Source organism: Pipistrellus kuhlii, unplaced genomic scaffold (genome assembly GCF_014108245.1).
Source record: "Pipistrellus kuhlii isolate mPipKuh1 unplaced genomic scaffold, mPipKuh1.p scaffold_m20_p_1, whole genome shotgun sequence".
NCBI lineage: Eukaryota > Metazoa > Chordata > Mammalia > Chiroptera > Vespertilionidae > Pipistrellus > Pipistrellus kuhlii.
This window is the reverse complement of record NW_023425404.1, coordinates 66,771,835-66,843,923: the sequence shown is the minus strand read 5'-3', so window position 1 is coordinate 66,843,923 and position 72,089 is coordinate 66,771,835. Positions and strand designations below refer to the sequence as shown.

The 72,089-nt window shown below is 36.4% G+C and overlaps 1 pseudogene; it reads right to left on the bottom strand.

The window, feature by feature from the left end:
- Positions 1–48,405: 48,405 nt before the first annotated feature.
- LOC118715215 lies at positions 48,406–48,905 on the bottom strand (annotated as a pseudogene).
- Positions 48,906–72,089: the final 23,184 nt, after the last annotated feature.

Here is a 72,089-nt window from a genome sequence, read left to right as displayed (position 1 = left end):
GAGGTGAGAGAGAAGAGCAGGATAAGCAGTATCTGGAAGCATGCTTTGGATTGAGAAAAGAGGTTCATTTTTATTTTTCAGGTTGAGGGAAACAAGAACCCATTAAATGCTAATTGGGGGGGAAAGATGAAGAAATTTATGATAAAGAAAAGAAAAAAGATGACCAAAATGTTAAAATATAAAAAGTGAGATTTATTACTTATTTTCTCTGACTCTCAAAACCCTTGCAGCTCTTAATTTCTAAGATTACTTGAAGTGTCTACATAAATTATTATATTTCACCAGGAATTTATTGTTAGATATTATATATGTAATATAATACCCTTGTCCAGTGTATCTAAATAATTAGAGCATCGGCCTATGAACCAAAGGGTCTCCAGATCAATTCCTGGTCAAGGGCATGTAGGTACCAATTGATGTGTCTCTTCACATTGATCTCTCTCTCTCTCTCTCTCTCTCTCTCTCTCTCTCTCTCTCTCTCTCTCTCTCTCCCTCCCTCCCTCCCTCTTTTGCACTCTAAAAATCAATGGGAAAATATCATTCTGTAAGGATTAACAATAACAACAAAAGATATAACATAATATTTGTCAAAATTGATAAAGTCTTTTTGTGTTTTATGGAAGATATAGAATGAACTAAAAAGTAAAAATAAAAAAATTACTGTACTTTTTACTTTTTACACAAGTTTTATATTGAATATGTTTAAATTTATCAAAAAGTTTAAGGGCCAGCCGGCATGTCTCAGTGGTTGAGCATTGACCTATGAACCAGGAGGTCATGGTTTGATTCCCAGTCAGGGCACATGCCCCAGTTGCAGGCTCAACACCCAGTATGGGAACATGCAGGAGGAAGCCAATCAATGATTTTTATCATTGATGTCTTTCTTTCTCTCCCTCTCCCTTTCTCTCTGAAATAAATAAAAATATATATTTTAAAAGTTTCAGGAATTATTTGAAAAATAGCATGTGCTATAGAAACATAGCACATGTTGTTAATATTTTACCAGTTTTAGCTCTTTTTAGCTATTATCTTTTTCATTCCCACTCCTTTCTAGTTTTCTCAGTCTCTGAAAACTTCCCCTTCCTTTTTGTCTCCCTCCTTCTCCCCACCTCTCTCATATCTTAACTAATATATATATAATAAAAGGGTAACATGCAAATTAACCATCACTCCATCACAAAGATGGTGGTGCCCATAGCCACAAGTTGATGGTGCCCAGTCCTCTCAGCCCTGCCAGAGTCCCCCAGTCCCAGGAGGGTGGTGGCTGAGAGGGAGCAGTGTTAGTGTTCTGGTGGATGGGCCGCTGGCCATGCTTGGCACAGAACACTTGCATAAGAAAAGAAGGAACCAGCAAGCTAAGCAGAGTCAAGCGGCCCCAAACTCCCAGGCAAAGTCAAGTACTGGTGGCCAGAGGGTGGAGGGGATGGAGGATAATGTGACGAGCTGGTGGCAGAAGCATAGGGGTGAAAGCTGGCTAAAAAAGAGGAAGGAAGCCCTTTATAGTAGTTCCTGAGAACAGGGAGAGGGAGGAAAGTTATTTGCATTTCCCAACCTCAGATGGGCCTCTGGGTAGACCAGGGAGTGGAATGCTTGCATCATTTCCCTGGTGATGAGGCAAGCATTCTGTACCCGGCCATGGATGGGCCTCTGGGCCATGGAGAGCCTCTGGGCAGCAGGCACAGAGCAGCCAGGGTCTGCAGAGAGCTACTGGCATACTGATTTGTGAGTAGGGTTACTAGCTCTGTAATAAACTACTTTAGGATTAGTTGCAAATATTGCAACACTTAATCTCTAGTTAATGCATAAAATATCAATCATTTATGAATAGGGACATTTTCTTATCCTATCTAATAAAAGAGTAACATGCAAATTAACAATCACTCCGCTATACTTACAAGCCACACCCACCAGTGAATCAGAGTGAGTATGCAAATTAACCCCAACCAAGATGGCTGCAGCCACTGAATGAGCAGGAGGGAGGCTTGGGTTTCCCTGGCAATGGAGGAAGCTATGCTTTCCACACACCCTGGTGGGCCCAGGCCTTTACTCAAGGGTACAAAGTTTCAATTATAGAAGGTAAATAAATTCCAACAGAAATGGCAGCAGCCATGGAGCAAGCAGGAGGCTTGGCTCCACTCCAGGCTACAAAGTTTCAATTATAGAAGATAAATAAACCCCAGATACCAAGATCTCCACTTGTATCACCAGGGTGTGTAGCCAGTTTGCAAACCACCACAGGCCCCTCGCTCAGGCCACCCCATACCCCAAAGGGAACCCCCACCTTGATCTGGGACACCCTTCAGAGCAAACCAACTGGCCCCCACCAAAATATGCAGTTTGACCATCACTCCAACATACAAGATGGCTGCCCCCATGTGGTCAAAGATCTTGCCCCCATGTGGACACAAGGTGGCCAGCAAGGGAGGGAAGTTGAGAGGGACCAGGCCAGCAGGGGAGGGCAGTTAGAGGTGACCAGGTTGGCAGAGGAGGAAAGTTGGGGCTGACCAGGCCTGAAGGGAAGGGCAGTTGGGGGGGACCCAGGCCTACAATGGAGAGCAGTTGGGGGAGACCAGGCCTGCAGGGGAGGGCAGTTAGAAGTGACTAGGCCTTCAGAGAAGGGCAGTTAGGGGTGACCAGGCCTGCAGGGGAGGGCAGTTAGGGGCAAACAGGCTTGAAGGAGAGCAGTTAGGCATCAATCAGGCTGGCAGGGGAATGGTTAGGGGGTGATCAGGCTGGCAGGCAGAAGCTGCTAGGGGCAATTAGGAAGGCAGCGAGCAGTTGGGAGTCAGCAGTCCTGGGTTGTGAGAGGGCAATCAGATATCCCCCAAGCAGTCCCAGATTGGAGAGGGTGCAGGCTGGGTTGAGGGACAATCTCCCTCGTGTACTGAGTCTCTAGTATAACAGTATTACAACTGTCATAGAGAAAAATTTTAACAGTAATACAATATTATCTATTATACAATCTATATTAAATTCTACCCACTATCAATTATCCAATGATATTTTATAAACATTTTAGATCCAGAATGCAATAAGGTTTGCATATTTTATGTAGTTATATATTCTTTAGTTTCCTTTAAACTATAAACTTCCCACAGATTTTTCTTATATTACAGAATATTGATATATTTAAAGTCTACTTTAGATTACTTTACATAATATCTCTTAATTTGGGTTTTCTAATTATTTCTTTTTTTTCCTTTTAATAATTAGACTCAGGTTATAAAATTTGGTGGAATTACTATCTGTTTGATTAGTTTATTATATTGTAAAGCACATAATGTCAATTTGTATTACAAATAGTATTAAGTTTATTCACTTGATTAAAATGGTTTCCACCTGTTTATCCACTGAAAGGTACTTTTTTACCCTTGCAATTAATAATTTGAGCCTACAAGAATATCCTGTCTTACAAAGATATTGTTATCATCTACTGATGACTTTTTCCTGGGTGCATTTTTACTATGGTGATTGATAAATTATGTGCTATATCTATAATTTCTTCTATATTTAATAGTTATTAATCCTTATTTTTTGTAAATAAGATAGTTACCTTTATATACCACTTAATTTATGTTTAAAAATTAAATATTAGTATATATTTAATGAATTGATTTTTAATTAAATATTATAATCTATTTATATCATTATTTATTTAAATGTTTAGCTTATGTCCTTATTTGGCAGCTAAGAGCCCTCTTATTGTCTTTCTTCTATCAATTCATTCCTATCAGTGTTTTAGTACTTTCTTACATAAATATAAAATTGTATTCACATATGTTTAAAATTATGTATATATGTATATGCACATATATTATACATTTGTAAAATTATGATCTTATTTTGTCTCTAATTTAAATTAAAAACAAACCGAAAATGTTCACTTCTCTTTCTTTTCTTTAATATAGTACCTTCTTTTTCCAAAGTGAACTTAATTCCCAGCAATACTGATATGTTAAGTCATTTGCTCAAATTTATTAAACAAATAGAACACTTTCACACTTACTGCAATAATGCTATTAACAACAATACACTTAAGTAATATTCAAAATGACTTTTGGTTATTAAAATATATCTTACCTAGTGATAGGAATAGTAACTGAATAATTCACTCAGTATTTTAAAAATGAGCCTAACAAATGATAGATATTTTTATTAAAATGAATCATATAATGGCTTTGATCACATGTAATTATAATGGTATATCAATGAGGAGAAAACAACTGAAATGTAAACTAATATTATAGTGCTCCTTTTCTTACTTGTATTTTGTGGTTATCACATTGGAAAAATGACTTCACTTGAAATAATTGCTTTGAGGTTAAACTCTGATGGCAATTTGGGGTACAAAAAAAGTTTAAAAAAATAGAATTTCCTCTTCTAAGTGTATTAAAAATGCCACCCCATTATTAGGTCTTGCATGGAGGGAGGAAAGGATTACCGATACTCATTAAAAATAACAATGTTCACTTCTGAAAGGTTTTCAGAGATGTATATTTTTTGGGGAAAAGCCACCTGTGCTCTCAAAGGAATGGATAAAAAGGGATGAGCCCATTTAACAGCCTTCATTTCACATTCTATGTCTTTATTATTTCAGAATGACACCTTTGCAGTTTAGAAGAACCAGTAGCACTTTTTATAACTAAAATTGAATAAAATTCCAAGCTGTGTCAAAGACATTGTTTGAATTCACTTAAAAGTGTTTTATGTCACTGCTCACCAACTCCCCTTCTCTAGTCATGATCTGCCTGTGGCAAACTGTTTCTCTCTGGGACTGAAAAGATTACTCCCACTGATACTCCTCTGACAGTGTGAATATTGACTTGCACTTATAAAGGTCAGGCAGTTCCACTAGTTAATAGGAGTGAGAAGAGCAGTTCCAACAAGTCTCTTTGAAAGGAAGTTAACCTTCAAATTGCGAAGCATGCTGCTCTGTGGAGCCAATTTTGGCAACCAGCAAAATACTTGCTTCTCTGCTTTCCAAAAATACCAACAGGAGCCTGAAAGTTAACATGACAAAAGGGAAACCAGCCTGTGAGGTAGCAGACAAGCATCCATGGGAACACCATCCGGAATGTGCCTTGTTATTTTTTATTTTGTAAGGAGAGTTGAATACTGTAGAGCAATTCTCTGGGCCTTTAACTTCCCTCAATGTATAATAGCTTTTTTGACTTTAAAGAGCCATGTGCTGTAAGATGATAAGGCACCACATATATTTTTTCTCCGCATCATCCTGACACCAGATCAAGCAAAAGGTTTAATCCCATCCCCTTACCTATCCTTTGAAAAGTCCTTTGCCTTCTGTTATTGTCTCATGACTGAGAGTTCAGGAAAGGCGAACATAATTTAAGGCCTGGGAAAATAGCCTATCTGTTGATAGCAGCGTCCCGAGGTACAATGCAAGAAAGATGGGGGTGAGAAGACAGGACTGAAAACGAGAATGAAACTTCACTTTTCATCCTGATGGAAAGTAAAACCAATATTTTTAATTTTTAATAAGACACATTTATATTATGGCACCAGCAGCAGGAAGAATGTACTGCATATAAATGAAGATGATTCCCTAGTTTGTCTTGAGCAGTGGGAGACAGGAGACATAATGATGAAGAGGGCCTTTTACAAGTAATAAGTAGGAAGAAGAATAAGTCTTGGGTGTCTTGGAAAGCAAAGCTTTCACGATTCCAGAGCATATTTTAGAAATGGCATTACGGCTTTCACTGCGTTAAGTTTGGCATCAGCGAGATTTTAGATTGTGCTAAAATCATCCTTAATGTCCTTTCTGCCTCATCAGTGGGGGACCATTCAAGTAACAAAGTGCCAATCAGGGGCTCGTGTTCCTCTTTAGCTGGGAGATATTACTGTGGAGGTTTTAGTGGGAGCATGATCTCTCCGCTTGAGATGCCCTGTATTATAACTACAGTTAAAGGTCTGCTGACTTAGCCATTATAAACCCCTAATGTTCTCCGCTACAAAAATTTGCTCTAAAATAAAGCTTAGCATACCAAGTTGGAGCCCAGGAGATCCTTGATTTTGATAAATTTAAAAGGCATAAAATAGTCGTTTGAGTTAAAAAGAAAGTAACAAAAATATAAATATAAAAGCTGTGAGTTCTATGTGTAAGCTGCTCTGGCATCTCCAAAATTAGCATCGTTAATTAAAATGAAGTTGGAAAGTAATTAGATTATAATGTACACAAATCATTTATGTAAGTTTGATATATAAAAACGTAATTAAGAAAAAGAAAAATGGGTTACAGAGAGGATCATGTTTTTGATTCAGAAAACTGAATTTTCAACTCAAGTATTTTTTAAAAATGCAAGACCTATATTGCTGTTACATAGTCTTTGCAGTTGTTTACTAAATGAGTCAGATACTCCTAATGCTTAAGCCTTTCCTAATAAGTTTTTTAGCCATCTTTAAGAGTTTATTGAGGTGAGCTGAAAATATAAATCTGTAAAAAAAATACAGCAGCAGTGTTAAAAAAAGAAGTAGATCTCAGCATTTATTATTTTACTTAGAAGACTATATTATTATTAAAATGTGCACTTTTATGCTGAAACCGGTTTGGCTTAGTGGATAGAGCATCGGCCTGCGGGCTGAAGGGTCCCGGGTTCAATTCTGGTCAAGGGCATGTACCTTGGTTGCAGGCACATCCCCAGTAGGAGGTGTGCAGGAGGCAGCTGATGGATGTTTCTTTCTCATTGATGTTTCTGACTCTATCCCTCTCTCTTCCTCTCTGTGAAAAAGCAATAAATAAATAAATAAATAAATAAATAAATAAATAAATAAAAACAATTAAAAAAATAAAAATAAAATGTGCACCTTTAATGCTTATTTTTTAAAGGATAAAAAAACCTTGTTTTTTTCTAGTTATATAATTTTTTAGAATTAAAAATAATTCAAAACATTAATAATAAGCTTTCATTACATTAAACTTTCTGCAAATAATGGTTATAAAATTAGTACAAAATTAAATAAAGCAATAGTAGTTTACCTTAGGGCTCTGGAGAGTGTAAAATGGCTGGCAGATTCTGGAGGTGCACTCATCTTAGAAAGAGGGACCTGCACAGGATGAGCTAGCAATTTATACAGGAATCTATAAAGGAATAAATAGGTAATATCTTAGAGTGGAAGGTTAGTGTGGTCAGGAAAGGCCATTCTGAGTATTCATATTAGAGCTAAGAAATAATGGATATGAATTAGCCAACTAATACAATTTTGGGGGAGGAATCTTGGAATAAAGAGGAAGTATGATTTTTGAGTACTAAGGCAAGGTTTGACACATTCCAGAAGCAGAATGGAGACTCAGAACTGAATACCAGTGACCCACAGGTAGAGTTCTGAGAAATTAAGTTATAGGAGAAAACTTTATTGCCTGGCTGGAGTGCCTGGCTCAGTTGGTTGAGCATTGTCCTATACACCAAAAGGTTACTGGCTGATTCCTAATCAGGACACATACCTGGGTTGCAGGTTCAGTCTCTGAATAAGGCATGTATGGAAGACAACCAATCCATGTTTCTCTCACACATCTTTGTCTCTCTCTCTCTCCCTCTCTCTCTCTCTCTCTCTCTCTCTCTCTCTCTCTCTCTCTCTCTCTCTCTCTCTCCTTATGTGAGGATTAAAAATAAATAAATTTGCCTAAAACATACTTTATGCCAGTGATTGCATATGGCAAAACAAATAAGGTATGAAACTTAGTTAGCCTAAGGGATCTTCCAATCCTGTAGTAACAAGGGGTTTGGGGATTTGCTGTCAAAGCAGCTTTTTACAGATGGATCCTGTCATCTCTCAGGTCACAGTCAGGGAGAGAAAACCCTCAAAAATGTTTTTAGATGGGTTGATGGATGGATAGCACATTAAGGAAGTCTAGCTGTCTGTTCAAACAACACCTAACAAATATTTTCTTGGCACTGAAATTAAGGTACAGTTTGATGGCTTAAAAACTCAGATAAAAATTTACAAACCTCTTTGTATCTCTCAGTTGGCTCCTGAGCAGTTATAATTTTGGGCACATTCCTAATCTCTGTTTCTTCATCTATAAAAATACCCATAATCATTATACCTATTAACTAGTGACTGTGTGTGTGTGTGTGTGTGTGTGTGTGTGTGTGTGTTTGTGTGTATTCAACTTTCTTGAACAAAATTGAATAATCCCAGGAGTAATGATCAAGAGTAGAAGTGGTACCAGACATCAAGAAAGATAAAATTTGTTGATCATAGAGAAGATTGAAGGGAAAGGCATGTCCTGGTTGCTGGAAAAGTCTCTTCTAGAATTATAGCTCAAATGTTTTCCCCTCACATGTCCAAGGTTCTCACATCCTTAAAAAGTATTTTTCCATTAATGTGGCATTTTCCAACTACCTACTGTACAATTTTCATGCTTTTTTTTTTTTTACTAGTCAAGCCTCTAGAAATAATAAACTATACTCATTATGTTATAACTACTTCTTCACCTTCCATTTATTGTTCAGTCACTAAAATGTGGATTCTATCACCATTCTTTTTCTGGAATTATTTTCTCTAAGGGTATCAATGACAATGACACAGTTATTACTAAACCAATTATATGGTTTTTTATCCCAAGTATACTTGAATTTGTGTAGCCTTTGCCTCTGTTAACCACTGTATCTTTCTAAAAATTAGTGTATCATTTTTTGTCATGTAAATTGCTCCTAACTCCTTTCCTATTTTTCCCACAAATATTGAATAATATACCCACTTGTACCCCCCAGGCACCTAATAACAGTTCTTGGCATTTTTTATATGTTTATTAAAAAATAGATGAGTGGATGAATGACTCTGAATGAGAAGTCACAATCTAGAAACCTTTGGGATAAATGTGGGCCACACAGAAATTTTGTGGAATTACATAATTTAAAAAACATTGCATACCAGTATTTAGATTTTTTTAAACCCAGATTATGTATTCTCTTGAAAAATGGGAAGATCATGCAACAATGGCCCTATATTCTAGCACATAACAATCAATTGTGGCTGAGGTATAACTGCGCCCTTTAGAGGAACATGTGTTCTCCAATTTGGTACAGTCAGACCATGTCTATCTCCCTCATTTATGTTACCTTCCTGGTCCCAGTAAGCATTCAATTAAATACTTCAAACAAAAGAGCCTGCAGATTCAGAAATTCAATATCATTCAGACTATCTCGGTTATTTCTCCTCCTGCTTTCTCACCAATGTCCTCAGACCTCTGTACCAAATTTCAGTTAAGAAAGATGATGCCAAGTTACTTAAACCAGAAAACCAGGGGCCTTGAATTTTGTCCCCATTTATTTACTGCAGATCTTAACCCTATAACAAGTCAATATATATTATAACTACCTGTATAATTTATCTCCACCTCTTATATTTAGGTAGACATTACCTTTCCCCTATAAATGTTGTGATAAGCTCCTAATTGCTCTTTTGGCTTCTCCTTGTCTCCTCTCTATCCATCTGAAAACCTCCTGTACTTCTTTCAAGTCTCAGCTCTAGTGCTATGCTCTCTGAAAAGCTTATCTGACTTAGGAGGAAATTTATTTCTTCCTGTATCTAATAAATTATTATGAAGGTAATATTTTATCAGAAAAAATAATAATGACAGTTATGGCCAAAACACATTAAGAACTGTAAAAGAATTGGCACTAATCTAATAATTTAATATATATTCTCATTTAATCTAGCAATATTATGGGTTAGATAAGATTATTATAAAAATGTAGAGTTAAAGAAGCAGAGGTACAGACATATATATTAATTTGATGAGGGCAGAGTTGGGTTTGAATTCAACTGTTCTGATTCCAGAGCATATAGTCCTTTCTAAATCATATGTGATTGTTCAGCTACTCCACAGCACCAATTTATTTTAGGGCTTTGACGATAGTTTCATAGTTTTTGTACACTGTGTGCCTCATAGTGATTGATACCAAAAGTAGGTCAAAAAAAGTGTTGTTGAATAACTAAATAAATGACATAGCTGATGGAACTAGTAAGATCATGGAACAATTTCATTTTTGTTGTCTAAGACTACCCATTAAGTACCACTTAAAAGTGAAATTTTTTCTTTTGTCTTCAGGCTGTCCTCTAAAGTAGTTGAAGCCTGTTGATCCTAGATGTTAAATATGCTATCATACAATTATGTTAAAGGCATTTGCATTTAGGTATCTATGCTATATGTCATTGGCTTTTAACTTGATGTTAGGGCAGCACTGGCTCTGTTGAACTAGTTGGTTAGCAAAGTCATAGTTTGTTTGTTTTTGTGTATGTGTGTGTGTGTGTGTGTGGATAATAACCAAGTCACTTAGAGTAAAAATAATCTATTTTTTGGTTCCTCATCAGAAATCTTGTTTTGAGTAGACCTTTATATGGACTATGAGATCCAGGTTCAATAACAGAAATAGAGAAATGCACATAGCCAGGAAGAGGCAGATAGGTTTCGGAAAGAGTAAAGTATCACAAAAAGAGAATGAGGACATTATAAATTCAAAATGTTGTAGGTTGAGCAGAAATGTTGCTATGCTGCCAGTTGCTATGCTGCCAGTTTGAATCTGCTTCTTAAGAGACTAAATAGAAGAGGAATGATGTCATAGGATTTAATAGGTTTGAGAGAGCTTAAAGTCAAGGTAATAGTGTAGATATACTAGTAGATTATGAAGCTATAGCATTTGATGCTTCCTAAACATAGTAGACATTAAACATGTTATTTCCTTAAGACATCTGCATTTAATATGTAAATGTTTAAGTAACCTGGTCATTTTTGTTGTTGTTATAAATGCAATTATAGCTACCTGAGATAAATACTAATTATTATACTGCTTTAGCTATCCTGGTGCTTAGCCCTGTATACTCATGGATCCTGAAAAAATCTAAGTGAACTATGCATCAAACAACTAAGAAGGAAGCATTTTCAGCCCTGTGAGATTCAATATATTCAAGTTCTCAACCTGACAATCTATAATTTAGGATTTATTTGTCTATGAGCTTTTACTTTCCTTTTGATCTTATAACTTTGAGGCAGGAATTTAATGATTCCCAATAACTCTAGTTGAATTATAGTATTTGAAATAAATTTGATTTTAGAAAAGCATTGGTTAAGCCCTATTTTTTATTTCCTAGAGAAATATGTATTTAGACTGTCAAAGCAAGCTAATAATTTTCCTTAAAATTTGTATTAATTTCTCACAGAAGAACAAGAGAGGTAATCTTTGTTTATATAACTTCTTTTGTGTTGGTGGAAAGATTCACATCAAAATGCAATTTCTGTCAGATGTGTCAAGGTAATGGAGGACTTCATAGTTATTTTTGTAAATTTTAACATTATAATATGTGGTGCTGTTTTAAGTTTTCTTAATGACAACATAACTTGTAAAACATTATTGCTGTTAACAGAATAAATTGATGCATTAGGAAGCTCATGACACATTTTGAAAATATAGATGTTATGATTCACATATACTCTGGCTTAACCTCTAGTTTAGAGTTGCACAATTAAATTCCCAAAATACTTCATTCATCTTCAATAAAACACTGACCCTGCAGATAAGAGTTAAAAGAGTAGTATTTAATTTTTAAAAAGATATCTCATTTAAATGATAATAGAATTGCTTTTAAAGGAATTTTTGGATCATTTAACAAATGAGAAAACTGAGACTCAAGTGATGTGCCTAAACTTATAACACTAACTGGTACTCTAAAATGGTCTAAGAACTGACCTGTAATTTTCTGCTACTCTCTATGGTTGCTAACTACTAGCCATCTTACAAAATAATAATAATAATAATAATAATAATAATAATAATAATAATAATTAAAGAGAGGGAAAATGTTATGAGCAAATTGTTTTAGGCATTGGATTGTAGGCAGCAGAACATTATGGTCCCTCAGAGATGGAGACTCAGAGGTGAAGACAACAGTCCAGGCTTTAACTTTGGAAAAAGCAAGAGTTACAGTGTTGGAGCAGCAGAATCCATGTGGGTGATCTCTGAAGAATCCTTGGTTATGGACTGGGCTTTGAACACATAGAGTGAGACTATAAAAAGGTTATAAAAGCCGAAACCAATTTGACTCAATGGATAGAGTGTCGGCCTGCAGACTGAAAAGTCCCAGGTCCAATTCAGGTCAAGGGCATGTACCTTGGTTGCAGGCACATCCCCAGTAGAAGGTGTGCAGGAGGCAACTGATGGATGTTTCTCTCTCATCGATGTTTCTAACTCTCTACCTCTCTCTCTTCCTCTCTGTAAAAAATCAATAAAATAAAAATAAATAAATAAAAATTATGAAAAAGTAAATGCTATAGAGTTGAGGACAGAACAGAGATTCTAGAGGTCAAACATTGCTGGGAGATATTGGAATTCTGACTCTTGAGGGTAGATGGACGTTAGTGACACTTTGCGGGTTTTGGACATAATCATAGGTTTATTTATTTATTTTATTTTTACATAATTATATATTCATTAGTAGCCCTGTGCACAAATCCGTGCACCAATAGCTCTCTGCAGGGCTCTCAGTGGCCCGGAGGCCCATCTGTTTCATCTGTGTTATACAGTCTTGGTTCTGGCATTTGCGTGCTTGGTGTAGGTGTAGCAGGAATGGGAAGAAAACACCAAATTCATTTGTGAAGTGCCCAGAGTGGCTGTGCCTCCATGAGCTGTGTCTTTCAGATTTCCTCAAGTGGAGTTCTGCGTGTCTCCTTCGGCCTCCAGCTCTGCTATCTTGCATGCCTCTTTCCTTCCAATTAAAAGTCACAGGGATGACATGCTCCTGTCAGCACTCACTCAGGTAAAATGAGTGAGTGCTGACAGGAGCCCATCCGTGGCTGGGCGCGGAATGCTTGTGTGGCCAGAGGCCCATCTGTGGCTGGGCGCGGATAGCTTGCCTCGTTGTTGTGACGAAACAAGCATTGCATCAGGCCACTCATGCTGCCCGTTCTCAGTGGCCTCCCCGCTGGGGGACTACAGCAGGACTGAGAGCATTGTGCGCTGCCATCTTATGGCTATGGGCCCCACCATCTTTGTGACAGAGTGGTGGTTAATTTGCATGTTATCCTTTTATTAGATAGACTTTGCAGTTATAAATCATAATACAGAGATTTGGATTTTTTTTTTTTTTACCAGTTTTCCTATTGGTTATAATTATAGATCAATATCACAACCAAGGATTTGACCCATGGATTCAATCTACATACCTTCCTCAGATTTCACTAGTTTGCAATGGAAATCAGTCATGTGTGTGTGTTTTAGTTCTATGCAATTTATCACATATACCAGTTTATTTACTTATTCACCTTTTGAAGATCAGTAGCTACTGGGCATGCAGACACCAGGAATAGGGTATCAGAGTGGCAACCAGCCTTGCTTCCGGGTGTCTCATTGAGTCCTGTTGCTGCATGGTGAGGGTGAATGCTCAGATAACTGTTGGAGCCCACTGACACTACCCTCATGAGTAAATTGGGACACAAGCTGTGTCCTCAGAGTGCATGATGATAGATTAACTCCCTGCTCAGTTTTGCAAACACCACATTGGCAGAGACGTAGGAGCACTGGCTGGTTCTTAAGGGCAGAAAAACAGAAAATAAGTCCTCTGCTTTCCCACCAAAACTGTGTGAAGTGTGGAGGGAAAATTCTGCCCTTTTGGAAATTGTAGCTGGAGGTCAAGTTTGTTAAAAAGAAATACTGAACTTCTCATTAACCAAGATAGAGCAACCCATTTCTACCAGGGTCTCTTCTGACAACTTAAAAACCCTTGCAGAGCAGAGCAAATAAACATAGTAACACTTTGAAAAGTGAAAGAAGAAGATAGGTTTCCCAGGACCTCAGGATTTTAGGATCCAGGTGGTGGTGCATTCCCCTGGTTTCCTGTTGCCTCCCATACATCCTGGTCTGGGAAAGGAGAACTGCCAATAGGAACAAGGAAAGAGAAAGGGTGATCTAACAACAGAAAATCTTTCTGGAAATATCCACCCTACTGTAGCCAAAAATGGATGGTGCATAGAAAGTCTGAACAATACCAACTATTCCCTAAAATTAATTGAAATTTACAAAACATACACCTCCAGAGAAAATACATAGGACATTCACCAAGATAGCATGTGCCAGATCAATTAATTAGTTTAAATATAATTCAAGAGTTAAATCCTATAAGGTATTCTTTCTCACCACAACAAAACTGTATTAGCAAACAATAACAAACAGATATTTTGAAATGAAACAAGATATTTCCAAATAACCTGTTGATCAAACAAGAACCTAAGGTAAATTTTAAAATACTTAGAAAAGATTATGTAATTCCAAGCTGTCATAAACTTTACTAGAAGACAAGTGAGGATTGATTGCTTCACGGTTCACTTTATGAGACTAACATACTCCTATAGCAATATCTGACAAAAAGATTAAAAAAAAAACACAAATGGTCGACCAATATCCCTAGTAAGGATAGGCACATCAATAGTCAACAAAATATTAACAAATCAAATATAGAAATAGATTAAAAGAATACTCTATCATAAAAAAAAAAGCAATCATGTCTTCTGGGTTCTAAGATTGACTTGATATTTGAAAGCAACCATTGCAATTCACCATATTAACAGAATAAAAGAGAAATCATGTTATTATAGAAGAATTCATTCTCATCATCTATTAAAAAAGCAAGCCAGAGTAGGAGAAAATATATAAATTACATATTGAATTATAGTATTAGCTGATTGGATAAGGCACTAAAAACTTACATTTGTTAAAATTAGAAAGGAAGAATGAAAATTATCTCTATTCACAAACCAACATATTTATCTAAGATTGGAGGCCAGGTGCACAGATTCGTGTCCCTCAGCCGGGCCTGTGGACTCTCACAATTCAGGACTCCTCAGGGGATTTCAGACTGCTGGTGGATCGGGCTGAAACCTGAAGTCCGACATTCCCCAAGAGATGTAGTAGTGCATGAGGTGGCAGGTGACCGGGCAGGAGCCTGAGCCCAGGCCTGGCACCACTCTGCTCCCAATCATCTGGGCCGCACTGTGCCTGCCACCACCATTGCTTGATAAGCTCTCTGGGCAGTGCCCCACCTGTGAGAGCGCACTGACAACCATGGGGAAGCTCCTGCTTTGAGAGTTTGCCCCCTAGTGATCAGTATGCATCATAGCAACCAGTCAACCTGTCTGTTCAGTAGCTTAGACTTTTATATAGATAGATAGATAGATAGATAGATAGATAGATAGATAGATGATAGATAGATAGATATAGATAGATAGACATTTTAGGGAATATACCAAAATATTTCTGGAATTTAGTAAGACCACAGGATTCAAGATCAATTCAATAATCAATTTTATTTCTGAATAGTAGCAAGAAATGGAAAATTAAAAATTGGAAAAATCAATAGCATCAAATATATAAACTGATATGGAATAAAAATAACTAAATATGTGGTATATTTTCGCACTAAAAATTACTAAACATTGCTGAGAAAAATTAAAGAAGACCTAAATAAATTGAAAAATACACCATCTTCATGGTTGAAGATTTATTTTTATGATATTTATTATGCTTAAATTTTTTATAGAGTAACAAAATAACAATCAAAATATCAGCAGATAGTATAAAAATTGACAAACTGATTCTAAAATTTACATGGAAATGTAAAGAACATAGAATAGCAAGCATTTAGAAAAAGTGACAAAATTGAAGAACTTACCTCATTTTTAGGCTTATCCTAAAGTCACACAAACAATAGAGTTAGACTTTGAGTTTCATCAGAGGTACAGGTCAATCAAAAAGTATTTAAATATTGTCTATTAATGATATATAGTTAATTGATTTTTGATATTTGCTAAGTATAGTCTTTTCATGAAGTGGCACTATATCAGCTGAATATCTACATTGGGGAAAAAAATGAACCTCAATCCTTAACTTGACCATTGTCAAAATTAATTTGAAATGGGTCAGTAAGAAGAAAATCTTCACAAACTTGGTGTAGGCAAACGCTGAACAGATAGGAGTTAAATGCCACTAACAGTAACACTATAAAAGAATACATGTATTTCATTCAAATTTAAATTATTATTTTTTCAAAGGAAGAAGTTAAAAAACCAAGCCAGAGTAGGAGAAAATATATAAATTTATGTATATATGTGTACCTGTTAATAGCAGAAAAAAATGGCACCAAGTGATAACCTTGGTTCAGCAATCTCAGTTTTTAAGTTCTGGATAAGAGAAGAATTTAGAGCCAAGACTCAAATTATAAGAGAAAATTTATTTAGAAAGTCACAGATATATTGTAGAAGAAGTCATAAAAGAAAGGGCCCTTGGAGCTTAGCAGGGGGAGGGGGAGGAGAGAGATAGAGAGAGAGAAAAGATAGGGTGGGGGAAGGGGAGAGAGAGGCACTCCCTGAGACAGGAAAGAAGGAGAAGAAGTTTTTTGGAGAGAACCCTGTTCTGGGTCCTCCATCCCGAGTGCTTTAATCTGAAGTTGCAGGGGAAGGTCTCAATAGAATAGTCATAGGCAGCAAAATAGCAGACATTTCTTGTAGCAATATCTTTATGATACAGCTCTTAGGGCAATGGAAACTAAGGAGAAAATAAACAAATGGGACTACATCAAAATAAAAAGCTTCCGCACAGCAAAAGAAGCCATCAACAAAACAATAAGAAAGCCCACTGCATGGGAGAACATATTTACCAATGTTATCTCCAATAAGGGTTTAATTTCCATCATTTACAAGGAACTCATACAACTTAACAAAAGGAAGATAACCCAATCAAAAATGGGCCAAGGACCTAAAGAGAAACTTTTCGAAAAAGGACACACGGAAGGCCGAGAGACACATGAAAACATGCTTAAAGCTACTAATCATCCAAGAGGTGCAAATCAAGACAACAGTGAGGTATCACCTCACTCCTGTCAGAATGACTATTATCAACAAATCAACAAACAAGTGCTGGCGAGGATGCAGAGAAAAAGGAACCCTCGTGCACTGCTGGTGGGAACGCAGACTGGTGCAGCCACTGTGGAGAACAGTGTGGCATCACCCCAAAAAATTAAAAATGGAGCTGCCATTTGACCCAGTGATCCCACTTCCAGGAATGTATCCTAAGAAAACATAAATACCAATCAGAAAAGATATACATACCCCTATGTTCAGAGCAGCACAATTTACAATATATAAGATTTGGAAACAGCCTACATGCCTATCAGCAAAAGAGTGGATTAGAAAACTGTGGTACATCTACACAATGGAATACCACACTTCTGTAAAAAAGAAAGAAGGAACTTTCACCCTAACCAGTTTGGCTCAGTGGATAGAGTTTCAGCCTGTTTCGAACTCTCTATCCCTCCCCCTTCCTCCCTTTAAAAAATCAATAGAATATATATATATATATATATATATATATATATATATATATAAAAAATTTTTTTAATTAAAGAAAAATAAGGAATTTTTACCATTTGCAGTAGCATGGATGGAACTGGAAAGCATTATGCTAAGCAAAATAAGCCTGATCGCACTCATTTGTGGAATATAAAGAACATCATAAACTGAACAAAAATATATACAAAGAAGCATTGAACAGACAAACTACAGCTGGAAGGCTGGGGAGTGTTGGGGTAGGATAAGAGATCAACCAAAGGACTTGTATGCATGCATATAAACATAACCAATGGATGCAAGGCACTGGGTGGGGGGAGTGAGGGTATGTACTGGGGGGTAGGTGTGGCTGGGGGGAGGTCATTGGAGAAAAAAGGAGACATATTTACTACTATTTATAATCATTTAGACAATAAAATAAAAACACATACATACATACATACATACATACATACATACATATAGCAAAAATAAAAATATAATAGTCATCAGCTTTCCCAGCTTGTCTTCTCAGGGTCCTTGTCTCCACGGATTGATGGATACCAGGGGAGGGAGCCATGAGCTATTGCAGCTGATCCTAATGTCAGCTATGGCATGGCTCTGCCTGGGTTTGCTGGTTTTCTGGACCTGAGTTAAAACACAGGTGAAGCCTAGATGTCAAATGCCGGGGTTAATGCTTACGATTAATGCTTAATCTTCAAGGGCTTGTAGTTTTAGTTTTGTCATTTACTAGGAATCGGCCTCTCTGCCCTGGTGGCCCTCTGCATCTGACCCATCATTCCTGCTCTGCTCATGTCTATCTATTATAACTGCCTACTACATAAACACACATGAAAGCATGCATGCACACACACATACACACACATGCACACACACAACTGTACCCAAGATCTGTATGGAACATTTAAAAAATAAATAATAAAAAGGCAGATTCCCAAATAAAACAATGGGCAAAATATTTGAAAACACATTTCATTAACAGCATTAAGCATATGCAAATATTTTCATCTTTAATTATCACAGAATTATAAATTAAATTCATGCTGAGAATATTTTCTCACATTCACTAGAATGGCTAAATTTTTAATTAGTGGCAATTATTTGATAATTTAATGGCAATTTAGAATTAAATGCTGACAAGGATGGGATACAACTGGAAGATTCATTGATGCTGCAAAGTATTTTAGTACTTTTAAATCTAGGTATTTTACACAAGAGTAAAAAAAATATAAGTTCAAAACAGTAAAGCCTTAAACTAGAATCAATCCCAGTTTCCATCAGCTATAGAATGGAAAACAAGCTGTGATGTAATGATATGCTACTTACACTGCAATAAGGGATAAACTACTAAATGCAATAAAAAGGATGAGTGAATCTCAAAAACAGTTTCCTGTGTGAAAGAATCACAGCAAAAGAATACAGATGATATTTTTCTATTTATATAAAATTCTAGAGCAATCAAAATTAATCAGTGGTGATACAGTAGCAGATTAGTGATTGCTTGAGGTAGGATAGGAGGTGGGTAAGAACATTTTACTGTAAAGAGGAAAAAGAAACTCAGTGTGCCTCTACATAGAGGCATGGGACAGACTGACAAATCTCAGGGGAGAGCACAGGGGACAGGAAGAGATTAACCAAATAATGTATATTATATGCATATATGTGTAGCCCATGGATACAGACAATAGTTTGGTGAAGGCCATTGGGAAGGGGAGCAGCTCCTGGAGCTGGGTGAGGAAAGGGAATGGGGAGCATCTGTAATACTGTTGATAGTTATATATAATATATTATAAGTATTATATTTACACTGAGTGGCCAGATTATTATGACCACCCCATCAGGACTTCATTGGGACACCTTTTGCATTCAATACTGTTGTGATTTTTCTTGGCATTGACTCCAGGGGATGCTGAAAGGTGATGTGAGGAATCTGACACCATGCCTGATGAATAGCACTGTCCAATTCTGTGAGATGTGATGGTTGTGGAACCAGCTGCCTGATGGCTCTTTTAACTTCATCCCACAAATGCTCCATTGGATTGAGATCTGGTTATTGTGGGGGCCACCTAAGTAAGGTAAAGGCTCCCTCATGTTCTTAAAACCACCCCTGCACAATACGAGCTCTGTGGCATGGTACATTGTCTTGTTGGAAGAAGCCATCTCTATTGGATACGCCATCAACATGATAGGATGAACTTGATCAGTAATAATACTTAGGTATGTTGAGCTATTCAGACATTGTTCCACACGAATTGAAGGGCCCAAGTTATGCCAGGAAAACATGCCCCAAACCATAACACTGCCCCCACCAGCTTGAAGGTTGTGGGGTGCATGCTTTCATGCTGTTTCTGCCAAATTCTAACTCTGCCATCTGCATGATGCAACTGGAAATGTGATTCATTGGACCACATGACTTTTTTTCCAATCTCTACTGTCCAATCCTTGTGTTCCTGTGTGAATTGGAGACATTTTATCTTGGTAACTGCAGATAGCAAAGGTGTTTGAACAGGCCTTTGGCTTCCATATACAATGCACTATACAGCTAATTTGCCTACAAATGTCAGGTGGTCATAATAATCTGGCCACTCAGTGTATATATATTTGTATTTAAAACTCTCTGGGATGATGGAAATGTTTCATATTTTGATTCTGCTGTACTGGCTACATGGATGTACACATTTGTCAAAATTTATCAAACTGTATATTTATAATATGTGTATTTTATTTTATGTATATTATGTTAGATTCCAGTAAATTTCATTAAAAAACAAACAAACAACTAATCTATTATAATACTATTGGCTCTAGGAAGAAAAAAAAATCTCTGGCCTACCTTTTGTAACTTGCAAAATTTTAGAATCAGAGGGATTATTGTATATTATAGCATCCTTAATTTTTAATACACAAAGAACAAGTAAATCCTTAAAAATATTAACATCTCTCTATTCAGAGTTTTTAACTGAGTGGTGGTTAAAATTTAGATTCTTTAATCATTATTCTAGTGTCATCTCAGTAACATGACATGAACCTCCAACAGATTAACACAATTAAGAATATAGAATACTTCATTACCAATATTTTTTAATCCTCATCCCATTACCAATATTTTACCATCACAAGTATTTATGTACTAAAAATAAAACGGCTCATTGTGGGTTTGTCTATCCCTTTGTTTAAGAAAGAATAAGGTATGTTGTTGGTTTTTTTTTAATCTTACATTTAGAAGTTGACAATTTTGTAAAAGCTAAGTAGGTTCCCATGGCAAACAAAATAAATTTCTCCTCAAATGTGCAGCATTAGCTCCAGATTGGATCTGCTCTAAAACCCCCCTCCCCATCCTATGCAAAGTTGACCCAAGAAGAAAGTACCCAAGTCACTGTCTCATTGTCATAGATCTGGATCCTTATTTTTTTCTATTATGCACAAGAAAGACACAGACCTCAAAGATACACAAAATTAGGCAAAAATGACTGAGTGGATTGAGAAGATTACTTTCAAGTACTTTCTACAGAGATGTCACTTCATTTACAGACTATGAGACACAGTTATCACATTTCTGTAAAGAGAACTCTGATTTATTTTCATAAGTTTATCTTCTATTTTTGACATAATATTCAGTTATGCCACCCATCAACTATGTTGTCAGCTAATTATTTCTAATTTGTAATATCTAACTTGGCATTTAAAAATAAGTTGTGAGAATCTATTTTAATCACTGGTTATTTTTCTTGAGCATGCAGTGAGCCCCAAAGTAAATAAAAAGAAAATTTAATTGCTATTCATTATTTTTTACATTTTGACTAATATCATTGAAACTTTAACTTTAGTTTATATACTTTCTATGCTTATGTACTTTAACCCATTGCCCTTTTTTTCTTTCCTACCACTTTGGAAATGCTTTTGCTACTTTTCTGATGACCTCCAAATTGCCAAATCTGATGCTTTCTATGTTCAGTTATTTAATCTATTGGACTCTTGTTAACACAATTGTCTCTGTTTACATTTTGACTGATTAAAAGTCTCCCCTCCTGTGAATCCTGGACAATATGTTTGCCCAGCTTACTTCCCATCTCTCTGAAAATTCTGTTTCTTTTATTGGCCTCCCTTTCAACAGTCATCACCACATTTTAGGATTCTCTGAGCTTTTGTCCTTGGCCTTCTTGCATTTCTTTGGGATAATTTCATAAGATTTCTTCTACCAAAGCATGACTGCTCTCAGATTTTATCTTCTCCTTTGCTCTCACTCATGAGTTCTCCAATCCAGCCACCAGCCAAGCATCTCCAGTTCAATAAACCACTGACAATCAAAACTTAACATATGAAATATAGGACTCAGTATCTTCATTCTCACTTCAATCTGTTTCTCTTATATTCATTATCTCAGTTATTGTTGTTCAGATGTCCAGCTAGATATGATGGTGTCATTCTTTGTTGCCTCTATGCTTTTCATGGATGACAGCCTTATACATTCAACCATTAAAATATCTCTTTTTCTGCTTAGCACCATCTATTCCCACAACTATAGCTTTTGTTCAGTTTCTCATATTTTCTTGTCTGAATCAAAATATCAGCTTTCTTTTTGGACTTTCTGCTGTTTCTCCTAATCTGGTTTTCCCTACCTAATGCTAGAATAATGCTTCTTAAAAACCTAATCTATCCCTGACTGGTTTGGCTTAATAAATAGAGTGTTGGCCTATGGACTGAAAGGTCCCAGGTTCAATTCCTGTCAAGGGCATGTACCTTGGTTGCTGGCACATCCCCAGTAGGGAGTGTGCATGAGGCAGATGACCGATGTTTCTCTCTCATAGAAGTTTCTAACTCTCTATTCCTCTCCCTTCCTCTTTGTAAAAAAAAATCAATAAAATACATTAAAAAAATAAAAAACCTGATCTATCTATCTTGCTTAAAGGCACTGTGAACTAATATAAATTTTAAATATATCAATTAGTATAAAAGAACCTTCTGTATCTGCATTTAAACTACTCCAATCTCATTGTCTCTTACTTATGGCTGACATTTCACAGTAACCTTCTGTTTTGGATACATTGAAGAAATACGTGCTTTTATACTTTGTGTCTATGCATATATTATTGCCTTGTGTTTACTTTTTATTCTTTTTTATTATTCCACCTTGAATTACATATTCACTCTTCAATTCTTAATTAAAATGTGACCTCCAAGATTCTAAGATATACTATCTACTCCCACAATCACATATATACACTCATGTTCACACAGAAAGGAAATGATTAGGGGCCTTGTTTTCCCTGCTTCTACAAAGAAAACTATTTTCTGTTTTAAAAAATCCCTTCTTAAAAGAGTCTTAAATGGGAAATTTTCATACCACTGTTTATCAGGTCTTCTTACCTTTAAAATACAGATTCAATACTTGCTCAATTTCTATCATAAATTACTTCTATGACAGATAGATAGATGATAGATAGATGATAGATAGATGGTCGATAGATAGATGATAGATAGATAGATGATAGATAGATAGATAGATAGGATACAATCTTTGGTAACTCACTTTATTTTCTGAACCTTATTCTTCCTCTTCTGTAAAATAAATGTTTATACTAGATTTCTAAGTTTGCTTCCATTCATAAAATTTAAACTTAAATAGTTCTAAACATATCCCTCTGTTTTTCTCAGAAGAAACCATTTACATTAATTCCATCACTTAGATTATGGTCATTTTCATGTGCATTGATTTGATAGTCAAATATATACTACTTATATATTCTCAATCTATTTTAATATTTCACTATAATAAGATTTTTAGATATGAACTTATAACTAGAGTGAAAATACAGATATGGAGATTCTAACATTATATTTCCATCTTCAGAGAGATGAATTGTAGTCATTCCTTCGTAAGCACAGTTGTTCTGTTTATAAAGTGTGTCTCTGCCCTTGAAAATACGTTGACAAAAGGCTAAGTTAGATATTCTATTCTGTGCCACTACTGCAGTTTAGCCTCCTTTGACCTTTATTAGCTTGGTGAATTACTAGCTCGCTGAAGACATTTGTTGTTTTCCTAGATTGTGAAAAAAAATATATGTCAGGAGGCAAAATGGCTTAATGTTAAGCAAGTTGGAAGTCCACAGGTTTGAATCCCTCTTTTGTCATTGTCATATGCATACTCCGCAGGGAGTGCCTTATCAGTTGATGCCTCTATTTCCTCCTGTGGGCAATGGAGTGCAAATAGCATCATGTCTTCTGTTTTCTCTAAAGATGTTGCAACAATAAGTAGATAATAGGTACGGAAGCAAATTGACCTGTACAGGTAAAAGCCACTTTATCATTTGATAAAATATAATTTCATATTAGGGTGTACATACACATTTACTAGTATTGCTTTCTTATCATCTTTATTTCTTCATACCTATCCAGCTGAAAGCTAAAAGATGGAAATATAGGAGCTAGTATCCTTGTTTGTCCTCTGCTTTCAAAGGGACAAGTAGTTCTTTCCAATTGCTGTAATATATCCTTGGTGAGATGCTGGCAGAGGGAGCACAGATGGGTGGAGGCTTACCAGAGTTATTTTTCTAATTGTTAGAAAAGTAATAGATTAGTAATTCTGTCATATCACACTCAAGAGGATAGAAAGAGGAAGGAATTATACTGCTTTGACATTCTTCTTGGATAAAACACAATGCACAGAGCAACAAGCAAAACCCAAGACAAGGAGGTGGAGTAAGTGGGAAATGGTCTTGAGGGAATTGTCATAATTACTAAATCTCCAACTCCTTTATCTCATGCCAACTATTAAAGGTGACCTCACTGTAGCAGAAAAAAAGAAAAAAAATATTGAAGTAGCCATCCAGGACCAAGCTAGAAAAGATTTTGAGTAATCTCATATGAGCAAATAAATTTCAGGATAAGCAAATTTGCTTCTCTCTGACACGAATTAGGGACCTTGCAATAGGTCTTGATAAACAAGCTTTGCCCTAACTAGATATCTTGTTATTACAATAGTATTCATCAAGAATGCTACCCTCTAAGTACTTCAAAGTTGTTTTGATAACAACAAAAACACTTAAATACATGAATCTCATTCCCTGACTCGTGGTGAACACTGGATGGCATAAAGTAGAGATCAAAGTCGATGAGGCAACAGAGTCAGGAGAAGAAAAGCTTTCTTTATTCTTATTTTTAAATATTTCATTTAACCTCTTAAACATATCGACTTTCTCAGTCTTGCATGCTTTACAAGTGGCACTCCTACAACATTAGAGTGACAGGTTTCAAGTCCGATCTTCTAATGCAACTCTTTTTCTTAATTCTTATGCAAAGAACTAAAATTCAGCATTGATGTATTTTAGAAACTGCTCATTATGAAAAATTTTGGAAGCTCCTAAAGCTTCAAAATTGAAGTAGAGTCATATACACTCTGTCTATAACAAAGGATACATTTTTTTTCAGCACCGAATAAATAAACCACAAACATGTGAGAATATTAATTGTAGAAATAGAACATTATAGACAATGTTATTATCACACAAAATGCTTTTCAGGGTTAAATGTCAAAATGAATAATTCAAGTTTCCTATTTTCATCAAATATCTATTTTTTTATAAACTAACAGACTAATAGCAAAAGATAGAACTCTAAAAACATTGCTGCACTAGGAAATATTCCCTAAAAAGAGATGAGTAATAAGGAAAAGCTTGAACAAATTATATATTTATTCCAAGAATACTTGAAATTCAATATGGATAAAAATATAGCACAAGTTTCTGTCTTTAATTTCTTACCTTTCTTCTATAAAACTACTCCAGTTGTATCTGAAAAGTACCAAATGGAAGATTTATTATCACAGAAAAAATTGAAATTTTCACACTATCTTAAGATGATGGACCTTGTATGGTAGATCTAATTTATCCTTTAAATTTTTAATCTGAAGTATCTATTGTTTACCTGTGTGAAAGTCTGCTAGAGGTGTGATTCTAGGATCCTACCATTGCTCTGCAATGTCAAAGCAGCTGGGGTTGGGAGGGGGGGGTTGGTGTATTAGAGAATTGATAAATGTCACTCTCAGTGATACTTATTGAACAAACAACTGAGCACATTTTTGGATTTGGCATTGTGGGATTTATAAAATGCAAATAAGATATAATCACTACTTTGGGGGGAAAATGTAATAAAATACTGTAAAAGTCTAGTATATTAGAGTCTACCTACGGGCACTTTCTTATTGATGTTTCTTGACTAAGTTCTGCTATTTACCATATGACATGGATTACAAAGTAATTGCCTCCTGGCTATATCTTTGGGATAATTTTGAGATGGGAGAGATAATGTTTGAAAACATATATGAAGGAATAAAATTGAAATTCTTAAAGCAATATTAGAAATGTTCTCAACCAAAGGACTTGTATGCATGCATGTAAGCCTGACTAATGGCCACAGACACCAAAGGGGTAAGAGCATGAGTGGGGTGGTTGTGTTATGGGGGGATAAGGACACGTATGTAATACCTTAATCAATAAAGAAAGGAAAAAGAAAGAAAAGGAGTAAAACAAACAACAACAAAAAGAAATGACAAATTTGGGGAAACTACTTGAAATGTACTAGTACAATGGCTACTACCTATAAAAATGATGAAGATGCTAATATTTATTTTTATGTGTCAGACTGTATGTTAATATATACAAAATACTAAACAGTTTAATTCACAGAAGAAAAATATCAATTGTAAACCTAAGAGAAAGTATTCTATTTTCCTTATAATCAGATTAAAGCAGCAATAAAAGGCTGCTTCCAAAATTAACCAAGATGATAAAAACAATAATAACCAAATGTATTATGTTTACTTTCAGACATTGTTGTTTAAAGTCTAAATTAGTACAAACTTTCTGGAGTGAAAATTCGACAAAATCAAAAGTATGAATCCATTTCTACATCAAGGAATGTGTCTTGGAGAAATATTGATATGCACCAAAATGGAGTTATGTTATGCCATTTTAATAGTGAAGATTGGAGTGAATTCAAATGCCCAGCAATGGAAGATTTGATAAGTAAGTTATTATACACTCATACTATAAAAACATTAAAAATTATGTTGAAGGTGTATGTTTACTAACATGGAAAGAAGTTTACTATTTATTGTTTGTGAATAAAAAATAGATTATAAGAACATAAACTCAGCATACAAAATATCTTTTTTTTTTTTCAAAAAAAATTTGTAAAACAGGTCTGGAGAAAATAAGCAAACAATAACAATGGTAAGGTAATCTCTGGGTAACTTTAAAGGAGATTTCAATTTTTTTTTGTTCTATTTTGTTTATAGTTTTTCTAATTTTTCTATTATTAATACATATTATTAAAAAAAACAAGAATAATTTTTTAAAAAGAAATGTTTTAAATATTTTATGTACAAAAGCTGAAATTTGACAAACTCTCTCTTCCTCAGCCAAGTAGTTAAGATGTATATGTTTTTAAAAAGCAAGTATCTGTGACCTATAACTATGGCCACAAAGTAGAGAACATCTACTGAAGTTCCTCAAGGATCCTTGGAAGCTAATGCCATTAGAACTGTCCTTATCTGACCCTACTCCACTTTCAAGGCAAACCTGAGCACAGATATGAGATAGAAAACTTTCCTGTACACTTAAGCATGTATGCTGTCATATGAATTCATTTTGCAGCTGTTGGTGTGTGTGGGAGGGGAGAAAGGGGTATTTGAAAGTTATGTTTGCTATAATCTCTAGTGTGCAGTTTAATTTCTCATTATGATAATGTTTTTGCACTTATCTCTCGGTTCATTTCTTTTCAGAATGTTCCTTCCATTACTGTATTATCATCACACATACACTTGTTCCAATTACTTCACATAAAATAACATGCTTTATAATATTTTTGTTTAAATACATTGTTATTTAGGATGTCTTTTTGTTCAAAAGATAGGAATCTAGCTAATTTTCCATATTTTAAATTATATAATTTTTGCTAGATACATTTTAAGACCCATTTCTATCCTTCAGTGCTTTAATCTATGAAAGTCAGCCTGTGGCTGAAACTGGTTTGGCTCAGTGGATAATAAGTCTGTGGACTAAAGGGTCCCAGGTTTGATTCCAGTCAAGGGCATGTACATTGGTTGCAGGCACATCCCCAGTAGGGGGTGTGCAGGAGGCAGCTGGTCTATGTTTCTCTCTCATCAATGTTTCTAACTCTCTATCCCTCTCTCTTCCTCTCTGTGGGAAATCAATAAAATATACTTTTTAAAAAGAAAAAAAGACAAAGAAAGTCTGCCTGTGGTATTTAGATGTTTTCCTACATGATCTTATGATACATAATCATACTTAGATTCAGACTATATCAGGAAAAATACATTCATCAGGACATTTTCCAGGGCATTTTCTTTTCTATGCTTAAACAAGCTATTAGAGGATTTAAGACTATAGAAGAGGTTGGTTGTTCTGGTTTTGGGTTCATTCATGTATGATTTTACACATGAAAAAGGGTCCATAGAGCCAGAGTGCAAGAGAAAGGCAAGTGCTGTCAGATGAACAATCTGCAAATTCCATTTCTAAGAGCAGGCTGATGGTGACCTCATAGTTTTACTCTTATACCTGGATAATCTTGCAATTCAAAGATTAATGAAAAACAATCTTACAATAACTGCACATCATAGCACTAGGACCCCAAATTTATTGTATACCCTTCCATATCACAGAATGGAATTTCTCTCAGTATTTTGCTGAGCTCCATTTCATAAAGTTCTGGACAGGCCTTAAAAAATGAAAGCAAAACTAGAATTATCCTCATACAGAAATAGATCTCAGCTCTATTATTCAATTATTTAATCTGTTCAGAATCTAAGAAGATTGTCTGGATAACCTTGATGAAGTTCCTCAAGTTCCCTGAATCTATACTTCCTTATCTTTTAAATAGAAATTCTAAAGTCTTACCAATTATCACTCATTTTTAAAAGGTAGTGCTAAGGTGGCTGGCATTCCATAAGCCTGTAATAGGACACCATTTTAAACTCATCATTAACATGTGTCCTCAGGGTATGCAGCTCAGGAGCTAGCAGTCCTTAATTGGACTTTATTAGACTTAAGGGACTCCAGGGCTGTCTGCACAGTGAGAACAGCTCAACTGCAAACCATGGAGTCAGAACAGTCATGGAGAATGTCAGAAGGACAGAGCAACATTCTCAGGGCTCTCAGAATAGGAGTGATTATTTTTCTTGTTTTGATATCATCAACATTTTTTTACAATTCCACTGGCCAGAGTCACATAATTAGATATTACTTGGGTGACCTAAAAGAACTTTTAAACTTAGAAAATAAATTTGTAAACTTCACATACATATAAAAAAACCAAGCTCACAACTGATAAAAAAGTCCAGAAAGCAAAGTTATTATGCTTTTTAGTGATGAACAATGTGTACAATATTTCTGAGTTTGATTCTTAAATCATAAAGTTATAAATAAATTTAGTATTTGCTGAAAGTATACCAGAATATAAAAAAATAATAATAATTGTATTGAATATAAATTTTGTGGCATATATTGAGTGGTTAATTGAATGAGAAATTCTAAATGAGTGAAAAGCAAATAGTAAACTTGAAAGAACCCTTGCATGTAAGTAGTGAATATTATCAGGACAAGGTCAGAAATAGATGGTATACAGAATAATTGGACCAGAACAATCATTTACTAAAGATATGTGGTCACAAGTTAAATGAGTGACTTTCTATCTTCACTTTGATCCCTCACTTGTTTATGAGGAGTATTATAAACACAACTATTTGCAAAGATAAACTAAGACAAAAAAGAAATGTTTTAATGTTTCAATTCACTCGCAGTCTCTGAATACACACTTCTACCCTCATGTGTGCCAGCGTTACGTCTTTCTATTTGGTCTCTAACGTAGACTGCTCATGTTCACCAAATGACTTTTTCCATATACTGGTATTAAGACCAAACTTTTCAGTGAAAAAAATGTTAAAGTAGTTCAAGTATTATGATTTCTTTTTACATTTTTCTATACTGTACTCCACCCCCTCTGTCTTCATCTTTTCTCTTCTAGCAAATACTTGATAAGTGACAACTACACACCAAACACTATAGTAGTTGACAAAGGAATTATATTAGTTATTTCCTGCTGTTTTACAAATTAACACAAAATCAATGGTATACTCAACTATTTATATTAGTATTTCTGAGGGTCAGAAATACAAAGGCAACTTATTGGGTGGTTCTGACTTGTGGTGTCTCCTGAAGTTAGAGTCTCATGTGGTTACAGCTTCAGTCTCTTTAAGACGTATCTGAACTAGATGATATACTACAAAGGAAGCCTAGTCACATAGCTGTTAGATAGAGGCTTCAGTTTGTCACTGGTCATTGGTTGTTTCTCAAACTGTGAATCTCATATAGTTGCAGGAATGACTGTACCACATACTAGGTAGTTTACCCAATGCATGCACATACATTGAGAATCAAAATTATATGGATACAATTATCATCAGTTTAGACTGTTCCTTTCAGTGATGCTGGCATTGTTTCCATTAATGTAACTTTTCTAAAAGTGTTTGCATCTCTGGCTGACCATAATGCTCCAAAATCACACTGACAGATCTCTTCGACATGTGCCCTTTCCTACTTCAGGATTTTGCGAGTGTGCAATTTCCTTTAGCTTCTTAGTGCCTCTAGTATTTAACTTAGAGGATCTGTAAGGCACACCCTTAAAATCCTTAGAGGACATTTTTTTTCTTGATTGCATGGCACTCTGAGGAAGCATCACCTTAGAACTTTATGAGGTCTTAACAGAGATTTTGTAGTCTCAACCTTGGCAGGGTTTGCTATCTTGGGTGGTGGAGAATTTTCAAATCCATCAAATACTTGTGCCTTTCTATTTAACAGTACTTACTTGAGTAAATCTCTCTCTTCTCACATTTCACTGTAAGCACCAAGAAGAAATCGGGTGACATTTTCAGCAGTAGGTATGAAAATCTCCATAATTACATCTCCTAATTCATTAGGTACATTTTCTACATTTCATGTTCTTGCAGGTATCATTTTTAGTAAGATATTGATAACTTTATTTTCAGCCATCAGACACTGCTTCTTAAGTAATGGTCATTATTTTACGTAGAGTTTCTTCAGAGCTTTAAAAATCTTTAGTACCTTTCCTTTCAAAGTCCTGTCAGTTGTATCCACTTCCCAGTTCCAAAGAGTTTATACCTCAGTCACAGCAGTCTGATGAACCCCTTCTAGGTACTAAAATCTGTATTGAGTACGACCTTGCCTTGAAAGTTATGCTCTGTAATTTTAGCTACATTCTGTTTGTTAGAAGAGAGTCATAAAGTACAGCCCACAATGAGGGAAGGGGTTCTAAACTCTTTGCAGGGATAAGTGTCAAAGTATTTGATTTGTGGGCATATTTTGGAACACTGCAGGAAGATAAAATGAGTAAGACATATCCTTTTATGTCAAAGCTTTCATAACCAGTAAAAGTAACAAATACATAACTAAATACATGATTCAATACAAAATATACTCAAATAGATTTATGTGAAATAATTTTTAAACACAGAGAAAGAGGAATAAAGCACTTACAGTTTGGATAAGTTTGTAAAGTTTAAGGATGAATAGCAATTTACAATGCGAGGAGGTGGGAAATGCTATTCTAGGCAGAGAGGACAGCATGAAGAGCAGGGGCAGTTTGGGAAATGTTACTAACTAAGTCCATGAGAGATGCCACATAAAAATGCAAGGAGTCACAGGATTGGGTGTTGGCTAGTGTCCAATTGTGAAATCCAGGAGTCATAGGATTGGGTTAAGCTAATGTGCAATTGTGAAGAGAATTATTTACTATGGTAAGGAGTTTGAACTAAAAATCCAAAGAAGATTGATTTTACACGCATGAAATTTGAGGTTTCACATTTTATTTTAAATTCACAAGGCATTTCATGCTATTCTATAATAAATCAGTTTTTTTTGGTTTGTTTGTTTTTACATTTAAAAAATTTACCCAAACAGTTGCAAACTACAGCATAGTTAACAATGATGAGACACAATGAGATCGCCCTGAAAAGGGGATCATAGTCAACCTGTTTGAGAAAGTGACCGCTGGAAATAGTGAAGACTACAGCCTACGTTTTGAGAAATTTGGAAGGGCATGCTGAAGGTTATTGTATTAGATGATTGATGTCTGAACACTGAAGTTGTAACTTGAGAGAAAAAGCAGATTTGAGAGAGTTTATAGAATAAGACAGCTTCTTGGAATTAACATGATTATTTATATTTCATAAAATTTTTGTTTTCAAACAACTGGCTCAGATAACTATTTGCATAAAATATATTTCTCTTGGGGAGCCACCTGTTTGCTTGGTCCATTTTGTAGCAATCACTGTCAGGCAGAGAGCTGTTTGTAAGACAATACACTCAGAACACATTCTACTCCAGAGATCCTCTTTTTCTTTTCAATTATGAACAGTTTTTTCTACAGCAAGGCTGAACTAAGTTAATTAAATGACCTATCTTTATGTATCTACTTTTCCAGAAAAACTAAAGGGTAGAATTTGTAACCGTAAAATTATTGTTGTGTTTAGGCCAAAAGCTGGTTCAGATATTAAAAGCTATGTCTATAATCTACCAAACAAAAGTTTTCACAAAAAGGAAGTAAAATATTTATCTTGCTAACACTCTATCCTATATAAGAAAACGCTAATATGCAAATTGACCGAATAGTGGGATGACTGGTTGCTATCATGTGCACTGACCACCAGGGGGCAGATGCTCAAGGCAGGAGCTGCCCCCCTGGTGGTCAGTGAGCTCCCCGTGGGGAATAGGGCCTAAACTGTCAGTTGGACATCTTCCAAGAGCTTCCAGACTGTAAGAGGGTATAAGCCTGGCTGAGGGAACACCCACCCGAGTTCACAAATCTTATGCACCAGGCCTCTAGTTTTCAAATAAAAATATATTTTTTAAATATATATTAGCCACATTAAAAAAAGAGAATATTCCTGCTTATATTTCTATTTCTTCAACATCAGCAGTTCACAACTGGCCCTGAAAGAAAACAGGTAAACAATAAAATCTGTCTTCCTATCTGCCCCATATACCCAGTTTCAGAGGTGACAGAGAAAAAAGACAGGGAGACTGCTGCTCAAATCCTGTTTTTCAAGAGGATGACATAAATCATGTATACTGAGAAGATGCGGATGTTTAAATGCCTTACTTATCTTCCATTAACAGTCAATTAGCCTGAGGAGAAAACTTTTAGTAGGTATGGGAGGAATTGTCAGAATGCTTACTGGAGGTGGATCAAAAGGCAATAATAATCTCCATGCCAAGATGCCTCCTACTCCCCAAATCCCCATGAAATCTCAACAATCCCTGAGTTAAACAGATGTGATTCTATATGCTTAAAACAGAGAAAAGGAAGAAAAAAGAACAGAACTAGCAATTTAGAAAGAATTCTCCCAGAGAGCAAGATCCAACTTTAAACATTTTAGAATGCCAAGTAACTGAATCTATGCCAAAGAAAGGTATTCACAATAACGATGGCTTAAAATCATAATTAGGGGCAGGGAAACAGTGCTGTCTGTTAAAAACCTATCAGCAGGGTGGAGTGTTACACATACAAAATAAGATATGCGGATAGGTACATTAGAGTGTTCCCATAGAATTCCATTTTAACACAATTTACACTGAGAACAGAAAATGCGACTCAGGAAAGAAAAGAGGCACTGGTGTTTTACTGCAGATAAATATTCAACTTTTCACATAAGGTAGGTTTTACCAAGTAGTACATCAGGATATACCTGAAGTTTCAGCATTGTTATACCTTCTATTTACTTTTGTAGCCTGCTATTGTCCTTCTATCCCCACATCAGAATGTCACTTGCTAGAAATTAGGGGAGTATGGAGCAGGTTATGTGACTGCTTTTTAGAATTAACTGAATGATTTCTATTTCATGGCATGTTTGTTTTCAAACAACAGGTTCTGGTACCTGTGTGCACAGAATGTATTTCTCTTGGGAAGCCAGGTGTGGAACAGCTCAGCAGAGGCCAAAAAGTTGGCAGCATGTGTCGAATCTTAAATGAACTAACTACTGACAATGTTTCAAAAATTATTTTGAAATAGAGATTCACAGAAAGTTGCAGAAGAATGCAAAGGGAGGTCCAGTTAACCATAGATAACAATAGCACAATGTTAAAACCAGACAATTAGCATTGGTGCTATGCAGAATTTATTCAGATTTTATCAATTTATACATGCACTCATTTATGTGTGTGTATATATTTCTGTGCAGTTTTATGATGTGTATTTTTAGGTAACTACAACCATCATCAAGATTGCAGAACTGCCCTAGCTGGTTTGGCTCAGTAGATAGAGTGTCAGCCTGCAGACCAAAGGGTCCTGGGTTTGATTCTGGTCAAGGGCATTGTTTCTCCTTGATCCTGCTCACTGCACCAGTTATTGGAGTACTCACTCCTTGAATCCTGCTCCAATACATCAACTGTTGTATCCGAGTCCCTCTTCCAGGGGCTAGACCTCCTTGGACACTGGGCATTAGAAGATGAAGAAGACATGAGAAGTTGTGGGTATATAAGAGAGTCTTTATTGTAGAAGCCAGTGGCCATGTAGCCATGGCTCACAAGGAGCCATCAGTCCAGCAAAGTAGTCCTTGCTAATACAGTAGCAAACATAGGAGCTGTCCTAGTAAAAATAGCCAGCACCAGCTGGTCAGTAATAGATCTTCCAAAAAATGCAGCCCCACACCTGCTGGTCAGTAACATACTTTATACTAACTTAGACAAAAGAGGCGTTTTGCCAAATAGCAATCTCAATATTTGGGTTACCGAAAAACATGCCTGTGTATATACATTGCTGCATCCTTGATTTTGCACCTGCATAAAGCAAATTAGCTTTGAACACACTGATTAAGATTCCCATGCTCAGAGTGGCCTTGAACACCCAGTGTACTCTAGATAGGCATGTACCTTTTTTGCAGGCTCCTCCCTGGCCTGGGCCCTGGTTAAGGTTCATGCAGGATGCAACCAATCCATGTGTTTCTCACACATTGATGTTTCTCTCTGTCTTTCCCTCTCTCTTCCACTCTCTAAAAATCAATAGAAAAATATTCTCGAGTGAGGATTAACAAAAAATAAAAAATAAGATTGCAGAACTAGACCAGCCAGTGTGGCTCAGTGATTGAACATTGACCTATGACCCAGGAGTTCACGGTTTGTTTCCTGGTCAGGGCATATGTTTAGGTTGTGGGCTCAATCACCAGTTTAGGACAGGGGGTGGGGGTGCAGGAGGTAGCCAACTGATAACTCTCTCTCATCATTGATGTTTGTATTTCTCTCTGTCCTTCTGCCTTCCTCTCTGAAATCAACAAAATATATATTTTTAAAAGATGGCAGAACTATACCTTGTGTTAGCCTTTATGTATAACCACACCAACCCCTTTCCCTCCATCCCTTACTCCTGCCTACCACTAATCTTTTCCCCGTCTTTATTTCATTGAGGAAGAAAAAATTCTCTTCTGCCTCTGTAGCTTATTTTGTCTGGTTTAAGAATTAAAGTTATATGAGACAGATTAGCAGAAGAAAATAAAGTTTTATTTAAAATGTATAAGGGATTCATAAGAACAATGAGGACAACAGGCCGTCAGGCAGTTGGGGCTTACATGCAATTATGAACTAAAGAGAAGAGCTAGGAGTCTGGGCCTTCAAATGAGAGGAAGACAATTCACATGGAGAAGGAAAAAAAAAAAAAGTTTGGTAAACAAATGTTTGCTATGCCATGCAGAGACAATGGAACCCAGAGAGGACTTTGTACTTAAGCTTTGAGGAGTTCCCCTACCTCACTTAGCCCGTAATTTTTGTAGCTCTATCTGGTGACAGTGCTTGTCCTGTATCAAGCCCTTTTTTTAATTCTTTCAGGCAGTTAAGGGAGATAGAAACAAGCTTTTCCTGAGCCATCTGGACTTCAATAGTCTTCAGCTTAGAATAACTCCATGTGCCAAGGTGATACATTCTGGGAGTGCTTATTCTGAACCCCTAGTTATTTCATTATTTTAAGACTATTATATACCATTGTTTTATGTATATAAGATGATTTTTTATTCTAAAATCTTTAGACTGGAAATCAAGGGGCATCTTATCCATGGAACTCAGCCAAAGAGGAAGCCACAGAGGTGTGAAGCTGCCCATACCTTGTCAAACAGGCTTCCTCCAATTACGAGCCTTAAGTTACTGACATCAGCTGATGCCATAACTGGAGGTGGAGGTGGACAGTGCACAGATGTAACAGGAACTGGAACATTCTGAGCCCATAAAGATATAAAATATATTAAAAGATAAATACAAGTAGGCATTGTCTTGCTCTGCAAAATTCAAACTGGATGTAATCAGCTATGCAAAAGAGCATGGAAAAAGAGCTGCAGAGAGACAATTTGAACCTCCTCCCTCTGAGTGTATGATCAAACAATGGAGAAAACAGGAAGAACAACTCTGTAAGATGCCAATAAAAAAGAAGGTCTTAAGAGGAAAACCAGTAAAATGGGCAAACTTGGAGCAGAGGCTTAAGACTTGGATTATGGAACAGTGTTAGAGTGGCTTATGAGTGTCAGCCAAGCTTATTCAATGTCAGGCAAGAATGTTTACAAGCAAAATGAACATTGTTGATTTTATATAAAAGGCAAAATGGTGCATCAATTTTATGAGGAGAGAAGGGTTGGCCATGAGAACATGAACAAAGAAAATGCCACCAGTTTATGAGGATGATCTCACATATATAAATAGTGTCTCAGAAGACAGCAGTAATACAATAGAATTTGAAGAAATTGATATGTCTGGAACTAATAGTGATGAAGAAGAGGGCAGTGATGCAACAGAGGCTGAATAAAGTGATATGCTGCATAATATAATAGTACTGGTATGTAAACATTACCTGTGGCAATTACTAAATAAAAATGTGTTCTGTTTTATGTTTACAATATTGATTTCTTAATTTTGGGTTGGAAAAGTGGGGGAGGGGGATGTCTTATACATGGGGGCATCTTATACATTGAAAAAGTATGGTAAATGAAATACATGTTAGTTTTGTATAAATCTATATATAATATATACATATATTTTATTCACATAATATACATAAAGGTGGATTTAAACTTTTTTTTTTTTTACTAAACATAACTTCTTTAAGGTTCATCCATATTGCTGCATATTTCAGTAGCTTATTCCTTTTACCTGCAGTCTATGGTATGGGTATGTCACAGATTATTTAACTGTTTACCCACTGAAAGACATTTGGGTAATTTCCGGTTTGGGCCTATTAAGTGAAGTTGCTATGAACATTTGTGTTCAAGTTTCTGTGCTACTCTAAGTTTTCATTTATTAGAGATAATTGCCCAAAAGAGCAATTTCTGAGTCCTATGTAAGTGTCATTTTTAGTTTTAAAATAAATTGCCAAACTATTTTCTGTACAATTTTACAGTAGCTGTACAATTTTACATTAAAAAACATGATCCAGTTTCTCTACATCCTCATCTGCATTTGATGCTAAGAGTGTTTTATTTTTTTTTTAACTTTAGTATATATTTAAATAGGTTTGTAACATTATCTCATTGTGGTTTTAATTGTATTTTCCTAGTAGCTCATGACATTGAACAAAGTTTTTATGTTGTCTGTAAGTTTTCTTCAATGAAATATTTATATTTTTTCCGATGAAGGTGTTAAAAAAAAAGTCTCCCCAAAAATATGCCACTTTGGCATGAGAATTATTTTGAGCTAAAGGCAATATTTTGAGCTATTATCAGCAATACCTTTATACTTAAGAAACTTAGCTGTATCACAGGACAGCTTTTGTTTTCCAAACATTTCTTGTCTCCCTGTGAAGAGGCCTTTGAGCCTCTGTATCACCAGACCCCTACTCCTTTCCTTAGTGCCCCCTCTCTCTCTATATATATAATAGGCAAAGTGTCCCCTCAGGAGATTGACCAGGAGACTGGGAGTTTGATCTCTCACTATGACATTCACTGAGCACCAGGGGGCAATATGGAACATGGCAGGTGACCAGAGGTAAAGGCAGAGCACTGAGGAAGCGAGGCAAGGAGGAGGCAATTGGTCCTGTTTCAATGACTAGGCCTAAGGACCCTACTCGTGCATGAATTTTGTGCACTGGGCCTCTAGTGTTATATAAGTCTCAATGACCCAGCTGCCCTGTAAGTCTCCATATGTTTCTGAGGCTCCCATTCATACATAATTATATTTGTTTTTCTTCTGTTAATCTGTCATATGTCAGTTTGTCATCAGGAAAGTTGAGGTATCTCCCCACTGCATGCTGGGATGGAGTCCTTATAATATCTTGAGAAAAAAAAAAAATTTTCTGAGACTCACACAGGAGGATGAGTGATTTTTAAAAATATATATATTTTATTGATTTTGTACAGAGAGGAAGGGAGAGAGATAGTTAGAAACATCGATGAGAGAGAGTCATCCATCAGCTGCCTCTTGCACACCACCTACTGGGGATATGCCCACAACCAAGGTACATGCCCTTGACCAGAATCAAACTCGAGACCCTTCAGTCCCCAAGCCGACACTCTATCCATTGAATCAAACCGGTTTCGGCAGGATGAGTGATTTTTATTTGCATGGAATTACATCCTTGGGTTTTCAAAGTCCCATTTTTCTTAATCCAGTCCTGGGAGAATTGTAATTGGGGTTTCAATAGAGCTGAAAGCAAAGCTAGTGTCTAGAGTTTCTGTTCCATGTTGTGTCTGGGTCCAGTTCAGCATTAGACTAGTTATATCCATTAGTCCATTGTGTGTGTGGGGGTCCACATGCCACTGAACACATGGGAGACTGTCAGGAAGCAGGAGTGAGAGCCCCACAAGTTAGGAGTCAATCAAGAGCACAAGAGGACAAACTCCTTTGTATAGGGAATTACATATCCCACATTTTGAGCCTTCAGTGGCCATGCCCATACTGGTGAATGACCCAGGTTTGACTGTTGGAGAAATACTCTCGCACTACCACCCCAGCTTCACTGGGCATGCATCTGTCTCCCTTCCATTGGACACCTGGAGAGTGCAAAGCTACAGCATTCAGGCAAAGCTGCCCACATTACATGTGTGTAATATTTGACTTTCCCTTTGCTTCTGATAATTTTAGCCTATCTTATAGTAGCAGGCACACTAAGCTGCCAGATGGTTGATTTCTAATATGTGGGGTAACTGTTCATTTATGTATCCCTGCCAACAGCACCATAGGGCCTTGTTCCTTAGGGCAACTGACAGAAGATAGAGACCTTCGCACCAATTAAGAATAATTATTAACAAATATAAAGAAGAGGGAAATGTTAAGCCTGTAGGGCAATACCATCCTTAACAGCCATTTACTTCCAACTTTCTACCACCGAAGAACAAAGACCAGGAAAATCCCGCTGGACACCAGGGGTCAGACCATACAAGAAATGGAAACAAATATAATTTGGGTAGCTTTGCCAGAATGCTGCAGCTTTGGACTCTCCTGAAGGCATCTGTTGGCACACCTGCATTTCATCCACATTCCATATGCATTCCAAACCCACCAGCTCCGTCTCCAAACCCACTGCAGACAAGTTTCCCCACCAGTGACTGTATATGAGGATGAAACTCCAGCTCCTGGGTACTGCCGTCATCTGCCCAATGGATATGCTGTGCAGCCCTTCCCTTTGGATATCCCATCCTCAATTCCCTTTCCCTAATTAATTTTAATTTTCTTAAATCACCATCTGATGTGGCTATTTAGCCTACCCTCGAGCACTATCCACCATGTTCACCTTTCATTAACCTAGAACCTGGAATACAGAAGACACTCAATGAGTGGAAGCCACAGCTATTCAGATTGATCTGGTACCCAAAATACAAAGGTACTTTAGAGCTCCCTCCAAGCCTCATGTTATATCCATTTACAGGCTTTACCCACAATAACCATCATCTCTCATCATACTTTCCACCCTTTTCCATTAATACTCAGTTAGTGTTTCAAAAAATTAAAGAGAAGGTCTTTTGTTTTGTTTTATAAAAGGTAAGTAAAGATATCTAATGTAGAAACACAAGGATAAATTGAAAGATTCTGAAAAGACTCAAATCAGAAAAACATAAACAACAACGTTAAGTTGATATCAAGAGAATAAAGAAATTAAGATTACAAATCCTTGTTATTAAAAATGTGATCTGTATGTTGTGCCCAGCAACATCACCATAACTAGGAAGTTAATTAGAAATAAAAATATTGAAGTGTTACAGAAAACCAAAGAAGAACAAAGTAATACTTAGAGAGTTGGAGTTACATTTATTACGTGTGGGTCCAGAGGAAAATGTATCTCAAATTCTGGGCCCTAACATGCAGGAATTTTCCCTATTTATATGATTTTACCTTCTTTGTCTCCCAAATATGGAGTGTTTCCGGGCCCCTTTTGCAAGTTCTTAAAGAGCCAGTGTGTACTGGGGCCTTGAGAACTCAACCAGAGGCCTGGCCTGGCGCCAGCACTGATGACCTTGTCTGGAGAAAGTTAAATCCACAGAAGCCAAATAGCAGGGTTAAAATTTCAAACAGCAGTTTTCATACAAGATGGATACTTCAGAAGTATGGTAGCAACCATACTTGGGTAAAAAAAGCTGTTTAATATTTTAACCTTGCTGTTTTGGGTTCTGTACTCATTTAAAAGTTATTTTGATTTTCTGAACTAATGTATGCTATCCTAATACTCCATTGCTATGATTTTAATCTCACTGTGATCTCACTGGTCATTGAAGTATATTCGTCTGGGACCCAGGACAGATCAATTATCCTAAATTGTCTCAGTAGCTACAGATAACTGAGTTTCGGTTGACTCAGTGGTTCTGGAATCAGAAGAGCACAAATTATCCTAAATTGCTACAGAGAGTGCATTCCTGTTGACTCAGTGATCCCAGAATCTGGACAGCACAATTTTTCTAAATTGTCCAGGTGTTCTGTCCCAGATAATGTTTCTTTTTTTAAATTTTTTAAAAAATATATTTTATTGATTTTTTACAGAGAGGAAGAGAAAGGGATAGAGAGTTAGAAACATCGATGAGAGAGAATCATCCATCAGCTGCCTCTTGCACACCCCCTACTGGGGATGTGCCCGCAACCAAGGTACATGCCCTTGACCGGAATCGAACCAGGGGCCTTTCAGTCTGCAGGCCTATGCTCTATCCACTGAGCCAAACCGGTTTCGGCAGGATAATGTGTTTTTGTTGATTCAGCGATTCGTAGATACTGTAGATACTTTAGATAACTAACTTGCTCAGTTTCACGTCTATAAAATTCTGAAACAGGTTCCTCATTCCAGACCCAAAGATGTAATCGATACTTTTGTGATATTCTGCCAATAAAAACTGATAAATCCTCCCTTCCTCCACTTGATGGACAGAAGTAAACCCCACCTTCAGCCAGACATTCCTGAGCTCTGAACCACCAATCAGCATCTGCCAAATACCCTAAGCCCCCATTCCTAAATCCCTAGGTCCCTAATCACCAATCAGTGTGTGCAGAGTGCCCTATGTCCCATCCCCTATCCTTAAAGGTGCTTGTACCCCGGCCCTTGCTCTCTTCAGCCCCTCTCTCTGTGGAAGGAGCAAGCAGGGGTACCCACCTCCCCAATAAAGTCTGTGTGTGTTCTGCCATCCCAATCTCTGGTTACCTTCTTATTTAATCTATCATAAACGGGATGTGGCAAACTGTTCAGGGCTGCGAGGTCTGGAGCACTTTTGCTCCCTCCTATGCCATGGCCCTTAATAAATGACTCCATAATTCAACTTTTTTGAGGCATCCTTTGTAAGATGGGGAATACACTACAACACTATCAGGCTCCCATTCCAGATTTACAGAATAAAAATCTATATTTTATTAAAATCCATAGGTAATACATGTGCCTATTATTGATTAAGAAAAAACAAACTTATTTAAACAACAGAAGACAGAAATGAATATATATATATATATATATATATATATATATATATATATATATATAATTGATTGATTGTGACAATCACAAACTTTACCAAAAAAAAAAAAAAAAAGTTATAAATAGTGATAGTGAACTTTTGGACTGGAACCCAGATTCTTTGTCTGCCAGAATCAAAGAATGAATCCAGATACAGAAAGTGGTATAGCAAAGGTGGATATTTATTGAAGAGCAAATATAGACTTCCATGTAGGGAGGGGAAGAGTCCCACAGAATTGACTCCCATGTAGGGAGGGGAAAAGAGTCCCACTGGGTTCCTCTTCCCAAAGGCTTATAAAGGCAATATATATATATATATATATATATATATACACATTTAATTTAGCTTCTCCTACTTTCTTCATTATTTTTTCTTGCTTGAGTTGTGGAAACAGAGGTTCTATGGGCTTAACTTAGAAAGAAAAGGGGATGAGAGGCTAAACTGATTAATTTACTAATGAGCTATTGAAGCAGGAATTTTAGGGGGACATAGGGAGGCTTAGGGATTTTTTTATAATGGAAAAGCCCAGGGCTGCAGACAGGGAGAAGGTACATTTCCATAACACAAGGAAGCCAGGTGCAGTTACATTTCCATAAGACAAGGGAGCAGCAACAGGTATATTTCCATAAGACAAGGGAACTGAAAATAGCCAAGAAAGGTCTATAGTTACAGAATAAAGAGAAGGAAGCCCTTCATTCATTCAGAAGAAGAAAGCCCGAAGGGAATAGGAAAACAATAAGGAAGGAAGGGGTAGGGGGGAAGAATCTCACTTGTCCCTTGTGAAGTTTGACCTTTGAGCCCAGGAATTACTATGGTGACCAGTCTAAGAGAATAGTGGCCAATCAGAGAGGATATCTATTGGGGCACCAGGATCTGCAGCCTTTATAAGCCTTTGGGAAGAGGAACCCAGTGGGACTCTTTTCCCCTCCCTACATGGGAGACAATTCTGTGGGATTCTTCCCCTCCCTACATGGAAGTCTGTATTTGCTCTTCAATAAATATCCACTTTTGCTATACCACTTACTGTATCTGGATTCATTCTTTGATTCTGGCAGACAAAGAATCTGGGTTCCAGTCCAAAAGTTCACTATCACTATTTATAACTTTTTTTTTTTTTTTTTTTTTGGTAAAGTTTGTGATTGTCACAATCAATAGAATTTGTGCCTTGAAACTTAAGTACAGTGATAAAGCCTCAATTTTAAACTTTAAGGCTTATTAAATTACTTTGCAAATAATTGGTATTCTTATATCCAAAGAAATGAATACAAGGAATATAGTTAAGTTATTCTGTACTTTAGCATAATGCACACCATTGAGTGGCATTGGCAGTTAGCAATTTCAAAAATGTACTCTTTTTAGACTCCCTAATTTTTTTCAAAAATGAGGCATAACAAGGAGAGCTAAAGACAAGTTGTATGGGAAATGAAAATCTTTTTTTCTCTACTCATCTAGGTTCTTAGCTGAAAACATTCTGTAATAAAGGACAAATTCACATCAGAAAAACAAGCAAGGTTTAATAACATGTATTCCTCCTGGATACCTAGTAGAGACCCAGAAAAACTGAGTAACTCCCAGAAATTTCCCATCTATCATTCCCAACTAGAGACAAACGATGTTGGGGATTGGTAAGCCAGTTCTGAGAGGTTATCAGGCAAAACTTAGAAAAGGATATGGTGGTTATTGGATTTCACTGCCTTCTCTATTGACAAGAGTTTCTAGAGAGATTTAGTCATCCTTCTCTTACTGGATAAGATAAGAAATGCAGATAAGAAAACAGCTTTACAAATGGCTGTTTATAACAAATGTAAATGTCTCTTACAAAAGGATAACTTCCACTTGGTCTTCACAGCTTCTCCCATGTCTGCTATTAAAAAAAAAAATAATAAAATAACCAGCTAAAAATTATTCTTATGCCAAATAAACATATTTTGTTCTTCTTTATAGTTTTGGGGCTGAAAACCTGTGAAAAAAAAATATAAAGGTAAGATATTAACTGTAAAAAAAAAAGACATAAATGGAGCCATTTAAAAATGATGCTGAAACAGCCATTCCAGCGGAACTGTATTGCTTATGCTTTACCTTAAACCTTTGGATGGATAGAACCACAATCATCTTACCATTGTGTATAAAAACAGAAGATAAGTATATATTTTGATCACCAGGAATGATAATCATGGACATTCTACTGCAGATAGAATTGTTATGGCAGAAAACAGGCTGGCAGAAAGTGACAAGCCAAACGCATTCAGAGGTTCAGAAAAGGACTGTTCAATTACACTGATGCTGGCTCAGCAGAATCCTCTCCTGAGTCTGAGCCAGGAACCAAGTGGGGTTTGGCCTTTTATATTTTCTTAGGCTTTTTGTCTTCCATATATGGCATACATACACATTCTAAGCATTCTTTCTATGTTACATGTTAAACTTCTGGGTATTTTTGTAGTTTGGGGAGGGCCGTAACTTGAGACAGTAGAAGCTTGACTGGCAGCAGACTATTAGAGCAGAAGCAGAAGAAGCAAGAGAGATTATAGAATCTGAGGTGTGGTTATGGTGATGCTAGTGGGAAAGTGCTTGCTATCTTAGAATCAGTAACCAATCTTGTGCAGTCAAGAATAGTTTAGTTTGTAAGCACCAATTGGAAGTTTCTTCTTTTCATGTCATTCCTTTTCTCCCCTTATAAATACCCCTTACTCATACCCTGGAATTGTGACATTATTTGGGTTTCTTTCTGAATCTGATTTCCAAATAAATGTTTTGTCTCTTGAACTGCGTTCCTGTTATTTTAGGTGGAATGACATTTTTAGTTGAAGCACCCCAAATATTGATTTAAGATTCTTACCATTAAATGACCTAGGATTAAATTAATTAAATCACTACTGGCATATTTTTTTAAAAGAAGCTTAAATTACAATGTATGAATTAAAAAATGATACAAACTGTCATAGAATGAATTGCATTTTCCCATTGGATTTTCTGTTTCAAATATAAACTTATCTAATTAAAGTAGAATTATTGCTCAAATTTTCACTGTTCTCTTTTTTAATTTTATTCTTTTTCACCATAATCATATAGTGGTCACTTTGGGAAATTAGAATTAGAGTGATACTGTTATAATTAGCAAGTTATTAATAACTAGTGGCCCGATGCACAAATGAAGATTTGTGCAAGAATGGGCCTTCATTCCCCTGGCTGCCGGCACTTTCTTTGCTTTGGCCAGAGCTGCCTTCATTCTGGCCTGAGATGCTTTTCTGCCTTCCCCACACTGCCCAGAGGCCTGGAGCAGCTGGGGTGGTGTGGAACACCTGCGTCATCACCTATGGCAATGATGCAAGCATCCTGCCCCATCCCTATGACTCAGCACCTGCATATGCAAATTATCATGTCATTTTTTGTTGGGTTAATTTGTATACTCACTCCTGATTGGCTGGTGGGTGTCACAAAGGTATGCTCAATGAGCATGTCACTCTTTTATTAGGTAGAGTACAGGCCTGGTGCACAAATTTTGTACACTCAGGGGGGATCCTCAGCTCAGCCTGTGCCTCTTTCAGTCTGGAAGCTCTCAAGGGATGTCCAACTGACATCCTTAGTGCTGCCACAGAGGTGGGAGAGGCTCCTGCCACCACCACGGTGCTTGCCAGCTGTGAGCCCGGCTCAAGGCTTCTGGTAGAATTGTGCTCCCCTTGTGGAAACACACTGACCACCAAGGGGCAGCGCCTGCATTGAGCGTCTGCCTCCTGGTGCTCAGTGTGTATCATAGAGACTGGTCGTTAAGCTGTTTGGTTGATTTGCATATTAGCTTTTTATTATATAGGATAGGAAGGAAGCAAAGGGGCAAGCCAGGCATTACAGGCATGTCATTTGGACAGCTTCACAAGGGAGCCATGATTTCACATGCCTCTGGGAACCACTGGCCCATTCCCTGCAGATCACTGCCTGATGGGTCCAACGAATAAAAGGTAGATGCATATTCAGAGAAGCTGGTGTGACAAGAGAAGGTGGCTGTCAATCACACCTGGGAACAGAGACCATTGGTGAGAATGGGTGTGGCCACTATAAACCCATGATAATTTGGGAAGACACAATCCTCTAAACAAAGGAATTATCTTTCTTGTGCTCTTGGCTCACTTTTGGCTTTCTTGCATTCACCAGCGTTTCCTTCATAGCCATGTGGCTTGCGCCTGTAGACCCCACATGCAATGAACTAATGGACTGGAGTGGGAAATACAAACAAAGCTCGCCTGATGCGGGACTTGACTGAGCTTCAACAAGGAAAGGAAATTCTGGACATTGACTCTGGTTTTAGCCCCACTGAAGCTCCTGATACACATCTTCTATGGTGGACTGAGGGAAAGAGGGCCTTGGAAACCTAGGGGTGTAATTCTACAGAAATAAAGCTTTCAACAATATTTCATTCTTTCATGTAAGTTTCAGAAAATTCCTTCTCTCAGGATGTCACAGAAGTCCACTCCCACTAGCAACACATGGAGGAGAAGAACTCCAGTTCCCCTGGTAACAAGAGTAACAAAGTTTTCTAACCTTTTGAGTAAGAACTTTCATGGAATCAATGGGTTAAATTTTTAGAAAAGTAAACAGCTAAAATACTTCATAAGTGTCCTCTGTTGTTTGTGTGTATGGAAAGTGTGAATTCTTTAACCAATAGTACTCCTGAAATGGGGATTATACCTCTGCAAACTCAACTATTTTGTGTGTGTGTTTTTTTTCAAATTCCTTTTCTGTTCAGCAAGTGTAAAAGTGTCTAGATTTGACTCTACACTATTTCTGCAAATGACCCTGAAAATATTTGTGTGTCAGTATCACTTAGCATTTTCACCCACAGCCTCAATACATGCTGGGTGTTGATGGGTTTTTAATACTAATGATATCATCTTTCCCATCCTGCAGGGAATCAAAATCGTATATCTAACTCCTTACTATGGCAGATTTCTCCCTTAACTAAAACAAGAAATGTATTCGTGTCCCAATAGACTCCTTTTAGAGATACAGTATTTTTGTGAGAATATATACGAATTGAGAAGCCTGCACCTTGAACTTAGACTAATTTGTGCCTTTCTTTAAATGCACTTCTTGCAGCAAAAACAAAATGTGACAATAACACCTCAATGTTCTATAGAAGTATGCTAATTTTAATACTCTATGCACTGCTTGCTTTATTTCTCACAGAACTCCTGTGTTGTTGTTTTTAAATTGAAACCCAAGTAACTTAAATTTACTATATCCACAATTACCCTATCTCCCCAATTTTCTGCTAGGCATGAGCCAATATTTTTAAAGAAATGAAAGCATCCATGCTATATATTTTCCTACATGCCTCCCAGGAATAATGTAACTATAGAGTCTTGAGAGGGAAAATAGAGATTGTCTTTTGAGAAATTCAGGCAGCATTTCCCACATCAGACTGACATCCACACCATATAAGAACTCAGCCTGTTTGATCAGAAAGAGATGGAACCCAAAGCTCACTAGGCTTCCCACTCTATTGTTGAGCAGTTTCAATGAATATAAAGTATCTCTTTATATCAACTGTTTCTTGTGCTTTTGGCCACCGGTTCTTATCTTGCGGAAGTAAACAGAAAAGTATATTCTCTTTTCTGAACCACAGATTCTGAAATATTTTAAAGTTTTATAGGTTTCTCCCTCCAGACTTAAGATCTCTTATTTATTTCTTTGTTTATTATTTCACAGATCCTCGATGGTCAAAGTTCCTAGCACGTAGTAGGATGTCAACAGATACTTGTTGAATGAATGACAACTTCTTCAGATCACGTAGAGTGAAAATAAAATCCTATTTCTATGCTTATTGTGTTTCTATTTGTAAATGTTAGTTTGGGTCATCTGTAAATCCTTGGGTTTTTCTGTGTTCTTTATTCCAGTCATTCCCAATTTATTACAATATAGAATTCAATATTTCAAGCATCATCATAATTTCTGAGCTGTGAAATTCAATAAGCATACTTTTTATGCTTCATCAATATCATGATAAAAAATTTTAAAAGGACCATTGGGAGAACAATGAGAAAAAGGACATCCACCCATTACTCTCTCACTAATCAGTCTTTGGCATAGTGGTCAGAATCCATCTACTTGTCAATGTTATGGGTTTTTTTCCTTCCAATTGTGCCACTATACATATTATATTATGATACATTTAAATGTTTCTAACACTCAGAAATATAATCAAAATAAATAAAAGCAGTTCAGCAAGGCTTGCCATTATCGAATTAGTGATGCTAGTACCCCCTAATAATCCTTTATAATTACTCTAATACCTTGTGTTTAATAGTCCATTTCTAAAATTTTTCTGGATATGCTCATTATGCTTAGTTTATAATTCTCAGAATTCATATTTTTGAAAACTGCCATCTGTAGCCCACACTCATTGTTTGATTCTATTCCTATTCTCTGTAATTTCTCTAATGTTTCCCACAACTGTTCCATGATGCAAGAGAGAGAAAGATACAGATATATATATATATATATATATATATATATATACACACATATATATCTTTCTCACACTAGGCTATTAGTTAATTTACATAAGCTTGATATATGTGATAAAATTAAACTTTGTAGGAAGGTGACCTTTTCATATATACTCTTAACTGTCTCACTCATTTTTCTCATTAAAGCAAGATGTTCTATGGTTCTCAATTTTCAGACAATTTTCTTTAATGCAGGAAAATAAAGCTTATTTTTATGATTTTATTTTCTGTAAACACTGTCTCAGTTGTGAGTCTCTATTTTTATGACTAAAAATATTTAAGAACATTCTGTTTCTGCTGGTGTGTCTAGGTCTGAACTCATTGTCAACATCCTTAGAGGTTTAAGTCAGTGTTCTTTATTTGCTTGTATGTTTCTTGCTGCTCCTTTTAAAATACGATTGATAGAATAGTAGTCTATATGGTTATGGTAATATTTTTGGTTGCTGTTTTTTTCTTTACATATTTTTTAGATCTTTTTTGGGGGAAGGGAGGTGACAAAAGATATTTCTTTAGGCTAAGTCCCCTGATATGTTCATACATGTAAAAATATATAATCTAAAGTCAGGGCAATAATAATGAAGGTGCTGTCACTTCCCTTCCGCCCCTGTGGCATAGCCTTTCCAGCAGCTCCCTTCAAAATCCTGGAGAGCACAGGGCAGGGGCCACTTCTTGGCATCTTCTGCCTGAGCTGCCAAATCTGCCTCTTTCTGAGCCACCAAGAATATCCTTCTGGAAAGCTGCCAGCTCTTCTGAACTGAGGTCCTTCACCACAGGAATGCCCAGGGAATGGGCAGAGCCAAGGATGGAGTGGACAACAGAGGACAGGCATGTCCCGCAAGGCGAAAGCATCGCACTGAGCTTTAACACAAGCAATCTCATACACGTGTTTCAAGGTCACCATGCCTGCCACCTCCTTCCCTGTCTGCTGGGCCCCTTTTTCAGTCCCAGCAGCCACCTTCAGGAAGGAGGTAACAGTGGGTTTTCCTATCTTGATTTCAAATGTCCTGTCAGGCTGTGCAAAGATTTTGGTCCCTGCCTGGATTTGTGGGTTACTGTACATCTATGTACTTCCTGACATCCAACTTCTTTGAATAGAATTGTTTCTTAAAAACAACAGCTTTATTACAATTATAAGTCCTATTCCATTGAATTCCTGACATGACTATGAGCCTATATCTACCTTTTATTAAAATATCAGAACCTAACCAAATCTGCATTATTTTGGTGAATAGTTACTGAAGTTCTATATATCAAAATCTTTACATCTCTACATTTACTTCCTTTACATCCTCTCTACAATGATTATTTATGGTTATATGATTCTTTCATAAAATCCAGGTTTATATTTTGTTTGGGAATTCCCTCCTCTGATATTTCAGTTTAAATTATTTTGATCATATTTTTTTATAATTTCTTCATTGATTATGATATCACATAATTGTCCTCATCCCCCCATTCCCATCCCAAACCCCTCCCCATGCATGATCCCACTTTCTATTGTCCTTGACCACTGGTTAGGCTCATATGCATGCACACAAGTTCTTTGGTTGATCTCTCCCCCTCCCCTACCTTCTCTCTGAGGTTTGACAGTCTGATTGCTGCTTCTCTGTCTCCGGGTCTGTTTCTGTTCATCAATTTATGTTGTTTATTATTTCCCTTAGATGTGTTAGATCATGTGATACAAGAAATACCCTTATAAAAACCAAAACTGAGACAAGCCATAATGATTATGCTGAGAGGCAAATGAATCAGTTTGTAGTGAGTTCCTTTCTGGGCCAACAGTTCTTTTGAATCCCAATTTCAATCTTAAACAGTTCCTTATGTGTACATGTCAGCCATTATATTTCAGATCTGGTTGGTGGACTAATGGTGGTGATGCAGGTTCAACCATCTCTGGTTTGGTCCTGGGCATCCTTCAGCGACACACAGCTGCTGTCTGCTAGTATGTCAAGGCGTTGTCAGTGTCTTCCATCTCTGGGCTGTTTCTCTTCTGTCTTCATGGCTGGGGAACTCCTGTCAATGCCTCTCTGTTGCAGGAATCCATATGGTCTCAGAGTTGTTTTCTGAAAACATTTTGATCAAATAGGAATGTTTTGCTAACTACATGTTCTTTGTACTGTAAGAACCAATGTCTTTGACAATGAGAATTTTAAAATCCTATTTTTATCTTCATTTGCACAGCCATCTGTTCACTGCTTAAAATATGTGTTCTTTCAAATTTTAACCTTCAATTGCAAGTGGTGAATATTCCACATATGTTCCCAAATGCTTCTATTTACTATTTTATTTACTATCAATACCACTAAAAAGACAGTCAAATTTTCTTTATTCATTCATTCTTCATGTATTAGTTAATTTAGCAAATGCATAACATTGACTATTTATTTTGTGCCAGACATTGTAATGGAGTTAGTTGGTATACTCTTCCAAATATATTTTATAAAGAGCTGAAGGTGAGTAAAAATTAAGGTAAAAGTAGTTGATCAAATAAACAAATCTATTTTGTTATCTAATGAAACTCTACCAATCCAACAATAATATAAATTCTTTAGTCATTATGCCACAAAAGTAGAAAGAAAACAGTAGCATCACAATTGTGGAAGCTGGAAAGCACATGAATGAGTGGGAATATCTAACATAAAAAAGCAATGTGAATCACAAAGCTATCAAAGGAAAAATTCAGAACCAGCTTAATTGTTTTTCATAGAACCCGTAAAGTCACTAGCAGGCAATCCTGGACATGGGTGAAGGACAAGAGGACGTACTAAAGATTAGCTGAAAACCTGTCCAAGAATCACTCTAGTAACCAAATCCCTTTCTCAACTTTGCTCAAAAAAGTGTTTTTTCGTTCCCCATTTTGAAAAAAAAAAAAAAAAAAAAAAAAAAAAAAAAAAAAAAGGACATTTATTCTGTGGATAAAAAAGTTAAAAAGAACAAATAATAATACAGTGTCATTATAAGCAAACTAGGCACCATACTTCAGCCTGAGGAAAAATTTTGAGCATGCATATTGAGAGTGCTGAAGTATTCCCAGCACCCCTCTTTTGATGGGTTTTATGGATTAATACAGTACTGGAGCCAGGTCTTAACTTTCCAAGAAAAATATTGAAGTAAAGAATATTAGCTTTAGGAAAGAGAGAGAGAGAGAAAGAGAGAGAGAGAGAGAGAGAGAGAGAGAGAGAGAGAGAGAGAGAGAGAGAGAGAGAGAGGAAGGAAGGAGGGGAGAGAGAGAGAAAGAGAGAGACCTGTGAAAGCATAATCTTAGCTAAAATACCCAGTGAGATTACTCAGTAATAAAGCTTATATCTGCACTTTTCACTTACATGCTCAAAACTTTCACAAGCTTTCTGGTGCTATAGTCTCAAACATGAGCAAACAACAAAAGGTAACTACAAATATTAACAATTATTAATATGATAGATGCTGACCAAAACAAAATGAAAGAAGACATTTGTGGAAAATCACTACATGAGGAGGAAAGACAACAATAAAATGCACCAGGGAGGTAAGAGAAGATACAGAAACTGTGAAACAAGAAAAGGCTTTTTTGGCAAACAAACATTCAGTTAATTTAGAAGGAAGTTTCTAAATTCACATTTTGGTGTCAGAGTTGAAAATTCAATAATAAGCCCTAGCTGGTTTGGCTTATTCAGGTGGATAGACTGTTGGCCCTCAGATTGAAGGGTCCCAAGTTTGATTCTGGTCAAGGGCATGTACCTCAGTTGCAGGCTCAATCCCTGTGTGGGAGACAACCAATCAATGTGTGTCTCACACATTGATATTTCTCTCTCTCTCTTTTCCCCCCTACTCTCTAAAAATCAATGGAAAAATATCCTTGAGTGAGGATTAACACAAAAAATAAAATAAATAAAAATACATTTCTTTAAAAAGAAAGAAAATTCAATAATAAGTGTTGGAATAAAATGCTAAAGATGTATCTTAGATATTATTGCAAAGAGACAAGAAAAAGAATTATAGGAGTGAAAAGAGCAAACATTAGAGTGGCTTTCCAAAAGGTCCAAATAATATAATAACAGGACTTCTGGATAGAAGAAAAAAAAAAAAAAAGTAAGGGATGCATTCACATTCATAGTGATAATTTCCCTGAACGCTGGGGCATAAAGTCCAGATTAAAGGTGCCCACCAATTGTTCTGCTCAAGTAAGATGGACATTAACTAAGGAATTTCTGAAAACTGAGGACAAAGAGAGCCTCCTAAAAGACCCTTGAAAATATATTAAAAAAACAAACAAAACACAACTTACTATTATCTTTTCTTTACATCTACTCCTTTACATTGTTACCACTGATGCTTTAAGGTTTTTGTCTTTTATTTTTAAAAAAATATTTATTGTTCAGATTATTACAATTGTTCCTCTTCTCCCACCATAGTTTTCTTCCACCTAGTTCCCACCCCACCCTCTGCCCTTAATCCCTCCCCCCACAGGCCTCATCCATCCGTATGATTTTTTTGACCAGTCTCTTCCCAAACCCCTTTCCCCTGAAAATTTTCAGTCCACTCACTTTCTATGCCACTCATTCTATTATATTTACCAGTTTATTATGTTCATCAGATTTTTATTCACTTGATTTTTTGATTCACTTGTTGATAGATATGTATTTGTTTTTCATAATTTATATCTTTACCCTTTCTTCTCCTCCTTCTCCTTCTTCTCCTCCTCCTCCTCCTCCTCCTCCTCCTCCTCCTCCTCTTCCTCTTCCTCCTCCTCCTTCTTCTTCTTCTTCTTCTTCTTCTTCTTCTTCTTCTTCTTCTTCTTCTTCTTCTTCAAGAATACCTTTCAGCATTTCATATAATATTCGTTTGGTGGTGATGAACTCCTTTAGCTTTTTCTTATCTGTGAAGCTCTTTATCTGACCTTCAATTCTAAATGACAGCTTTGCTGGGTAGAGTAATCTTGGTTGTAGGTTCTTGCTATTCATCACTTTGACTATTTCTTGCCACTCCCTTCTGGCCTACATAGTTTTTGATGAGAAATCAGCTGACAATCATATGAGTGCTTCGTTGTAGATAACTAACTATTTTTCTCTTGCTGCTTTTAATAGTCTCTCTTTCTTTTTTGCTCTTGGCATTTTAATTTGATGTGTCTTGGTGTGGTCCTCTTTGAATTGCTTTTGTTTGGGGTTCTCTGTGCTTCCTGAACTTGTAAGTCTATTTCTTTCACCAGGTGGGGGAAGTTTTCAGTCATTATTTCTTCAAATAGGTTTTCAGTTCTTTCTCTCTCTCTTCTTCTGGCACCCCATAATTCAGATGGTGGTATGCTTGAAGTTGTCCCAGAGGCTCCTTGCACCATATTCATATTTTTGGATTCTTTTTGCTTTTTGCTTTTCTGGTTGGGTGTTTTTTGCTTCTTTGTATTTCAAGTCTTTGACTTAATTCTTGCAATCCTCTAGTCTGCTGTTAGATCTCTGTATGTTATTTTTTATTTCAGTTAGTGTATGCTTAATTTCTAGTTGGTCCTTTTTCATATCCTTGAGGGTCTCACTAAATTTATTGGCCTTTTCTAGAAAATTCTTGAAAAACCTTATAACAGTGTTTTTTAACTCTATATTCAGTCATTTGCTTTCCTCCATTTCTTTTATTTGTGACCTGTTTCTTTGTCTCTGCATTTTGGCTGCTTCCCTGAGTTGACAGAGTGGCTTTGTGTGCTGGGTATTCTATAGGGCCCAGTGGCTCAGCCACCCCAGTTACCTGAGGTGGATACCCTTGGTGCACCCCTTTGTAGGCTGTGTGCACAGTCTTGTTATAGTTAAACCTTGATTGTTGTTGGTATCACTGGAAGGAATTGACTTCCAGGCCAATTGGCTATGAGGATCAGCTGTGTCTATGCTTGGAGAACTTCTGTGCTGAAGACTCCCTTATGAGATAAGACTTGCAAAAGCCTCTGTGCTCAGCTTGGATGGGTTGGAGTCTCAGGGCAGAGCAGACAGCAATGGTTTCCCATCAGTCCTGTTGTAAGGGGCACCTGGGTCTCAGTTTCCCATGTTAATCACTGCAAGCACCTCTGAGAGAAAGCTTCCCTCAAGCTTCGCCTGCTGACAGACAGTCCAGTTTCTCCCTGAATGAGTCTGGGTAGCCAGAGTCTCGCCCGGAACTGGAGTTCAGAGCTGTCTGGAGCTTTTGTCTCTCTCAATTGAGAAAGCCAGTACTCAGTTGCCAGCCCTCTCTGCATGCTCACCTCGGTATCTCTGCCTTCCACATTTCCTTTGAGTCTCAGTGTGCTTTTCTCTTTCCCAACAGTCCAGTTTTTTCCTGAATGATCTGGGTCCCCAGAGTCTTGCCCAGAACTGTAGTTCAGAGCTCTCGTGAGCTTTTGTCTCCTTCAATTGAGAAAGCCAGCTGTGTACTCAGTTGCCAGCCCTCTTTGTGAATGCATCTCAGTACCTCTGCCTCCTGCAGCTCCTCTGAGTCTCAGTGTTCTTTTCTCTTTTCTTCTAGTTGTAGAATTTCCACTCAGCCAGCCTTCCTATGGTTCTGGATGATGTCTGTTTTGTCTTTTAGTTGTAGTTTTGAAATTGTTGTGTGAGGTAGCACTTTAAGTGTTTACCTATGCCACCATCTTGGTTTCTCCTAAGATTTTGTCTTGACTGAGACTTAAAATTGGTATCCTAGCTCTACACCAATTAGTGGAATACTGAAGCAATTTATTTAATCTCTTTATCAGTTTTTTTCTCTTTAAAATGCAAATAAAAATAGTATTTACGCCATAGAATAAAGTGTTAACTGATAAAATGTATGTAAATATATATGTAAAAAAAATTTTTTAGCTCATTATGACACTAACTCTACCTGTATTCTTAAGGAGATAGAAGACTAGCAACCATATATGTAAAGTAAAAAAGAAGAGGAAAAAGAAAGAAAAAGACAAGGAAAGAAAGAAAATTAGTGTTAGCTAGAATGGGTTGTAAATTTAAAGTTTGTAGAACATTTGATTATGTTACTCCATCAAAAATTTGTGGCTCTGCCGGGACCGGTTTGGCTCAATGGATAGAGTGTCGGCTTAGGAACTGAAAGGTCCCGGGTTCGATTTCGGTCAAGGGCATGTACCTTTGTTGCGGGCATATCCCCAGTAGGGGGTGTGCAAGAGGCAGCTGATCGATGACTCTCTCTCTCATCGATGTTTCTAACTCTCTATCTCTCTCCCTTCCTCTCTGTACAAAATCAATAAAATATATTAAAAAAAATTGTGGCTCTGAACTAGGATATTTTTCTCACCTTGACTGGTGATATTTATTATTTATTTCCCCCTCTTTGAGAAACGTTTATAAAGAATACTTTTGTTTTGCAGGTAGTTTACCTTGATCAATATTCTTAAATAGTGCTGGAATAACTTTTAAAACAGTTGTATTTCTATAGATTAGAATAGAATGGGAATTTCTGTCAAACAAATCAGATTTTCGCATTGACTTCTAATTTAATTCAGGGATGTGCTCCCCACCTTGCTGATGACAATGTGCTGTGGAAGATGCCAAGATTGCAGCTTCAGCTATCATCAGCACAAATCAGGAAGAATCAGCGATTCAAGCATCAGCTCTTCACATAACATTCTCTCTCTTTTTTTTTTTCCAGGATGCAACAGATGTGAACAGCAGGGAAACAACTTTTATGTCTCTAGCAGAATTTCATTAATTTAAGTCTTCAGAAACCATTCCAACTTCGTCATTGATTTTCTAATTCTTTTTGGCAAGTATCTATAATGTGCATTGCCAAATATTGTGAATATATAGGTATAAATCCCACCAAAATGTATATGCTGTGGGAAGTTACATCTTTAAACTCCTTCACTATGAGAAAAAAAAATCAATTTAGACATAGGCAAATCAATATTCATGAAAATTTATATTGCTCTAAATATTAGATTTATTTTTATTGTGGATAGAAATACAACTTTTTATAATTCAGATTTACAGTGCATTTTCATGTTAATTATCTAATGAGGGGGAAAGAATGCCAAGAAGTACATACTCTAAATCTGTTCATGTACATGTCAGTTTGGCTCAATTTTTCTCTCAGTTCAGTGTTTTAATTGAAATGAATTCATCATTCCAAAACTATTAATATTGTAGAAAGAGCTACTATAGAACTAACAAAATGTTTGAAGGCTTTATAAATGTTTAACAATTCCTAGAATATTTGAAACTACTCTTTAAAAAAAAGAAAAAGAAAAAGAGCAGAAATACTGACTGTTCTGCCCACACATCAGCATATGGATTGCTCCAGTGTCTTATATCATATGAAGTTTATAATTTTACCCCCACAGCTTCAGTTAATGCATGTAATAGAAATGGATATTAAAAATCTATTCTCATTTATTGTAATATGAATGCAAGCGGAGAAAACAGTAAAAATCTGCAGTGTCTGCACATTTCCTAGCACTCTGGCTTGTGAGAGTAGAAATTATTTATGGACATTCTGGCACAGCTCTAAAATTAAAAGGGCTACGAGTCTTTCTTCATCAAGAACTGCAGGTTTTAAAATGTCCTAGAGAGATTTCCATGAATTAACCTTCTTAAAATTGAAGAGAGAAAAGTCTGCCTTTACATGGATTAAAAAGGACTTAGATGTGTGATGTTGGCATAATAAGTCTTTTACTATGCACTTCTTTATACTAATTTGCTAAGAAGAAATAGAAGTAGTTAGTAGAAAAGATTAGAGACAAAAAGACTCTGGTATTCCAAAATCCCTAAAATCTTGCACTTATGCCTGTGTTATTTCTTCTCCACATACAAAAACAGAAAAGTAAAAAGGTTTTCAAAAACTAGCCTATAATTTAAAAAATACACTGGAGATAGTCAAGTTCATATACTTTTATAATTACAGAGTATGTTCCCTAGCCTACTGGAATAAAAAGCAGTTAAATGTATATTCTGCTTTTCACCGATTATAAACTAGGTCAATTTCTATATTCTCATACCAATCACCAGTGGTATTCACTCATTTCTTTTTCATATTGAACTCTAGGTCTATGTAATATTATCCAAAACAAATCTGCCTAATCTGTGCTCAGGGACAGAGCCAGGTGTTTCCATTAAGGGGTTGTGGGGGAAAGCAAGCAAGCTGGTGAGCCTTTCACCTTAATTCATACAGTTGAATATTTGTAGATAAATATAATTTTCCTAAAAAAATAAACTTGATATCTATGTAAAACAAGATATGAAAAAATGAAACAGATAGTATTTCACAGTACTAGAAAGTGTATAAATAGCTGGGAAGGAGCAAAAGTCTTGCCAAATAATAAGATTCTTTTTCTCGCCGAGACAGGTTTGGCTCAATGGATAGAGCGTCGGCTTGGGGACTGAAGGGTCCCGGGTTCGATTCTGGTCAAGGGCATGTACCTTGGTTGCGGGCATATCCCCAGTAGGGGGTGTGCAGGAGGCAGCTGATCGATGACTCTCTCTCATCGATGTTTCTAACTCTCTATCTCTCTCCCTTCCTTTCTGTACAAAATCAATAAAATATATTTAAAAAAAAAAAAAAGATTCTTTTTCTCTGGATGATAAATACCCATGTAGATTGCCAACAAATTTAGAGGTATCTAAAGAGGGGTGTAGAGGTGAGCAAGCATCCATATAATTAAAATCTTAGTTTTCCACTATCCTTGACAAAAAGTAACTACAATCATAAATATCATCTTTCAGGGAAGTTCCATGATATTGTATTAGAATAAAAAGGAGATTTGCCAATCACAACATCTTTCACATACATACATTTTATATTTATAGCACAGGCTATATGCAAGAGAGGTACAAAATACAGATTTAAATTCTTTCAAGATATAGTCTAATACATATATATATATATATATATATATATATATATATATATATATATAACCTGGAAGAGTAACAAAAATATAGTCCAAAACATTTTTGGCACTTTTGCTTTTCTACTTCTTTTCCCCTTTTCACAATTAATTCACAAAATAAATTATATGTAAAAATATAACTGCCTCCTTATAGTCAGTTATCCCAAATGGCCCTACATCAAGCTGGCAGCATGCAGAGACAGCTATCTAAAAAAATTTCCATTGTAGTCTCTGTAGTTATACCACGAGGAAAACTCTTATGATAGTATTCCAATAAAATATAATCTGAAGAGCAACATAGGCTCAGTGTGTGATCTTAAAATAAAATTTATCTGTTTTGAAGGCAAGTTATGTGGCCATATTGTCCATCTTTTCCCCATATGTAGTCAGGTATCTATTTAACAAGAACAATAGAAATATTTAGAAACTAGGGACCCAGTGCATGAATTCATGCACCTTGAAAGGAACTGTGGGTCACAAGGCTGCTGTAGGCACAGGGGCAGGTCTCAGCTCATCCTCCATGCCTTTGTTTGGCCCCTCCCACTGCAGCCCCCTGTTCTGTCTGCCAGTAGCCCCATTCCCATGCACTAACGACACCGCCCTGCTTGTACCCACTGAAGGCGTGGAGCAGTTGGGGCCAGCACCAGCAGTGGATGCGAGCCAGCATCAGTGAGAGTGTACAAGTGGCAGCCGCTGCCCTGATTACCCCTCAGGAGCAGGGGGAGGTGGAGAAAGCCCGAGGAGCGATCAAGGCCACAGCTCTAGCTTGCACCTGTGACAGCACCAAGCAATTGGGGCCAATGCCAGGTGCCAGCAGTAGGTGAAAACAGCAGCTCCGATGCTGGCAGCGGGTGCAAGCGGGGCCAGCACTGGCAGCATGTGTGATGCTGGGTAGGACTGCAGTGTGCAGGAGCAAATAATTTTCAGTAACCATCAGAGGCTCACCAGATGACTGACCAGTGCCCTGCCTCGGCCTGGTGCCCTCGCTCACCTGCTCTACCATCCTACCATGGCCAATGCCCATGTTCTGCGCGTGCCCCTCTGGTGGTTAGTGCATGTCATAGTGACTGGTTGTTCGGTTATTCTGCAGTTTGGTCTATTTACATATTAGCCTTTTATTATATAGGATTGCCTTTAGGATACAACAAATAAATAAAATACATTATTAGAAAGATGTGTAATAAACTTGAAACATAAATATATATGTGTGTGTATATATATATATTTAATGCACAAATAAACGTATATTTGAAGAGTGTTTAATATCATATTTGACATTTGCAGAATTAAAGTAAACACAGTAGTATCAGTGTCTTTGCCTCTAGAATGAGTATATTGGATTCTATAGCGCATAGTACAATTTCAGCTTTATCTTTCTATAATTCTCTGATTATGTATTTTTGAAATGCAAAACAGGTTTATAAGCAAAGATTAATAATAAGCAAAGCTTAGTCACAATAATTTGTAGTTAATTTTCTGAAAACAAAGTTCCAGGAGATATAGTCACAATGGGACATATAAGCTGTTTACTCTGTTCTATTAATTTCAGCAGTTACTGCCAAAAAGCCAACCTTTACTGAGCAGTGGTTCTACTTCCTATCTGGAGTCCAGAGCTCCATTTTCTTTCCACAGATACTTGTATTGATGATATATCCAATGTTTCCAATGGAAAAACCACTTGAGCTATACAAATTATATGCTTAGTTAAATAATTTATATGTATATCTTTATTATTACGAAATTAATTTGCTAAGCTAGTTCCTTTCTGTAGAGTCTTTATTTTTATGTTATCTTGGCATTAATGTTAAATCTCCTGGAAGTTATTTTTTTCAGTCACAATGAAACAAGTAGCTCCATGTGAATGCATTCATACATGGAGCTAAAGAAAAATTTCAAATAAAAAATCAAAAGAAATACAATCAGACTCAGTCATTTGAAAAAGGAGATGAAACTAATGAAGATATTTCCCTTGTTTTCATCCTTGCTCTGTGTTGGTCCCTACCGCTTCCTCTGCTCAATGAGTTTAATAGAATCAGATATGGCAAGGATATGATTCCTGGAAGCTTCTCTGTGTCTCTCAATAAGTAAAAGCCTGTGACAAGCAAAATATTGTGAAAAATAGAAACATAGTCAGAATAATATAAAATATAAAAACCAAAGATAGTTTGAAAATTTATAAAACTAATTATGTTGGATATTTCTGGAGTTGTGGGTCCTTTGGAAATATCAGTAGACAAAACAGTGATAAAAATTCCTTCATGGGAGATAATTTTTTAGTAATGTGAAAGTATACTAATAAATATTCAATAAATATTCACAGAATCAGTTACATCTCTCTAGGAATCAAGCTGGCATCTGTAGTAAAAATCTATACAACATACACTGTAATTGATGTCATTTTTAGGTGATGTCACCACCATTCAATAAAAATGTAGAAGCAAAGCAGATAATGTTATATAGTCTATAAGAAATTTTTCTTGAAAACTTCAGTAATTTTCATAGCTCTCTGCAATAATTGGAAATGTCATATGATACAGATGACTATATTAGAAGTAACTCAATCACAAAAGGCAAGCATTGGCCAACAGGATTAGAACGAAGAAACTCATTCTGAAAACATAGATTGGACTAGAAAAATAGTTTTTGTTTTAATTTCCCCAAATTCTTTGGCCTAAAATATATACACTGCTCTTGGCGTGTTTTAGTATTTGAGCTTGGCCTGTATCCGCACCTTAGATTCAGTACTGAAATGAGAGTTGTTCGAGTAGTTGAAGGTGGAGTGGATGACTGATGAGGCAATTTGCCCTTTCTATATCCACAGCACCTCTCTTGGATCTAACCTCTATCCTGAAAAGCAAGGCAGCAGAATCTCTGAAATGTAACATTTTCTAAATAGAACAATCTGAGAAAACCCATTACCATCCCATTCACTCATACTTTCTCTCCTTCTACCCTCTCTTTTTTACAGTAAACAAAATCAGAAGTTTAGTTATAATCTCAACAGAACAGCACATCTTTAATGATATCAATTTTCCATTAATATTTATGAAGCAGATTTCTTCAGATTTCCATCCAGCTTATGCAAAAACAAATAAAAAACAAAACAAAACAAACAAACAAACAAACAAAACAGTTCCATTTGGTCTATACTTTTAAATTTAAAAAATTGTATTGTGCTAAAATTTAGAGGCATATAAAGCAGCACAAGAGGATAGTTTGTGGTCAAAGAGGTTGCAATATAAGTTGCCCCAAGTGAAACTAGAATAAATATCCATGAGATTGTTGTCAGTCTTTCTTTTTAGCTCAGTCTCTGACAAATGCAGATAGAATAGTGTGCGCATACTCATTTTCCATATGACCTGTTCAGATACTTAGTAACGGCAGGGGTTGACATTTCTTAGGGAAAAATATAACAACTTAACTTTAATTTAGTGCAGTGCAAGATAGTCACCAACAGGATTTTATTTTTTTAAAGACTTCCCAGGACGAGAGAAATGTTCATGGACCTGACAAGCATAGTGATTGCTTTTCCTCTGGGTACTAAAAGCAGCTACGTTTATCTCGCTTTTGCCTGTAGTTCCTAAATGCAAAAGAAAAGCAATTATCACATGAAATATGTGCCTAAGGTACTCTTCCCGCATTAGTCAGTAGGCATCTATTTCCCTTTCATTTCAGGATCTTTAGGAAGGAGAGAAATATTCCACGCTATATAAGATATGTCCCCAATAAAATATTTGTACAACTTGAAGGGTTACTTTTTAATCTGTTTTATTGATTCTAATCTAGACAGAAGTCAGCTTTTCTCTAATTATAGCAAGTGAGATTCCCCCAAGTCTCTTATTTTAAAAACTAGAGAATTAGAAACAGAAAAAGTTCTCACAGTCACCTTCTACCAGTTTTCTTCTTCTTCTTCTTCTTCTTCTTCTTTTTTATATTTGCAGCTTTGATGTAAAACAAGTATTTGAGACAGGTCATTAATTGACTTGATATATATATAAAAATTCTTACACTCTTTTTAAAAATTGTATTTATTACTTATAGATCTTTTATATATTTTTTCTTTTTGCTTTAAGTATGATATTTAACTTAATGTATCATTATTTCCTAAATACTATTCATAAATAATACAAACAAAAATGAAAACAATTATGACTTAGGTTTTGGGTATTCTGTAATAAATCTCAGACTTAGAATAAAATAGATTATCTCAAATGTTTTTACTTTCTACAAATATTTTGGTAGTAAAAGTAATTAGTTTTATTAAATAGTAAAATATTCAATTTCACTTTGGCATAATCTATCAATGACTCAATTTTTCACTCATATATTTGAATAGACACTCTATTGGATCTGCTGTAGATTTGTAATCACATCATCAAACACAGGCCAGTCAAAAGAGTCCTCAATAAACATATGCTTAATGAGTAAATTTAAAAGTTAATTAACTTTTGAGGTATATACCAATATTTATCCAAATATCCATACATACTCAAATACACACCTCAAGAACTTGCTAAATGCAGAAAACACAATAATAAATGAGATAGAAACAACCTTAGCTGTCATGGGGACTTAAACATTTCATGAGGGTAAAAATTTATAAGGAACATTTTTTTTAAAGACAAAACAAATCTCAACTTTTGATAAATTCAATAAAAGCAAAAATGGGGAAAGGGAGATGATTGAATATTTGCTTAGAGTTAAGGATAGCCTTACTAAGGAAGTGACTCTAAGCAGAAATTTCAAGGAAAAGAAGGAGCCAGCCATTGTATGAACTGACAGGAAGAGAGGGAGGGAGGAAAAGAGGAAGGAATATTTAATCTTGGAATATTCTTTCCCTAGAATTACATTTCCCCAGCAATAGTATTCCTATGAAAAGGTCATGACCAGAGAATTAAAAAGGAATCAGAAATGGAAAGGTAAAAAAATAATAATTATAAAATAAAAAGCCCTGGCTTTCACAAATAAAAATACATTCAAATCTGAAAACTAAAGATGAATAAATGGTACACAGATCTCAAGAAAATATTCAAATACATTTATAAACATATTGAATATCACTTATAGAAAAAACAAACAAACATTGGTATTTAGTCCCTTAATAGTAAGTGTAGCCAAATTTAACTAATTTCTTACATAGGTTGATGGTGTTGTAAAATTGCTAAGGAGAAATTTCTGGATTTCCACAGGGCAATCAAAATCCTCAGTGCCATCCTTGTACATAACCGGGGGGAAATACATGTTATGGAATAATAAAATTATGTATATATAATATACAACTGGCAATTGTTAATAAGACCAAATTAAAGGTTTTCTCCAGGGATATGCTATAGAAGTCTGCCACCCTATCTCAAGGATTAAATAATAAACCCAAATGGTGATACATGCATTATTGATAGGTCCTATTATTTTTATCTTTGGATCCCAGGATTTTTACTTGGAGGTATAAAGAATACTTTCAATCATTCTTTTATGTGACATCACTTCAAACACTGGAAGTGAAATATATTCATGTTCAGTCTTTTTCAAGTCAATCATCCCTCATATCTTCTGCTCTTACTCTTATTCCTGACAATCTTGGTTAAATTTCTCTACACACATTTCAGTTTACCTATATGCAAGTTAAAGTGTGTTCTAAGTAGTGAGTTTCGTATGCCCATCTCACAGATGAAATAGGCTGCTTATGGAGATGCCAGCTCTCTAATATTTGAAACCTGAAGGTAGATGATGACTGGGAGTTCATTAAATTCACTCTATTGTCTTAAAGGCCTCTAGCATATTAAATTACATCATCCATCAACAATGGTTCAGTAACATAAATTTTATGTGAACACATGACTGAATTAATCCTATATAATAAAAGGCTAATATGCAAATCCATGGAACTGCATGATAACTGGTCTCTATGACACACACTGACCACCAGGAGCTGTCCCCTGGTGGTCAGTGCACTCCTACAGGGGAACACCACTCAGCCAGAAGCCCTGAGCCGGGTTCATGGCTGGCTAGCACAGTGGTGGTGGTGGGAGCCTCTCCTGTCTCTGCAGCAGCACTAAGTATGTCTGACTGCCTGCTTATTCCCTGTGGGAAGCAGGCCTAAGCTGTCAGTCAGGCATCCACTGAGGGCTCCCAGAATGCAAAAGGACACAGGCCAGGTTGAGGGACCCGCTCCCCTGTGTGCACAATTTCGTCCATTGGGCCTCTAGTTATTGTGTAACATTTTACCAATGGTTTTGGCAAACAAGTGATATCCTGGATCCAGAAGTGTAGAAAAAACAGTAAAGAAAATTAGATTATACAAACAAATAGCTCTTCGTTGAAAAGTTATACCAGTTATCTGTTACATGGTAGACTTTCTCATTGAAGTTGTTTTATTTTTAATTTGTTAAAAGCAGCTTCCTGCATAGTATATCTATGATTTGTGTTCAAGCTTTATCTCTATCAAAGTATTTATACTGGTTCATTGACTGGGGAAAAATAAACCTGGTTTATGGGTGTGGCAGAGCAATTTAAAAAATTATAATTTACGGAGATATTTCTGTACAAGCTGAAATAATAAATTTGTAATGGCGTGTTATACTAAATGCAGGCATGACAACTTTTCAAAAATATATTAGCAGTGGGAAAATGTGATTTTTTTATATAGAAATAAATCATTTATCTTGAGTTTAGTCTCTAAGTTACTCTTTACCTTAATTTCTCCATCTTTGAACTATATTTTGATGCTATTCTCATACTCTTTCGCTATAGCTTTGCAATTATAGCTTAGCTATCATTGGCGAAGGAAAACAGATATGAATGACAAAATGAATGATGACATGAAGAATTGATTGAATGAATACAATGAGTAGGGTCCTGTGAAGGTCAAGAAAAACAGAGCCTTGGGATTTCACTAAACAAACTTACAAACTGTTATAGTCATTTGAATTCTATAATAGTTGACTGACACTCTTAGAAGTGGATTTAAAGGTGCTAGTCGGAAGCAGGAGCTCAAAGGGTGGGAATAGGTAGATACTTCATTATTATCCAATATATGTTCAGCACACACTCAGAACCAGTTATTACAAACTCCTGAATTCCTGAGAAAAATAAGGGAAAATTCTAATAATTATCTTAAGAGTTACCAAAAAAATTACACAACATTTGAGAATGATTGTGATTAAAACATTGTCCTCATCATAACGATAATTGATGATAATGACTCAGTTTGTGAATTTGAAAGCCAAATATATACCATGCGTTTTATATATGTAATTGCTTTTACTCAAACAAATACCAAAAGACAGGCATCTTAATCCCTGTTTTTAAGGAATGCAAAGTTGGTAATATTTAACATTAATATTAGTTAAAAATACACAACACACGCTAAAATGCCTCCCAACGTAAAAATTACCCATTGTTACTAAAAGATATATGTGAAATTTGCCTTGGTATTTTTCCAGCACTTCTAAATTTTTGATATGTATTATTTCATATTTCTCTCTAAGCCTGAAAATTTTGTTTCTTGTAAATTAATTCAGATATATGCATATTTTTGCATATATACATAAAAAAATATATATATATATACTAAAAGCCCGATGTATGAGATTTGTGCTAGAATGGGCTTTCCTTTCCCTGGCTGCTGCTATGGCCCAGCCCCTTTCCACTCTGGCCCTGACTTCCCATGCTGCCCAGAGGCCCTGAGAGATCAAGTATCCTGCCTCCCCAACTGTCACTTGGCTCTTGTGTATGCATATTAACCACAATCTTTGTTGGGTTAATTTGCATACCACTCCTGATTGACTGGTGAGGTAGTGGAGGTACAGTCAATTAAATGTTTGTCTATTATAGGTAAGATAAATATATAAACCTTTTCAATGTTTTTAACACAAATTTCCAATTTTTATTAAAAAGAAGAATGAAGCAAATTCTGCAACATATATATATATATATATATATATATATATATATATATATTCTCTATATTTTATTTTTTTATTCTGTTTTTGTAGAACAGCTTCTTAGAAGTGTTGGGTCACAAAATATGGAAACATTTTATGGATACAAATTGCCTTTTAAAATATTGTCCAGATACATACTCTGAAAACTATATTGGAGTACCTATTTCTCCACACTCTTTCCAAAAATAAATACCATTAAACTTTCTTTATTAATTTTGCTACTTAATCAGAAAAACAACAGTGACAACCATTATTGTTTGTAATTAGTTTTCAGAGAAACAATTCATATTTTCTGAAGTCAGCAGGCAGGTAGGTATGCAAACCTCAGTCCTCTGGTCTGGTTCTATTTATCAATATAGAAATTAAGTAGATTAGATTTGTCCTATTGAGCTGCCATTGATATTTCAGCAACAGGATGCTTCTCAAATAGCAGTGAACAATAAAATTAGCGTGCAGTGCAAGTTTGACTTGATACCTCAGAACCTTTTAGTAGTATTTCAATTTACATCCTTTCAAGAGGGTTAGATCTAGGTCTTAAATGACCAAGGTAGGTAAATATAATCATTCTTATGCCTCTCGCATTAAAAACATTAATTTCCACCTCTGAGGTGTTTACAGTTTAATAATGGGTCTCATATGTAATAATAACAATAATAAAGGTTTAAAATGTTAAACCAATGCAGTGCGTAGACATCATGAACATGGAAGAAGTAGGGGAGAGTTGGATGAGTTGCGAAGCCCTAAATTAACAAGGCAACTAAGGATTTTTCTTCTTTTTAAGTTACAGAAAGCACCTTCAGATCTTTGTGATTATCCCTGTTATCACAGATAACATGAGAGGAAGTTAAAAAAAAAAAATGCAATCATCAGCAAGTAAACCAAACTCATTGTGGCTAGTAAATTAGGAGAGATAAGGAAGCAAAGCTTACCACCTACATAGAAACTGATAAAAGAAAGAAAGCAATCACTTTCCTTCAACTTTGGGCCCCAACCAAAGCAGGGCACTAAAGACAGTACAGCTCCTGCACTGCAGGGAGCTCACTGTGCACTCCATCTCTTTGCTGTTCTCCTGGCAGCATTTGATCTGAAGAACTGCCGGTGAGAGATAGAGCAGTGATTTAAGTACATGTAAAAATGAGAGAAAACTTGTTTCTCACACAACTAGCCTGTGTGCTTTCAGAACATTAAGATTATTTCCAAATGTAATGCTATCCAGGAGAGGTCACAGGCAAAATGTACATATCGTTGTAAAATATACCTCTATTATCCAAGGGTGCCTAAGTGGTGAGGAGTACAAACACTCAAAAGCCTAAGGATGTGAAATATGGACATAGAAATAACATATAACACCCAGTGTTAGCCACACATTCTCTCATCATCTTGATACCAACTACACATACAGAAATCAGTTATGTTTATCTACGGATGAATTTGTTAGCTTTATTTCAAAACTGGTTTGCTTGCTGTTAATTGCTGACCCTGATTTTATGCTCTGGACACACAACTGAAAAAATTCCCCTTCGTTGATGTATTTGAGTATGTGACTCGGTAACCCACCAAATGCCAACTCTGTCTGGGATGAAGTATCTGTTCCCTGAACAGGCCAGTTCAAGGATTGGAGTCCCGCATTTGAGTCTGAGTTATTGGGCCAGAATGTCTTAACATCCCAAATCTTAATTCCGTAAAGATCTGTGAGAACCACTTGCTATGAGATTCTTACAACTAAAATCATATGGATAGTTGAGTATTTTAAATTTAGGAAATTTAATTACCCTAAAGATTGCTTTATTTCCTAAACTCATACTCTATCAATACAAGTTTTTCTTTTTTACTTATATGTAGCAGTGCTTTACAGGGGAGTGCAATAGTAATAGGTGAATGCCTCATTTCAGCATTCCAAAGCAAAGACACTTAAGAAGCTTCAACCAATCAGAGCTGCTTTACAAACTGATGCTCTCCGTGGAGACCATGAAGCCATGGAGCCATGGAAATGCCACAGATAGCAGCTCTAGGAGGGAAGGATCAACTCTTTCCTCATTTTTGCCTCCACTTGCCCTTGGTATGTTGAGCCAGGGAAATTTTTTTTCATAATTCCTTGGTGCAGTATGCATCTATAGAACCAGTAGACTTTTTTTTTTTTCCAAAAAAGATACAAGTTTAAATGTCAAGCTAATGATATAACAATGTTAACTTTGTCATGTGGACCTAAGCCAGCACAAACATAAAAGGTGAGGCAGAGAATCCAGCGGGTATAAGGAAAGCCTATGGGAGTATTCACAGATGATTAGCCAAAACCAAGTAAGGCCCATGCGGTGTGATGCACGCATATATTAGTACTGCTGTGTACTTCAAACAATTAAGAGGACTGAGTGGAAAGAACATAATTCCAAACCATCATAATAGCAGCACATAAACAGCAAGTGCCTATATAGACTGTAAACGCTTCCTTAGAATTGAAGCAATTCCACTTTCTCTAAAGTACTTCATTTTCAAATGGCTGGTGTAGGCATATTCTTTATCTTCAGTACTTCTTCGTTTATCGTAGGGAGTCTAACAAACTGTCAGCTATTTTAGAAAGAGTGCTAATATGGGCAAACACTAGAAAATCTTTAAAGCTTAACAAGAGGAAAACTTTATAGAGTGTGAAAAAATCCTATTCTATTCCTCGCTTCATTTTTCCCCTGGTGACTTTTATGTTACAATGACTGCTGTGATTTTAATACTAATATAATCTATTCTCTCAGACCTGTGATAGAGAGTGATTTGAATTTTAAAATAATATACAAAAAATTTTATGAGAAAGACTTAAGATTGTCAGAAAAAGCTTTAAGTTGCAGCTATTTCATTCTCTAAAGGTTTGTAATCTAAGTATCCTTTTTTTCAACTATAATTTATTGAGGAATAAAATATAAACAAATACATAGCATTATTTTTGTATTACTTTTTTGTTTGTTTGTTTTACTTTGGGCAATAATTAGAGACAGAGATTAATTTTATTTCAAGCTCATAAATATTCCCTCACAAAATTCCTATACAATTACAAGCTGGATAGAAGGAAACTGAGCAGAAAGGTTTTGTTTTATTTAAATGCTAAACATTTTAGAGTAAAAACATCCTTAATAAAGAATACTTCTAAAGGATAAATTTCTTGATTAAAGAGATAAATTTAGAACAAATATCATTAAACCTTAATCACTGAGTCAATTAAAATAAAATCTCAGAAGTGTTGTCGTGCAGATATGCATATACCAAAGTATATGTTTGAGTATTTGTGGTGTGCACTGGTGCTAGAGGGGAAAAAAAAGTGGTGAGCAGAGCTGGAAACAAAACTTGCCTCTGCCTTTCAAAACTCATATTCTCATAAATTTAAGCATACTCACAGTCATTAAAGAATATATAATCTAGGTAGAGTGACAGGCTTAATACAAGTGAACAAAATTACAGAACAATAGGTTAGTGTAGTGTAGTAGAAAACATATGTGTTGTAGAAATTAAAAAAAATACACCTATTGTTTTGTTAAAGGAGGTGTGGAGAAAGCGAGACTTGAGTCAACTTGAAAAATGTCTATGATGTGGAAAGGCTAATGTCAATAGAAAGAACCTTTCTTCAAAGCAGGCAGTAAGGGTGACATATGTAATCCAAACACAGAGGACAGGAGGGAATTCCAACAGACGAATTGAAAGATGAGTAGGAGGGGCTAGTAGGAAATAGGCAGAATTACTGAAGCATGTTACCAGTTTATTATGTTCAGTTGCATGAAACAGAGATCTGATTGCAGTGGTTTAAACAAAGAACAGATTACTTTTCTCAAAGAAACAAGAAATATGGAGCTGGACAGCTCAGAGATATTATGGCAGCTCTGACACCATTAGATCTTGGCTCCTCCTCTCCTCCTGTTCTGCTAGTTACAACATATCTCTGCACTGCAATCAGAGTGTCTGTTCTAGGGAGAGGGAAGGCAAAGAGAAACCTACCTTTCCTGAAAACTTCAGATAAGCTCACCTCTCATATCCCAAATCATGTCACACGGTCACCTCCATGTACAAGGGACCTGAGAAGTTATTTTATTTTATTTTATTTTATTTTATTTTATTTTATTTTATTTTATTTATTTTATTTTCAATTGGCCACAGGGCATATTTATGCATCAGGAAGACATATGGGGGAAATGTATGTTGGGATAATGTGATAAGTAGTAATGAACTATGTACATACATAAAAGCCTAAACGACCAAACAACCGAAGGACCAGTCAACTGGTCACTATGACACACACTGACCACCAGGAGCAAGACGCTCAACACAGAAGCTTCTCCCTGGTGGTCAGTGCACTCCCACAAATGACCTCCCTCGGCCAGCCAATCTCCCGTGGTCCCTCCCCCTGCCTAACCTCCTGAGGCCCTGGCCAAGGGAACCCACTTCTGCATGAATTCATTCACCAGACCTCTAGTTTATTATAAGTCTCTTGACAAGGCAATTTGACAGAGAACTAGTGCTTCATAAAACTGAGTTTGGCAGTAGTGATAAAGAAAAAAAAAGAAAGGCGATCATAAAAGAAGGAGAAATGACCCAAAAAAGTGCTACAGTCTCATATACTAGTAAAATGTAATTATAGCTTATGTTTATGTACTGATTATAGAAATGGGAAAACAATGGAGAAAGACATAGTTCCCTATCTGAATGGAGTGCCATTTTACGTAGGTGTTGAAGGACAGGGTAAAGCAAAAATTATGCATTTCCCAACATGCAAAAGTTCTAAAAAGTACTTGTAAAACTAGTTTCCTGATTTGAAAACTAAAACACAAGAAAGCTGGGAGATGTGTTCAACATTATAAAGCATCAGTGACACAGCCCTGACCAAGCTTATTTCCTAAGTCTCAGTACAGCACTATGCCATTTTTATATAGTTCCAGGATATACTGTATTGTATCATTTTTTTTATAGATAAACTAGGGGCCCAGTGCATGAATATGCACCTACAATAGTAAGGACTTGTGGGCCATGAAGCTGTGGTGGGCATAGGGGCAGTTCTCAGCCCATCCTCTGCACACCCGCCAGGCCACTCCTGCAGCAGCTCCGGGTCACCTGTCTGCTGGCAGCCCCACTCCCGTCATTGCCTCTCCCTGCTCACACCTGCTGACAGCATGGAGCAATTGGGTCCAGTGCCAGCAATGGGTGCAAGCTGCAGCTGCTGTCCCAATCATCTCTCAGGAGCTGGGGGAGGTAGAGAAGCCCTCAGGAGTGATTAGGGCTGGCAGCCGCTGCTCACACCCACTGATAGTGTTGAGTGATTAGGACTGGTGCTGGGAGCCAGCAGCCGGTACAAGCAGCAGCTCTAGCACCAACTGCAGGTGAGAGTGGGGCTGGCACCAGCAGTGGGTGTGAGAGGTGGCCTCCTGCCCGCATCACTCCTCAGGAGCAGGGGAAGGTGGCTAAGTCCTGAGGGGCAATTGGGGCTGGCAGCCACTGCTCGCACCTGCTAACAGTGCCAAGTGATTGGGGCCAGCACTGGGCTCCAGCAGTGGGTGCAAGTAGGGCTGGTGCTGGCAGCAGGTGTGAGTGCCAGGTGGGACCGTAGCATCTGGGAGCAAAGAATTTTTAGTAACCACCAGGGCCTCACCCCAATGACAACAACTGGTGTCCCACCTTGGTCTGGCTCCCCCACTCACCTGCTCTACCAGCCTGCCATGTCCAATGCCCACAATGTTTCGTGCTCTGAAGCTTGCTGCTGACACCCACCATGTTCTGCGTATGCCCCCTTGGTGGTCAGCGCACATAATAGTGACAGGTTGTTTGGTTGTTTGATTATTCTGCAGTTTGGTCTATTTGCATATTAGGGTTTTATATATAATTGTAATGAGAATTTTTATTTTTTAGATATGATACATTTTTTGCAGTTGCATGATGATTTGAAATCTAGAGTGTAGTACATTGTAGATTATTTTATTGTTATTTCTTATATTACAAAATAGTTTTAATGCATTTCTGCTACTGTGTTAGAAGAATATTGCTAAAAATTACATGTCTTTCTTGCAGAAACAATAAATAAATTACATAAGATGCATAGGCTTCCTATAAAAATTTAGAAAGTGAAAAAATTGTGTATTGATAGATATTAAGAATATTTTATTTGCAAATTTATCATAGAAAAGTTGCTCTAATTAAATAAATTATTATAGAGAGGTTATTTTAAAGATCACTGGGTTGGCTCTTTGATACAAAGCCACTCACTCTTATAGTATTTATTTTACTAAAGTTTTACCTGTATTTAACAGCTCCAGAGTGCATTCCCATCTCTAAAACTCTACAGTCCCAAAGAAAGAAAACATTTCATAGAAAAAAATATCTTACTATCTAGGACTTCCTGCCACAGAACCCAATTTCAACAGACCATTGATTTCTCATCTTTCCCAAATGCTGTGCCCACCTCACATATCAAAACTGATCTCTGCTATCTATCCCCATTTTCTTAGGTTTT